Here is a 72,089-nt window from a genome sequence, read left to right on the forward strand (position 1 = left end):
GATAAAACCAAGAGGTCTGCCTATTTTCCTTTTTAAATTCTGATTAATTCTCGTACAATAAACTGAATCCCAGTGGGTAAGGTTTCATGTTTAGTACATATGCATGACTGACTGACTGGGACTCAAATGAGCTAAATTTAGCTAGCAGTGTAGTTCCCGACACACTAATTTAAGTGTTTATTACTCCTTTTCGCACACTGTAATTTTCTTTGTGTTTTTAATGAGAATGCAGGTGCCAACTGTTTAACTGTGGTTTTATTGATAGATTCACTTTTCATAGAGATCTGAAAGTTAAACATTTGCCTAGAAAAGTCTCTTTCCTGGCCATCACATTCCAACTACAGAAGCCCGGCATGTTAAAAACGCCCATTGCATGAGTTATAACAACATTTTAATAAATACTTTACAAAAATAATGCGCAGGTTTTTTAAAATCACTGAGAACAACTCCTTATCCCTTTCCCCCCAAAAAACTCTTTAAAGAATAGCTTTTTCTGTATAATACTGTGCAGTCAGGACAAAGAAGTAAGAAGGTGACTTATTGTACCCCAGTGAATATGTTCAAAAGTCTATATTCTGTTTCTCTTTTTTTTTTTTTTTTTTTTAAAAGTGCACTTCTTTCTTTATAGCAGAACCCTTCTAATTACATGTAGGAATTAGGAGATAACTGGGATATCTTAGTTTTTTGTCAACATTCTTTTCCTTTTAAGTACACTCTTCAGCCTCAGCAAATTATGGCCTGTTAGCCCCTGATCCTACAAAGACTGACTTACACAGTTTCTTTATTTATACACAGTGTGGCAGATTCTCTACTGGTGTGAATTGTCATGACTCCATTCTCTTCCATGGAGCTATTATAATTCATAGCAGCTGTAGCTTCGCCCCTGTGCATAGTCCCATCGAAGTCACTGAACTACTCACAGTATGGGAAGTTAAGCACAGTCATATGTCTTTGCAGAATCCAAGGCCTTATTTTAGATTCTTTTGATGTAGCCCAAAGGAACATGGCAGCTGCATCGCCTGGAAACCTTACCACATATATACAGCTAACACCTGAGTGACTGGAAGGGCAACGGGAGCTTCAATAAGAATGATTAATGTTGGCGTTGGTTTACTGATCTCCAGCATTTCTACCTGTTTTCTCCTCCAATCATTAATAGCTTTCCCTCCCAACAATCCTTCCCCTCTTCTTAGAGATACGATTAAATACTTTCATTAATACAGTTCCAGAGAAAGTGTTATTTTTAACAGCTGTGTTTATATTAAATAAGTTACATATAAAAACTGTTTGAGAGTTTAGGCTCTTTGGCCCTCATACAAACCCCCCCCCCAAAACTGTCCATATGGCAAAGCAGGTAAGTATGTGCTGATCTCTAAGCACATGCTTAAGTCACATTGACTATAATGGATTTAAGCATGTGATTAAGTGGTTTGCTGTACAGTGATAGATCTAAGCATGTGCTTACGTGCTTTGCTGAATCAGGGCCTTTGAGCCTGATTCGCATTTCACTTCCCCTAGCTTTACCCTGCCATTAGGGACCAATCGTGCATCATTTAAAATCAATAGGAGCTTTGTTATTGACTTTAATGGGAGCAGGATCAGAGCTTTACACTGATGTAAAAATCAATATCAAGCCCTTTATTCAGCAAGAATTTATTCACACTATTTTTTCCTGGGTGTTTTCTTTCTTTTGAAATAAAATGCATTGTATTGCTCTATAAGCTTCTCTCATTAAAGGTTTTGTGTATGTTTGTATGCAGAGAAGTGTGTGTGTGTGTGTGTGAAATATACGCATATATAAATTACACACACACACACACACAAACACACACGTATTATATACAAATATATACACTCATACTAAAGATATTGACCAACCCTATTTCAAATAGATAATGCAGCAAATGCAGTTTTATGGAAACGATCCCCATCTTCCTGTCTGAGGAGGACAATCCCTTCAGTATTCCCTTGCTTCCTGAAACTGTTTGTAATAGTCTTCATCTGAAGGGTTTTCTGTACATTTCTGACCATTGTTAGGGGGCCGTGCTTCATTGTATCGGCTCCAGTCTCCTTTGCATATAATCCAAGGCAAAATGTCGACTTTGTAATGGAGCTCTGCGGAGAATTCTACGCTGATCAAGTTTGGCGTACCAGCCCCTTTCCCCCTAGTAATCAGCTGCATATTGTCATCATAGCAACAGTGCTGCGCAGCTAGAGTTGTGCTCTCCAAGGAAAGCATAGAGCGGGTACAATATCGGGCTGTTGGCTTGTAGATCTCCAATTTTTCCTTTGGCCCACTTGCATCTTTCCAGCGAAAGTTTTTCCGCTTAATCCGATCATAGATCTCAGCAGTGCTGTAGGCGACTTCTGTGGGATAGGAGCAAGGGCAGCTGGGTAGGTCATTAACCACTTTGTGCATGTATTTCTTCAAGAACTCACTTTTGCAGCTCATCCATCTTTCGCAACTATCAGTATCTGTTAGAGGAGGGGAGATGAAAATGCCTTAAGGTACATTACGCAGCATGTAAATTAAATGATATAGCTACAGAGATAACACAATGAAGATAACCAATGAGAGAAAGTTCTTTGTAACCAAGTAAGGGCTATAAAGCATGCCTGCTTGCAGTGTGGTGACGTATCTTGTTATTGGAGAAACAAGAAAGCAAAATATGATGAGAAAAGGCCATCCTCCTACTGTGAATTACATTGCCATAGCGACATGGATCCTTGGCACTTACTAGGCTTTCAAAGTGCCTTACAAACTTCAATTAAACCTGGCACCAGCCCAGTGAAGTACAATAGATATCATACCCCAGTTTTGCAAGTGAGTGAACTTGAAGCACAGAGAGGTTAAGTGACTTGCCCTAGATTAAACAATGAATCAGAATTGTGAATAGAAGCTGGCAGCCCTAGCTCTTGACCCTCAGCTCCAAATCCAAGATCACAGCCTTCCTGTACCACCACTTGGGGGTTCTGAAATGTTATGTGAGGCTCAACTGGGTTGTAATGAAACTAAAGACTCCAAGATGATAAGCAGAGCCTTGTATTCATGAAAAATACTTTGGTTAGGGCTTCATTTTGTTTTTCCCTTGCCATGTCCTCTGCCTCTCCAAAAGGATCTTTTGAGCAGCTGCAGTTCAAAGATAGAGAGGGGCCTACAGCAGTCAATTACATGATGTACCATCAGACAATGTCTGTAAATTAGGATGGTCAAATGGCACTAGACCTATGAATTTTGGTGTGGAATGGAGGGGTGACCAGAGTAGAACATTTGGGTTTTTGGGGTGGGCCAAATCATCTCAAACGAGGGGTCTGGTCCCACACGTAGGGCTTCATTCCACATTACTTATGTCATCAGCACTCAATAGCTCTCATCACATGAGTAAGGTGAGCAAAGTGTGGGCCTGAAGCTATACTGCAAACATATTGACTCAACGATTTCATGGTGAACAGGAGCTGCTAACAGGGAGTTTTGCAAGGGAGTTCTCCAGGTGAAGGAGGAGCACATACAGCATCTGTGGGGTAAGTGACTGTCTGCAGTGTTTGTGTTTGGGGGTTACTTGCTGTGTGCTGAGCTTGTGTTTGTCAGTCTGTTTGGTTGGTTTGTTTGAAGGACCGTGTGTTGGAGGTGGAGCTACTAGGAAGGTTTGAAAGCTAGAAGCCTCCGGTAACTGGCTGAGCCTTAACCAGTGGGCGGGGCATTCACTCAGGCCAGGGCTTTATAAAGCTGCGCACAAGCGACCAGGGAGCTTAGTGAACAGGAGCTGCTAACAGGGAGTTTTGCAAGAGAGTTTGGAAGGGGGGTAGGAAGGGAGGAGGGGTCCCTTGTCGGTCTCATCTGTGAGCCATTGGTCCCCTGAACCTATAAACCGAGCCACATCCAAAACCTTTCTGTTTATAGCAGAGCAGAGCTGACAGGGAGCTGTAGACGGGAATTTGAGAGAGTTTGACAGAGGGAGGCTTACAATGGTGAGGAGGACCCGCAACACCTGTGCCAGCACTGCTTCTGTCTCCTCCACCTGCGCCTGTAGCCAGACAGAGCATCAAAGCATGGATGCTTTTACCCAGATTCTGGTGTGGGCTTGCAAAGATTGTAATTTGCAATTTCCACTTACTGATATCCAGGCTGGGGGTGGCATCCAATGTAAAAGGTGCCTACTGGTGGAATCTCTCAGGCAGCAGGTGGGAGAGCTACAGGAGGAGGTGGCTAGGCTGAGGAACATCCATATCCATGAGCAATTCCTGGACAGTATCCATGTGGAGACAGCTGACGTAGCTGTCCCAGTTGACAGGACTACCGACACACCAGTGGAGGAGGAGATGCCTCAGGGTGTGTCTGACACACCAGTGGAGGAGGAGGCTTAGGGTGGACACAGCCAGCTGGTTACTTCTAGCAGCAGGCAGTGCTCCACCGCTGCTGCGAACCCTCCTGCTGTGGTAAAAGATAACCGTTATGCTCTTCTTGATACAGGAGAGAAGGAATCACCCCCAACAGTTAAGGAGGTGAAGCCTCGTACCCCTAAGGTTGGGAGGTCTGCTGCCACCACTCGTAAAAAATGTAGGGTAGTGGTGGTTGGAGACTCTCTGCTGAGGAGGACGGAGACACCCATCTGTCGCCCTGACCGTTCATCCCGGGAGGTATTCTGCCTGCCAGGGGCCCGTATCCGAGATGTTACAGAGGCATTGTCGAGGATTATCCGGCCTTCTGACTACTACCCCATGCTACTCATCCATGTGGGCACAAATGATACTGCGAGGTGTGACACTGAGCAGATCAAGAGTGACTACAGGGCTCTGGGAGTACGGGTTAATGAGTTTGGAGCGCAGGTGGTATTCTCTTCGATTCTTCCTGTTGAAGGTAGGGGTCCGGGCAGAGACAGATGCATCGTGGAGGTGAATGCCTGGCTGCGAAGATGGTGTCGCCAGGAGGGCTCTGGCTTCCTCGACCACGGGATGCTATTCAAGGAAGGACTGCTACGAATAGATGGTGTTCACCTTTCAAAGAGGGGAAAGGCCTTATTTGCGCACAGACTGGCTAACCTAGTAAGGAGGGCTTTAAACTAGGTTCGACGGGGACAAGTGAGCAAAGCCCACAGATAAGTGGGGAACAAGACCTGGGAGATGGGTTGGAAACAGGAGGGAGCACGGGCTATAATGGCAGAGAGGAAGGAGGGTCAGGGCAAAGCTGGGAGGCAAGATCAAACCAGTATCTTAGATGCCTATATACAAATGCAAGAAGTATGGGTAATAAGCAGGAGGAACTGGAAGTGCTAATAAATAAATACAACTATGACATTATTGGCATTACTGAAACTTGGTGGGATAATACACACGACTGGAATGTTGGTGTGGATGGGTATAGTTTGCCCAGGAAGGATAGACAGGGGAAAAAGGGAGGAGGTGTTGCCTTATATATTAAAAATGTACACACTTGGACTGAGGTGGAGATGGACATAGGAGACGGAAGTGTGGAGAGTCTCTGGGTTAGGCTAAAAGGGGTAAAAAACACAGGTGATGTCGTGCTGGGAGTCTACTACAGGACACCTAATCAGGTGGAAGAGGTGGATGAGGCTTTTTTCAAACAACTAACAAAATCATCCAAAGCCTAAGATTTGGTGGTGATGGGGGACTTCAACTATCCAGATATATGTTGGGAAAATAACACTGTGGGGCACAGACTATCCAATAAGTTCCTGGACTGCATAGCAGACAACTTTTTATTTCAGAAAGTTGAAAAAGCTACTAGGGGGGAAGCTGTTCTAGACTTGATTTTAACAAATAGGGAGGAACTTGTTGAGAATTTGAAAGTAGAAGGAAGCTTGGGTGAAAGTGATCATGAAATCATAGAGTTTGCAATTCTAAGGAAGGGTAGAAGGGAATACAGCAGAATAGAGACAATGGATTTCAGGAAGGTGGATTTTGGTAAGCTCAGAGAGCTGATAGGCAAGGTCCCATGGGAATTAAGACTGAGGGGAAAAACAACTGAGGAAAGTTGGCAGTTTTTGAAAGGGACGCTATTAAGGGCCCAAAAGCAAGTTATTCCGATGGTTAGGAAAGATAGAAAATGTGGCAAAAGACCACCTTGGCTTACCCTTGAGATCTTGCGTGACCTACAAAATAAAAAGGCGTCATATAAAAAATGGAAACTAGGTCAGATCACGAAGGATGAATATAGGCAAATAACACAGGAATGCAGAGGCAAGATTAGAAAAGCAAAGGCACAGAATGAACTCAAACTAGCTATGGGAATAAAGGGAAACAAGAAGACTTTTTATCAATACATTAGAAGCAAGAGGAAGACTAAGGACAGGGTAGGCCCACTGCTCAATGGGAGGGGGAAACAGTAACGGGAGACTTGGAAATGGCAGAGATGCTTAAGGACTTCTTTGTTTCGGTCTTCACTGAGAAGTCTGAAGGAATGTCTAGTATAGTGAATGCTTACGGGAAGAGGGTAGGTTTAGAAGATAAAGTAAAAAAAGAGCAAGTAAAAAATCACTTAGAAAAGTTAGATGCCTGCAAGTCACCAGGGCCTGAGGAAATGCATCCTAGAATACTCAAGGAGTTAATAGAAGAGGTATCTGAGCCTCTAGCTATTATCTTTGGGAAATCATGGGAGACGGGGGAGATTCCAGAAGACTGGATGGGGGCAAATATAGTGCCCATCTATAAAAAGGGAAATAAAAACAACCCAGGAAACTACAGACCAGTTAGTTTAACTTCTGTGCCAGGGAAGATAATGGAGCAGGTAATCAAAGAAATCATCTGCAAACACTTGGAAGGTGGTAAGGTGATAGGGAATAGCCAGCATGGATTTGTAAAGAACAAATCGTGTCAAACTAATCTGATAGCGTTCTTTGATAGGATAACGAGCCTTGTGGATAAGGGAGAAGTGGTGGATGTGATATACCTAGACTTTAGTAAGGCATTTGATACGGTCTCGCATGATAGTCTTATAGATAAACAAGGAAAGTACAATTTAGATGGGGCTAATATAAGGTGGGTGCATAACTGGCTGGATAACCGTACTCAGAGAGTAGTTGTTAATGGCTCCCAATCCTGCTGGAAAGGTATAACAAGTGGGGTTCCGCAGGGGTCTGTTTTGGGACCGGTTCTGTTCAATATCTTCATCAACGATTTAGATGTTGGCATAGAAAGTACGCTTATTAAGTTTGCGGACGATACCAAACTGGGAGGGATTGCAACTGCTTTGGAGGACAGGGTCAAAATTCAAAATGATCTGGACAAATTGGAGAAATGGTCTGAGGTAAACAGGATGAAGTTCAATAAAGATAAATGCAAAGTGCTCCACCTAGGAAGGAACAATCAGTTTCACACATACAGAATGGGAAGAGACTGTCTAGGAAGGAGTATGGCAGAAAGAGATCTAGGGGTCATAGTGGACCACAAGCTTAATATGAGTCAACAGTGTGATACTGTTGCAAAAAAAGCAAACGTGATTCTGGGATGCATTAACAGGTGTGTTGTAAACAAGACATGAGAAGTCATTCTTCCGCTTTACTCTGCACTGGTTAGGCCTCAACTGGAGTATTGTGTCCAGTTCTGGGCACCACATTTCAAGAAAGATGTGGAGAAATTGGAGAGGGTCCAGAGAAGAGCAACAAGAATGATTAAAGGTCTTGAGAACATGACGTATAAAGGAAGGCTGAAGGAATTAGGTTTGTTTAGTTTGGAAAAGAGAAGACTGAGAGGGGACATGATAGCAGTTTTCAGGTATCTAAAAGGGTGTCATCAGGAGGAGGGAGAAAACTTGTTCACCTTAGCCTCCAATGATAGAACAAGAAGCAATGGGCTTAAACTGCAGCAAGGGAGATTTAGGTTGGACATTAGGAAAAAGTTCCTAACTGTCAGGGTAGTTAAACACTGGAATAGATTGCTTAGGGAAGTTGTGGAATCTCCATCTCTGGAGATATTTAAGAGTAGGTTAGATAAATGTCTATTAGGGATGGTCTAGACAGTATTTGGTCCTGCCATGAGGGCAGGGGACTGGACTCGATGACCTCTCGAGGTCCCTTCCAGTCCTAGAGTCTATGAGTCTATGAGTCTATGGTCATTTTGCTGTACATTTAAGTCATATGCCCGGTTGGAAACAAGTACTATAGTTTGCCTTACAAGCATACACTAGGATTTGGCACGCCAGATAACACTGTTGATTCACCCTGTCTAGTATCCTACCTCCATAAGTGACCAATCCCTGATGCTTCGATGGTAGGGGATAAACCCTCACAGTACACAAGGCCCATTATGTGCACTGTTGTACATGAATGGAAGAAAGTTACATACAGCAATCAGCTCATACCCTGAGGATTGATTTGGTTGACCCTATTTTGCCATCCATAGCTACAAATGCTATTATTGTTCATAAAATTATCCACCGCACATCATCAACAGCTGTAACTCTTACAAAAATGATCATGAATAAAGTGCCGCTATGGCACCTTTCAACTGAGGATACTGAAGTGCTTGAAAATTGTTGACATTGAGCCTTATAGCACTGCTGTAAGGTAAGGACGCAGCATCGCTGTTTTACAACTGGAGAAACTGGGGCCCAGGCACTGACTTGGTAATTTGCGGAAAGTTATTCAAAAAGAATCCTGTGACAGAGCTAGGGATAGAAACAAGATATTCCGAGGTCTAGTTCTGTTCCTTAACAATATGAGAATCAACAGCCATTTGGAATATGACTCATTTGGGTTCAAGACAGAGGTGTATGAGCCCAAATCTTATAGTGTTAGTTTAAAAAACAATCCTAAAAGGAGCTCGTCTCTTTACAGTAAGAGATACTAGACTGCCAGCTGCTTACCAACTTCGAATAGCTTGGTGGCATTGAACTCTTCGCTTCCTGCAAGTAAGCTCACTTCTGTGGCAGCTGTCCTGAAGGTATCTTCAATCCCTAAAGACAAAACACAAACTAATAGATGTGTTTCCTTAACAGTAAACAACAATGAAAAACAAAAACAAACCACCAAAGTTCTGATTTCATTGCCTCTGTTGAATTTAGTGCTGGAGGAAAACATTAACAATATAATGATGGGAAACAGGCTGACCTTGTGGAGTCCCTGTAGATAACCGGTATACTTGCTAGGCAGGCCTTTAAATAGCCAGTCCAAAGGCTGGTGCACCAAACTTCGGTGCCAAGCTCTAGTTAGGGCACCTAAATTTCTATTTAGGTATGTAACTAAGTGGCCTGATTTTTCAAAGCTGCCCAGTAATTCCCAGGAATTCCAATAGAAGCTGCAGGTGCTCAGTACCAATGAAAATCCATCCATTTGATTAGGTGGCCAAGTTTATGTATCCAGATATCTTTTTCCTAGCATGTGTTAGGGATGGTTGATGACATCTCAACTTGTTGAGAAATTTCTTAGTGAAAGCTTTAAAGCACAACGTGGAATATGAAACCCGTTGGAGATTGTGTGCCAGCTGCTTTGAAATGCTCCAAAATGCTGATCTGGCACTGATCTGGCACATTCTAGGCCAATGCTCAGTGGTTTGAGCATTGGCCTCCTAAACCCAGGGTTGTGAGTTCAATCCTTGAGAGGACCATTTGGGGATTGGTCCTGCTTTGAGCGGGGGGTTGGACAGGATGATCTCCTGAGGTCCTTTCCAACCCTAATAATCTATGATTCTTTTTTTTGGAGCTGGAACAGCAATGGTCCCAGATCAAGTGGCTCTTTTCTCTCCCCAGCTGCAAAGAGTCTTCTGAGCCAGCAGGTGCTGATGCTAGGCCTGAGTGGGGGACCAGCCAGGGGAACGTCAGGGGACAGAATTGCCAGAAGCCCAGGGTGGAGCTGGAGTCTGGCAGCAGGACCACATGGATAGTGAAGGGAGGAGCCTGGCACAGGTAGGGGGAGGCAGGGACAGGACCAGCTCTATAGAGAGTCACTCCCTGCTTGCCCAGGCCTCCCTCAGCTCCCTCTATCTTTCTCCCAGCTCCCCCAGTTACCTCTCAGCAACCCTCTGCTCCCTTCCAGGGCCTCCCATGGTCCTGCATTCCAGCACTGCTGTTTCAGACTCCAGGACTGGTTGGAGACCACCTCTGCTCCACCTTTTAAACTGATGGAGATTTGCTAATATGTTCATGTTTACATGTTGGCAGGGTACCAAATGTTTTACACTGAGTAAATGCAATAGCGCCTGCCCCAACAAGCTGAAAATGTATTGTATGCTTTGCTCTTCAGTTACATTTTCTTCCGCAGCTAGAGGAGTGAAAGGAGATGGGAGGAAAGAGACAAATATGTAGATAATGGTTCAAAAATCTTAGAAACTAGGGGTGCCTGGCAAGCTCCAGTGAAGCATTTGTCATTAGCACAGAGAACCATAGAATAACAAAAAAGGTGTGAAAACATGGTCACTACTGGACTAATTGTATTATGCTCAAATGAACACCCTTTTGCTGCTATTTTATTTAGCTAACTACTATTCTCTTCAAATGAAAGCCCTTCAAAGAAGCATTTAAGCAAGTAATTTTTTTTTCCATTGCATCATATATTTCAAAAGTAAGCCCTGAAAACTCTCAGTATGCAAAAACTGTGTGGTTAATGTAGCCTTCCATTCCCTCTCCAGCAAACTTCATCATGGTCTTGTTACTGGTGGACAGTAATACAAACCAGGGCCTTGCAGAGCTTCAAAACAGTCTCAGGCTTTTTTTTACAATAATTTATTGTAAGGGCTTTGCCTTAACTGCAGCTGTAGATGCAGAATAATAGATACCCCAGAATCCTTCCAAGGTAATAACTCGCTGCAGAGGTTCTGCTGACAGTAGAAGCTGAGCTTTGCTCTGGTCATTTTAAAAATACCAGCAGAGACTCGAAGAGCGTATTACATTTTCCTCGCTGAGCTCAGGTGTCTGTAATGTAACATAATATATTCTTTCAAGTCTGCCATGGTTTGATGCTAGATGGTAACAAATACCTGAGGCTAGATCTGGGAGATGGTGACCTCTTCTGGATTTAACCTATTGTTGTTCAGGTTTGAGGGAATGGGGGAAAATGTTCAACAAGCAGATTACTTGTGTGTGTGTGAGATAGTCAGTGTATTTCCTGCAGCGGCTAGCAAATAGCAACTAACATCCTGAGATGGATGGGTGTGTATGTGAGAGAGTAAGTGCCAAACACTGCTTGTCAAGTGACTTTAAAAATCTCTAGCAATGCCAGTGGCAACATCTGATCTCATACTTAGGATTTTATAGCTATTTCAGGTCTTTCACTTCCTTTACCATCCAAATTGTGAAGCTAAACATGGCTAAATGTTGGTGAAATGCAATCTGCTGGGGGGGTGCTTCCCCTGGCTCTGCCCAGGCCCTGCCCCCAGCTCCATCCCTTCCCCCAAGGCCCCACCGCCACCCTGCTTCTTCTCACCCCTGCTCTGCCTCCACCTTTTCCCACCCAGTTCCACCCCCTCCCCCGAGCACGCTGTGTCCTTCCTTCTCCCCCCACACCCTCCAGTGCCTCCTGCTGCTGCAAAAGAGCTGATCTGTGGCAGGCCCTAGGAGGGAGCGGGAGGCACTGATCGGTGGGGCCTGCCAGCGGGCAGGAAGCACTGGGGGGAGGGGGAGGTTCTGGTAGTGGGACTGCCAGTGGGTGCTTAGCACCCACCATTTTTTCCCCATGGGTGCTCCAGTCCCAAAGCACCCACGGAGTCGGCGCCTATGTGGATGCACCATACTGCTCTCCATGGTGTAATTATACAGCTCCAATGCATCACCCTCCATGCTGCATCATTGTATGGGTTGTGCAAATGTGGATTAATATGAATAAGCAGAGGAGCCTCTCAACACGCGGCTCAAGCTAAAACCACATCCTTAATCTGCCCTGTGGTACACAGGCATTGAAGGGCCAAGCCTGCCGGTTTTGAGAATTTTCCAATTTGTAGGCAAAATGGACACAGAGAGAGAGATGGATGAATGGCATTTTAGCCTTAATTCTAGACTTGCTGGTTTGTAATAAGAGACAGGAGCTTTGTGGTTTAATGTCTATTAAAAAAAAACCCAAAAATCCTTTCACTCAAACTCCAGCAGCTCTTTAGAACATTACTCCTGAGGGTATTCTGTGCCTAAGTTTGGCATCCAAAAAATTAAAAATTCTGTGCACAATATTTTAAAATTCGGCAAGCTTTATTTCTCAATAAACAAACGCAGAGGCTGCAGTATGGCAGTGGGGAGCACAGGGCACTGGCTACACAAAGGTGGGAGATCTCCCACCCCCAGAAGGCGGACTCAGTGGTGAGGCTGCACCCGACCCTGACACAGCACAAGGACTGGGCCTGCCCCAGAAACACCCTGGGGCCTTGCCAGGTGCACTAGGTGTGGGGCAGGCAGGATCCAAGTGTGGAGGGCCTCAGTGTGGGGGGATCCAGGTGTGAGGATGAGAGGATTCTGTGTGGGACAATCTGGATGCAGGCAGCTCAGTGTGGGGGGATCGGGATGCACACAGGCTCATGGGGGGGGGGGGTTCCAGGTGCAGGGGCAATGGGATTCTGCAGGGGCTTCCAGGTGAAAATGGTTGGGGTTTAGAGGAGGGGTCTGGGTGTGTGGGTCTCAGTAGGGGGGTATGGGTGCTGCGGGAGTAGGGCTTGGTGGGGTGGGGGTCTGGGTGCAGCTTTTTGGGGGTCAGTGGCATGGGGGTCTGGATGTGGGGGCTCAGGTTGGTGCAGGGAGGTGGGGCTCATCAGGGTGGGGGGTTGAGTACAGGGAGCTCAGTGGGGGGTGGTCCGGGTAAGCGAGGGGTCTGGAGGCAGCGGGGTCTGCGTTCAAGGGGCTCCAGATGCAGGGGTTGAGCTTCAATGGGGTGAGGCTTGGATATGGAGGACTCGGGGGTTCTGGGAGTACAGGGTGAGGCTTGGAGGAGATATCTGGGAATGGGAGGGTCCAGATGCACAGGAGTTGGGTGGATGGGGGAGCAGCTCCTCGTACAGTGACCCCTCCCCCCGCAGTTGAGGAGTGATGGGGGGCAGGAAGCAGAAGAGGATGCTGAGCTTTCTGCAGCTGGGGAGGTTCCTAGGGGTGGGTCTGACACAGCCCCAGCCAGTCCTTACAGGAGAAGAGAAAATCCCATCCTCTCCTGCCTCCAGCCCAGCCAGCACTAGCAGCTGATCCCAGCTCAGGGTAGGAGCCACTGACTGTCTCCACCGGCTGCTCTGGGTGCCTAGAACAATGTACCTGCGCAGCTAGGGAGTGGTGCTCTTGCACCTTCCCTTTGCTTTTCTGTCAGAAAGTCTTTTTTCTGCAGGGAAGCAAAGCAATCTGTGAGGGACATGAATTCTGCACATGCGCAGTGGCACAGAATTCCCCCAGGAGTAGAACATCTAGTGTATAAGACCATGTTTCAGATCTCCTCTAGAGCAGTGGTTCTCAAACTAGGGCCGGGCTGGTTTGTTTACCTACCGCATCTGCAGGTTTGACCGATCGCGGCTCCCACTGGCCACAGTTTGCTGCTCCAGGCCAATGGGGCTACAGGAAGGGCGGCCAGCACATCTCTTGGCCCGCACTGATTCCTGCAGCCCCCATTGGCCTGGAGCAGCAAACCGCGGCCAGTGGGAGCCACGATCGGTCAAACCTGCAGATGTGGTAGGTAAACAAACTGTCCCGTCCCGCCAGGGGCTTTCCCTGAACAAGTGCTGGCCTTAGTTTGAGAACCACTTCTCTAAAGCCACTTTGTAGACAGTTGGCACGATATTTTAAAGGGCATATTAACAGCTAATATGGAGCCATTATTCCTAACATTATGGCAAGTATATACACATTAAATGTATTGCAATGTATGTTCTTATTTTCAAATAATAGTAATGAGGCGGTTTTAAAATAAAAAAAACAAGTGCATTCTAGGTGAAACGAGTGCACATTTCTTTGGAAAAACGCTTCAGTCCTGTGACATGCAGAATGGTCGGGTAGGCAAGAAGTAACTGCAGCAACAAAAGATGTTTGCCTTTAGACTGAAACTTTCTGTAGCAAGTTTAACCCCTTATAGGGGACAACATTGGATTTAATAACAAATGCTTTGTTAATTTAAAAATAAAAATAGAACTACCCTAAAACGTAAAAGACAGACATGGTACATTAACATTAAAATACCAGGTCTGCCTTTTACATTTTAGGGTAGTTCACATACGAAATAAGTGACTTTCAGGAACACCACTTTTTAATAGCACTGTTACCCAGCCACGGCCCAAATGTGATGCTGGCCTTTAACCGTGTATGGTGAAGCCCTCCAAACCCAGTGCTCTGTCCCCAATGATCTTTCTAATAACTATTCAGGTTCTTTCTTTAAAAACAACGACCATTTGTTAACCATACCTGGGCAGTTTGGCCTATCACATGTCCTCGACTCTGTGGCTGTGCAGGCATATCCACAGGACCTGGTTCGCTTCTGATTGCCATTCCCGCAGGTTACGCTACAAATGGACCACGGGCTCCAGTCTCCCTCTCCATCAATATAATCTATACAGGAACAAAGATGAGGAAGGAAATGAAAAACAAAAACCCTACTACCAAAAACTACTGTCTAGATGGTGGTTTTTATTAAGTAGGCATAGCAAGAATGGAATCCAGATGTCTCTACCTGAAACCTGGGCTGAGTGCCAGGCTTAAGCCTGCTGTTTAAATGGTTTTCACACTTGCCTCTCCTCAGGGACGTGCATGCAACATTATTTGAAAAAATATTTCCTCTCTTTTGACCTTTTAGCAGCCGAGAATCTTCAGCTGTAAAGCTGGGTCATGAACTAACAAAACATCTATTTAAACTATTTTTCCATCAGTAGGAATATGCTTTCTGATCACAAACCAACCAGATATGTAATAAAAACATTTACTTTAACCTCCCCACCCCTCAAACAAACCCCTCCAAAGATATCTATAGCACACAAAGATATTCAAAACTTAATTGATTTTGATTTTAGAACAGAATGCAGGTTGGATTTTGTCTGGGTAGTTGATTGCATGTGGAAATATTTCAGTTTCATTCTTTAATCTCCCCACACATCAGAGCAAGAGAGCTAACATGTTATAGAAAAAGTCACTTTGACACAGTGAATTACATGTTCTTTTCAAACCCATGGTAATAAAAATATTATAGCACTGACTAAATGACTATTTGTTGTCACTGAGGGCCTGATCCTTCACCATTAAATGCTCTTTGGGTCAGGAACCAGCATTTTGTTCTGTAATGACTGCGGCTTCTAGGCACTACCACAGTACAAATAATAAGAACATGACTGGGCCCAAATTAAGTGAAACATTCCACGAACTAATCTGGGAAGCCCAGAGCATAGAGTGTACTGCCTAGTGTGCCTTCACTCCCGATATCAAACATGCCACTTCAGGGTTACACCTTTGCGAGAAGACCAACCAAGCTCTTGTCTCTCACTATGTAAAGGACTGGGCTAGTGCATAGTTTTCTGCCAGGGTTAGAGGTGTCTATTTTATACCATGGTTTGTTTTACTGCCTGTGTGGACAAAAAACATGGATAATAAACCCTGTTAAAGATGGGTGTTTTAGCCTAGAGACCCTGCACTGGGAATAGAAATCTTCTTTTAACACTGATGTCCTTAGGTGTGGCAGAGCACTGTACATCTTTTTGCAGTACTAAAATTTGTCCACAAATACAGGTACAAGAAGAAAAGACTTTAAAATTCTGGCCCACGATATTCACTACTTTTGCACATATTTAAATATAAAATTCAGCAAACAAGCTCTCTCTTAGTTAAGGCTCTAGACTCAAACCTAATCAAAACAAGGGAAACTAGGGCTGAAACAGTACACTACAGCTTCTGTGTGTGTAGATGATGCAACATGAATGACAGGGAATGAAACCACTGCTTTGAAATGCTGCTCTACCTAAAACCTTAAGTATAGAGCCGTACTAAATTCACGGTCCATTTTGGTCATTTTCACAGTCACAGGATTTTAAAAGTCGTAAATTTCAGGATTTCAGCTATTTAAATATGAAATTTCATTGTGTTGTAATTGTAGAGGTCCTGACCCAAAAAGGGAGTTGTGTGTGGGGATTCGCAAGGTTATTGTGTCTGTGTGTGGGGGGGCTGTGGTATAGTTCCCTTACGTCTGTGGTGCTGCTGCTGTTAGTGGCAGTGCTGCCTTCAGACCTGGGCAGCTGGAGCGCGGCGGCTTCTGGCTGAGAGTAATGATGATGGCACGATATGGTATTGCCACCCTTATTTCTGTGCTGCTGCTGGCTGGGCACTGCCTTCACAGCTTGGCAGCTGGGAGCGGTGGCTGCTGGCCAGGAGCCCAGCTCTGAAGGCAGAACCGCTGCCAGCAGCAGCGCAGAAGTAAGGTTGGCATGGTTGCCTTCAGACCTGGATAGCTGGAGAGGGGCAGCTGCTAGCCGGGAGCCCAGATCTGAAGGCAGAACCACTGCCAGCAGCAGCATAGAAGTAAGGATGGCATGGTATAGTATTGCCATCTCTACTTCTGCACTGCTTCCGGCAGAGCTAGGACCCTCAGACAGCCCTCCGGCCGCACAGAGCAGAAGTACGGGTGGCATGGTATGGTATCGACACCCTTACTTCTGCATTGCTGCTGGCGGGGCGCTGCCTTCAGAGCTGAGCACCTGGCCAACAGCCACTGCTCTCTGGCTGCCCAGCTCTGAAGGCAGCACAGAAGTAAGTGGCAATACTGCAACCCTCCTAAAATAACCTTGTGTCCGTCCTCCCCACCACCCCGCAACTCCCTTTCGGGTCAGGACCCCCAATTTGAGAAAGATTCATTTCCCCTATGAAATCTGTATAGTATAGGGTAAAAGCGCTCAAAAGAAAGACCATATTTCATGATCTGTGACATGTTCTTCATGGCTGTGAATTTGGTAGGGCCCTACTTAATTAAGTATATATTGATTTACAGCTTCATCCTTAGAGGCTCTGAGCCACTTGCAACTGCCATAGTGTGCATATTAAATCACCTCCCAGCAGTCATCCCAAAATGTGCAGCTATAGACCAATGTGATAGGATGAATTATTTCTTTACTTTCTGTTTTCAGCAATTGTTTCATACAACAAACTGAAAACAATTGTTTTCCCCATGATACATCTGGAACAGAATTACACACACAAAATGTTCTTGCTATCTATGCCACTCCCTACACGAGTCAATATAGCTTGCCTTACTTATATCTCAACCAAACATGACCACATTGTAGTTCCCACTCATTTATCCACCAGTTACATTTTAGCTTCCAAATCACTGCACACATGGTTCTAAATTTGTACTTATCCTTACACTAAAAATAAATGAGACCTTGTTTCCTTTGTTTAAAAAAAGTATATTCACGAATAAAAAAAAACTTCTTGTAGGATAACTGGTATAATTTTCAAGATTATAGACTTACAAGTGGAATGTGGCTACCACAGCCTAGTTTGTGCATCTGCACAGATTTGTATTTAAAAGCCAATGAACAAAAGCCACATGTTGGAAAAATGCTATTTTGCTTGGCCTACTTTCAGCGACGTCTCTCCATTCTCATTTCCCCCAAACTAGTTTTACAATCCCACGGTGCCCATAAGAGGTCTGGAATGCGAACTCACCATATTCTGGCTGCTCCTTGGATTCAAAAGTCCGGTGGTTGGGCGCATGCCTATCCCACCCACCAAGAGGGTTTAGGAAGTTGCTATCTTCGGTGGTGCTGTCATGCTTGTAGTCCTGGTCACCGCTACTCATGCGAGTCATGGTGGATGATGGCTGCCACCAGTTCCTCCAGTCAGGGGATGGGACTGGCCAGCTAGGCTTGCTGCTCTCTTTGTGCAGATCCTTCTCTGGTTCAGCATCAGGGCCATCAACCACTTCTATGGTAACCTAGAGAATTCAAGTTATGCCAGGTCAGTCAGCATGCAAAATCCAAAACAGAACATCTCCTCAGAGAGTGTCCATGCATCAGTGGGGAATCTTCTATACAACAGAGATAAGGGACTGATGTTATCTAGCAAAAAGGGCTTGTAATCCTTTAGGGCTAGCCTGTTATAAACCATACGTGGATTAGTGAGCCCAGAAACTCAGTGATTCCTTCTGCCACCTCTGCTGAGTCAAATCTCGGAGCAAAAAGCCCCCCGCCCCTCCCACCAAAATCCTGAACAAAGCAAGAACCAAACCTGCATCTTAAACCTTTATAGTGAAGCTTTCTGTCTTCAGGGGAAAAGTCGATAAAAGTTTGTGAAGAGGAAAAAAAAACCCACTCATTTTAAATTCATTGGGCCTGAATATGAAGCGCATGTGAAATGTGCTAGATCAGAACGGTAGCCTTTGTTGTTGGCTTTGCATAGGTGCAAATAACTACACCAGGTGCAAGGCAGTAGAGAATCAGTTGCATTCTCTTTGCTTGCTAAATATCCGCTCAAGTGTTGGCTTGGTCACTGGCTGGTAAGACCATTTGCACCCTCGTAGATTTTTCTGTAGCACAGTTGCAACACTATAATATTTAGGGCTGGCACTAGCATGTGAAACCATAGTGTAGGTGGCCACAGATTCTTTATATTCTTCTTTTACCCTGAGATACCTTTTATATCCAAGGTTACCGTGGGAATTTTAATCATAAATGACTGTCAGCATTTTTTCAACAAAATATACATTTTATATTACTATTCATTGGAGAAGCTTCAAGCATTTTTTTGGCAATTGTCACAATAGCCCTCTGAAATTGGTTTGATTATACTCACTTTCCAGAGGGGTAAGAAGAGGTACATTTAAATCACTTGTCTAAAGTAGGACAGGCCACTATCAACCAGGAATAGAACAGCCCAGATTCAAGATTCCCTGCTTAAATCCTTAAGCCACACATACATTCATGCATATAAATAAATCTGTATAATACTGTATAGTCATTATAACACACCCCTCTGCTGCTTTTCAATGCATAAAAATTAATGAATTAATTATGAAACTCTTAAATAAATGTTGGGTGCACACACACATATGTATTTAGAGAGACAGTGGTACTAACAATCAGGAATCTAGGGGTCCCTGTGTCATGGAAATAAGGTATGACCATAGACAGACAAATTATGGTTCAGAGTCATTGGTATGCCCTGGCTGCTTTGTGCTGCTACATTAATGCAATGCAGCTGTAAACCCAGTTCAACTTGCTGAGTAAACTGGACTTTTGGGTTGGCCAAAGGAGCCAGAGTGTAGAGGTGGTTCTGTCATATATATCTAACGTATAAAATGTGGGGGGGTATGTAAATTGTATAGATACATCTACATGTTACAAACGTCTTTTGGACAGAACTTTCTTAAAATTGGGTTTCTATAAACCAGACAAAGCACAATAGCCTGTTATGCTGGGGACATGAAGGCAATTGGATTAAGAGTTCACAGTTTCATAAAATTGGTTTTAATAAAATCATGGTTTACCGAAACACACACACACACACACACACACACACACACCCCTACCTCTCTCTCTCTCTCAAATAAAACCTCATTTACTTTCTATGTCCGTCCTGCTACCTGTGAGCTGCCAAGGGACATTACATCAGAAGTGGAATGGCTCCAGCTGAAGATCTGTTGGAGCTCAATAGCTCAGAATGCAGTTGTGCACTTACAAAACAATGCACACATTTCCTTTTTGGAGAAACAAGCCATTACATTTTCACACTGCCTCCCCTCTGACTACTGTCAGATAATTTGAGATGAAATGGACTGGGAGGCTATTAGGAAGTTCCACTGGGATTGTATAGAAAGAAGCAATACAAGTTTGCAGTTGTTGTAACAAAATAAGTCTCTGGGAAGGAGATAAACAAAAATATGCTGGACAGTTTTGTCTTACATTTTGTCATTTTAATGGTGGAATCAAAATGATTACTCCAACAGATTATTCACTGCAATTTCTAGAAACTGAGAATTAAAATAGATTTCATATGCTTAAACTATAAGTGACAGTTCGTGGGCTGTACGGATCCAAGCAAAACAGTGTTGTGCATCCCATAAGTGGGAATAAATAAGGTGCTTTGTAGCAATTTAAAGACAATTTGCTATGTTTGGAAGGTTCTATCACAGGCTGAATATCAACAGGATTTTTTTTTTAAAAGCACATTAACTCTGAAAGCAAAAACTAAACAAAAGGAAACAAAAGACTTTCCAAAGGGAGCATTTCAAAAATCAGTCCTTCTTTGCTATTTTTTAAATTGTAATACGGTTTATTGCGATTAACTCTCTGTGCATTTCAAGCAGATGTAATCTGAAATCCCATAGGAATCTAATTTAAAAAGATTACTCAGAATAGTAAGTTATTTTTAAGATATAAAAAGATCTTTGAATTTTTAGTTATCCCTCCTATACTTGTAATGTGTTTGTTATTATGCAGTCTTATTACAGGGATTATTATTAAGGATTGCACATCTCAAAGTAGCATTAATGTCTTCTTAAAGTTGGGTTAATATTTATTAAACAATTATATTATTCTTTCTTATAGACCTAAGGAAAATGGATTTAGTCACTCACCATTCTGCTGCAGTTTTCCCAAACACTCTAATGCAAACTGCAAGGTGTTAAACCCATCTGATAAAAAGGGATTATTAATAAAGTGTGTACTATATACTTCCACAGAGATTTCACTTCTCCAACTCTGGAGTCCAAGTATTTCTAACATGCCCATCATTGCAGAATTCAGCTGTCAGACCGTGTAAATTCACATTAATGTTTTAAAAAGTAAGTTGGTGTGTGATGAAACTTGACAAAGAATCAAGTTCCCACAGGATAACAAAATACTGCTACCTGCCAAGTCACAAGGATTTTCCCCTTGCCAGCTGCTTCATGTGTCATTTACCACCTGCCTTTTCTGCTGTACTCCCAAGGTGTTTGTATTGCAATGGGTAGCCGCAGAGCAGTAGAATGGGACACAACAGTACAGCACCCTTTAGGGTCCACAGGAGTGGGAAACTTGACTCGAAATTCAAGGGCGGGAGAGAGCTAACATTCCAATGAAAATTGGGGTATCAGGTTCCAAGTGCAGCCCCCCTCAGAGCTGGGTAGCATTGGATGGGTTGTAGCAAGGTGTGGGAGAGAAAAGCTCAAAAAGAGAAAATAAATAGGTGGCCTCATCCCCTTGACGTGACTTCACTTTCGTTGCTAATGGGAAGTAAGGAAGTGATTCTGTTTTACGTTGAGTAACCCTTCCACACTGGCAGGTCTGCATGCGTAACTGAGCTGGCATGTGTCAAATCAATGGAGACGAAGAAAAGGGCTTTTCAGTGAGGAAGAAGAAAAAAATCTGTGCTCCCAAAGGAAATATGCCACTGGTTTTAAAAAAGCACCTCACATTTTAGAGGACCTCCAATGAATTAGTTTATTCAAGTGCAATGGTGCATTTGGCTGCAGCGCTGACACCAAGCTAAAAACCAGCCACAGTACACTAATGGCAACAGCTGCTGCGGTTACTCCCTTAAACAACCTCTTGTCTTACCAATACTGAACAACTGTACAAATGCAGCATGAAATGATGCAGGGGTTGAAAAATGGGCCAAACTTCTACAAAAAAGCCAGTAAGAAATTCCTTTTTGTATTACTTGCAAAGGGCTTACATGCACCACAACAAAAGTCAGTTCTTTAACTTTAGCAGCTGTTTTTTTTTTTAAAGTATTTCATAACTTTTGCATAGATCTTCTAACTAGAACTGACTGTTTTGTGGCTCTATTTGTTTCTAGTGTACTGGATCCAATACTTTATAGTCAACAATGATTTTGTAGTTAGAGTAGTAACCTTGGGGCAGGGCTAGTTTTCTTAACACTGTGATTACACTCCCTGTAACAACAACAACAAAAAAAATGTGGACAAGTGCATAACTATGACATGATACAACAATTGCTTTCTTTACCACTCTGTGAAACAGGGCTCATGGGAATATCATTTCAAACTGTTTTCACAGTCTGACTTTCAGGCCTGTAAAATATACTTCTACAATTTATAGGGAAAATGTCTTCATTTTTAAATGTATCATTATTGGTCTATGTGTATGTCCCAGAAAACATTGGGCAGCAGGACCAATATTTTCAGAAAGAGGAGCCCAGAAAGAGGAGCCCTATTTACGCACCTAAGTAAGTAGCCTGAAATTCTGGCCACATATTTAGGTGCTTAAATTGAATTAGGTGCTAAATGAATTGAGGAGGCTAAAGTTAGACTCCTGTTTCCGTAAAATCTTGGTCCAGCTACCCAATGTTTTCTGTGAGAGAAGGCTAAGTTTCTCAGGCCCAAGACCCCATGGTCACCGCCGGTGAACCATTCCATGTGTTGTCCAGTTTTCAGATGTCACATCATCCAGTGAAAAAACGAGCTCGGAATGACAACAACAATTATTAATTTGTATTGGGAAGCCAAGAAAATGTTACTCCTCATTTATCCATTCTTTGGCTTTAAGCATTCAATAACTTTCCTGCCAGGGAATGTATTTCCCCCCCTCTATATTCTGTGGTTTACGCTGTTATTTGTTAATATATTTATATATATCTATATATATATACATATAGTGGCACACTATTTACCTCAGTCTGCAGCTTCAGGCCTTTGTACAATTTCTCAGACTACCCTCCTCTAGGAATTCATGAATATATAACTGGAAGGCTTCTACTAGCAGAAAGCATGTATTCAACATGCAGTCAAAACACATACATTTACTACCTAGGCCTGTCAAATATTGGAATGGTGCTAGGTCCAAAGCTGTAAAAATTTGGAATGTTACAATTTGTCTATGAAGTAATGGAGCATCAGCTTTGATACATTTTGTTGTTTCCTAATAAATGTCTGTGACTAACTAAAGTACATCTTTATCTTTAGGCATGGATGCCTAATAGAGAGATATATACCTTGATAAATTTGTGCGTGGATCGGTATAGTGTGCCAGGAGAATTTATTTAATAAGAGAACTAGTTATAATCGTACGTTATGTTTTTGTAAACACATGTTTTAGGCAGATCAATAGTTCACTACATTATTTTGGTTAAACGTGACTGCTTATTAATGCAGATATTTCTTTGAGACCCTAAATTAAATTGCTAATTTTTTTCTTCCTAACCCTCTGCCTTTAATGCAAGTGACATGTAATACGTTATTCCAAAACCAGGAAGAAGATTTTGACTAAAAACGTATCAGATTTTTGTGGAGAGAGGGACTTTCTACTCAAGGTGGCTGCTGCTAAGATTAACATTTAATTCTTTGCTTTCTGAACAGAGGTCCAGATTTTAATCCCTAGGTGAGAATCTAATCTGCAGTCATTCCACTGTAATCTATGGAATCAGTTGAGATTTACACTAATGTAACAAATGAGAATCTGACCATAATTTCCAAAATACTAGTTTCCTGACTGTCACATTGCCAGTGGTTGGCCACAGAATAAAAGAGGTAAAACGCTGCCCAAAACCAAAGAATGGAAAATATCGATATGACAAGAGGATGAAAGAAAGACATCTGCAAGAAAACTATGATTCTACCTCTAGCTCTGTGCAGTCAGTGGCATTCACAGAAGGGCTCAGGGGGAACTGGGATCTGTACATCCAGGTAAGCAAAAAGTATTCAGACTCTCTATCCACATAACACTATGGGTTGGGATACCACGCGTAAGAAGGGTACAGGAAAGCACAGCTGGCAGTGACTGAAAGCAAAGCTTAAAGCTGATGTGGTTGGGTTAAGCTATTTTCCATAGTGTGTAAAATATCACATTCTTAATGAAGTGTGTACCTGAATGTTGGGGTTTTGTCCATTGATGTCTGCTTTTGACAGGTCAGGAAAGTTTGGGAGATCCAAGAGGAAGGATCTGGGTCCATCTCTTTGTAATGATGTGTGTCCATTTTCCTGCCTGAATCGCTGTTTGGGGAATGGTCTGTGTGCTGCCTGGTGGTCAGGATATTGTCTTTTGTCCTTGGGGTTTAATGTGAAGCTGGTTTTGGGAGCAGAATGGCCATCTGCACCCAGGGTGTTCTGGGGAGAAAGGAATACATTAAATAACACCATTAATAAAAACAGCAACAATAAAACCCAGCCTTGGCTACTCGGACCCTACCTCCAACTTTTAAATTGATGAAGATCATCAAACAGACAGCTTGTGTGCAAACAGCAGAATACCAGGACAACATTGCTCAGGCAGTCTTTGTACGTTCTGCAAGGTGCACACAAATCCTTACATGTACATCCCAAAGCTAGGCACCCAAGTACGTAAAATGTAACGCTAGAATTTTCCAAAGAGTTCAGCTTCAGCTCTCAGGGAATCATTCCATTACAATAGTATAAATCTGCAGCCAGACCAGATAAGATAAGATTCAATGTTACTTGGGTACCCTCGCTCCTTCAGGATCTTTTGACAATTTCAGTCTTCCAGCAGGTCCCCCATCATGGACATGGGCACCGAACTTTAGGCATCCACATGTGAAATGATTGGCCTTCACACCCTGACTTGCAAAAGTGTGGTGCAAGATCAAAAAGTGCTTTTGAAAATCATGCCCCCTAATGACCTAAAACAATAAAAGGGCATCATTATCGTAAAGTGGTTTGGTTTTGTCCCACAGCGAAATCAAAACAGAAGTACTGAATGCAAAGTTCACATTGGACTTCGCAGGGTTAAAAGATCATCACATGCTGAACTGGACAGCTCTTACTCATCTGCCTTCAAACTCACTTGGATACAAACTTACAGATTTTAAGGCCAGAAGGGACCATCATGATCATCTAGTCTGACCTCCTGCATACTGTAGGCCACAGAACCTCACTCACCCCTCTCCTGTAATAGACCCCAACCTCTAGCTGAAATATTTAGTCCTCAGATCATGATTTAAAGACTTTATAATTCCTATAAATGACCATCATTTTCCTCCTAAACAAAGAGTGAGCAGAGGACAGGAAGGACAGAAAGGCAGAAAAGTAATCTCAGTAACATGAAAAACTAAGAGCCCAACTTCCCTCAGTAAACTCTTGTTCAGGGTAAAGCTTACCTACTGTTATCACACATTAGAGAGGCATAATAAAGGGCATCTGAGGTAACAAGGTCTTCCCAAACACTGAGTACCGTCAATCACAGTGCTAGTTATTAAAGGCATGCAAACAGGATATGGCACATACAGAGCCCGTATGTAATTTTAATAGACAAATTAATTGTAAAGTCTAGCCACCTTCAGCTAATGTACGTGTTTCTGACAGGCACACTGGTTTAAGGCTTTAGATTACTGTTAGATAATGAGTGATTTACATCAGTATCTTGGAACACTGTGATTAAACAGTTTCCCAGTTATGCGCGGAGTACGTCTGACAAAAGACACTATTGCTGCTATAAAACAACTTCAGACAGACAGAAACCAATGAAGAAATATGACATTTTACTGTTTTGGGGCAGGATATCTGATGACTTCTATTGCAAAATTAAATATCCACTTCATAAAGGGTTTCTCCTGTGATTTCAGAAGCATCTTAATTTTCTACACTAATGCAGCCTACATAGCTGATGGAATTAGTAAGAGATATGCACAGCCCCAGCTCTCTGTATCATTGGTTTAAATTCAAATTCAGTACTGACCTGTAGCTCTTGTAACAAGGATGTGACACAAGATTGCTAGTAAGAGACTCAAGTACATTTCTACCTGACCTGAATTGGGGTTACAAAAGTTAATACCCCTTCACATAACAGGAGTGAGTGGCTACTATTATGCTTACCGCCATTCAATAGTTCAGTGCCAGAGGTAAGATAAACTGGTGGTTTTAATTAAATCCTTAGCAGGCAGATGTCCCCATTATAAAACCACCAAGACCAGGGTGCAGCTGCTTGGAGGAGGGGAAGGGGGTGGGGGTTAGACTCTTTTCCTTTGCCCTGGAAGGTGAAGGGCTTTATTTTAACTAGAAATATCCTGACCCTGACAAAATCAGCTGTCCAGTTAGAGGGGATGTTTTGTGATGTTATATGTAAGGTAAGCTGTTGCTACACCTAAAGTATTGTTACATTTCTTTAGGGCTCCAGGGTTAGTACCCCATGCCAGTGGTTCTCCAACTTCTTTTTTCATGGAACACTTGAAAATTGCTGAGGGTCTTGATAGACCATGTAATGATCTTTCCAAATGTTGTTTGTACCGTTAGCTAACTACTGAAAAGCACTTTGGATAAAAGCACAATATAAAAAACCCCTTAATAAATAAATAATAATAATAATAATTAGTGTTTTTTGTTTTACAAATAAAAACACACAACTCATATTTTAATACCAGTAGTCTGGGAAGAAGGGTGGGTGAGTCTCTCCCTCTCTCCCCCATCACAGCAACCCCTGAGCTGGTGCTGGGAAGGAGCAGGGGGGGTCTCTCTCTCTCACCACAGCAGCCCCCTGAGCTAGGTCTGGAAAGGAGGGCTCTCTCTCCCCAGCAGCCGCAGCCCTGGAGCTGGGGAAAGTTGCCTCTTTCTCTGGTCGCCGCAACCCTGCACGTCCCAAATTCACCCCACCCCCTCTTCTCATGCCATTCTCCCCCCTTCCTATTTCCCCCACCTCACCCCACTGCCCCCTCCCACCAAGGCCACCACCTCACCTTACATGTGCGTCTTCTCCAGGGTCCAGGCACCTAATTAGTGGAACCACACCTGCGCGGCTCCACTAATTAGGAGGGTGGCCGTTCATTCTCTCATGTGTGGCCGCCCAGGCATGCACCTTAGAGGGAACTATCTGCAGACCACCTGAATGGAGCTCGGTCTGCAGATCACAGTTTGAGAACCTCTTCCCTATGCTGATGGTAATCCTAATGGCTAGATTCCTGCATGGATATAAAATTTGTATCTGTGTCCCATCTGTGATCCACAAAAATGGTCTGACTGTTCTTTCACTGCAAAGGAATATGTAGCAAAAGGAGCAAAGCAGATGCAAAGGCAGCAGTGCCTTCGAGTTTCTCTCTAAAAATTTTGACTCAAATTTCTAGCCAATGCATCATTATAACCCCCACTGAAATCAGTGGAGCTATGCTGACTTACATCAGCTGATGCTCTGGCCTGCTGTATTCAGTCATAATATAGTAAACTAGTATTTACTTGCCCCCTGTTGCTCAAAGCATTGCAAAACTGCCTGTTAGATGGCAACTACCCAGGTGCCTATAATTGGAACTTAGTTGCATAAGTATCTTTGTGGATTTGGGCCCTACTGACTATATCTTGACCTAGCTATTCCCCCCTCTGGGACCACTTACATTGCCTAGTGCTACTCTTCTTCTACTCTGTGTTCATGATGTGGTGCCAGGCCTGAGGGCTGCTGAGGTGACCTCTTCTGTCTAGCTAGCTTGCGATTTTGTAGCATTGCCCATTGCAATAGTATCTGAGTCCCACTGCCCAAAGTGCCAAAGCAACCAAAATATGACTCAAGGTAACTTAGCACATGTACATAATTAAACAAAACTCAGTGCTGATAAGTAATGCACACTGGAAACTACAATCTCAGCTATACATACAAAGTGATAGCTTCTACCACTCAGAAAAAAGAGACCTTAGAGTCATCGTGGGTAGTTCTCTGAAAACATCTGCTCAATGTGCAGCAACAGTCAAAAAAGCTGTCACAATGTTAGGAATCATCGGGGAAGGAATTGATAAGAAGACAGAAAATATCACGATGCTGCCATATAAGTCTATGGTACACCCACATATTAAATACTTCATGCAATTCTGGTTGCCCCATCTCAAAAAGCCATTATGGTCAAAGATGCAACCCCATGCTCTCGGTATCCCCAAACCTTTAACTGACAGAAGCTGGGACAAGAGACAGGGGATGGATCATTTGATAGTTGCCCTGTTCTATTCATCCCCTCTGAAACATCTGGCACTGACTGCTGTTGGAAGGAAGGAAACTGGTTCTAGATGGACCACTGGTTTGACCCAGTATGGCCATTCTTATGTACATAATACACTTTTACCACGATATAACACTGTCCTCGGAAGTCAAAAAACCTTACCGCGTTATAGGTGAAACCACATTATAGCGAACTTGCTTTGATCCGCTGGAGTGCACAACCCCGCCCCCGCCAAGTGCTGCTTTACTGTGGTATATCTGAATTTGTGTTATATCGAGTCGCGCTATATCGGGGTAGAAGTGTATTAGGAAAGCTAGGGTCTCCATTTCCTGAAAGGATCATCCTGCAAGGCCTAATTCAGACCTAGTTTAAGTGAATACAATTTCACTGCTGTTGCACCCAGTCTGAATCTGGTCCATGATTTAGGACAGCAGGATTAGGGTTTTGCTGTTTTGTGTAGATGAACTGTTCGTGTTTACTATTCTGAATTCCCCAGATCTATAGCACAAGGCCAAAGTTATACCTATGCTTCCTTTATGTGTAGACTCATTCATTTGCTGAATGAAATATGGCATTTAGAAAGGTCTCGAGCCAATCCATCCTTAACTCAGTTTCAGAGGTGACTTCTTCCTTGCCAGGTTCCTTGTCTTTCACAATATTGGTGAACGTTGGTTCCAGATCTGAAGTCCTTGCAAACAATGGTTTTTTCCTTCAGAGGATTGGGACAAACCCAACCCTCCTATCCCCAAAGTTGGAATCTCTTTGCTACAGTTTTTGAACACAAATTCTACAGGATGGCTGATATCCTCATGCTCCATTTCTAGCTCATCTGTCACATTCTCCTCACTTGTTAAAATACAAACAGCACAGCTCATCCTTAAGGTGAGGAACTGACAATCTCTGTAAACCTTTTTACAATAGAAGGGGATTTATCTGTGGCCAGAGCTCCAGGTCAGCAGGGGAAAAAAAAGTCTCCATTGCAAGTTATTTGTTTTAAATACAGGACACATAGCCACTTATTCTGCAGCAGATAAAGCTATAGGGATTGTTATGCAGGGAGGGGAAGAATTATGTGGGGCCTTGAAGGAGGAGGAGTAGCACAAAATTTAACTGTAATTAAGGAGATTTTTTTTTTCAAAGTCTTAAACGGGAGGTGAGCATCCAATTGCCTTTTGTATCTCTGAAAATCTCCCTTTTAAAACATTAGCTAGCAACAGCTTTGTGTGCAAAAAACTTATTGACTTCATAGTTGAAAATACAAAGGAACAGTTGAAACAGAGGCCACCTATTTCACTTGTATTTCAGTACCATCGCGTTACAACACGAAGTACTAATTCTGCTAGCTTTTTTTAATTTTAAGACTGGTGCAAGATCTTGTCCTGACCACCTTGGACAATGAAGTGTCCACAGAACAGGTGCAGCAAGGCAGCGATGCCAACTTCTCTGCTAACGTGCCTCAACCCTGATTTAGGGTTGCCAACTGTCTAATTGGATAAACACAAAAACTCTTGCCCTGCCCCTTGCCTGGAGGGCCTGTCCCCGCCCTGCTCACTCCATCCCTCCTCCCTCTATTGCTTGCTCTCCCCCACTCTCACTCACTTTCACTGGGCTGGGGCAGGGGGGTGGGAGAGGGTGTGGGCTCTGGGCTGACCCTGGGGCAGGGGATTGGAGTGCAGGAGAGGGTGAGGGGTGCAGGCTCTGGGAGGGAGTTTGGGTGTGAGGGAGGCTCAGGGCTGGCATTGGGGTGCAGGAGAAGGTGCAGGCTCTTGGAGGGGCTCAGGACTGGGGGCAGGAGGAGGTGTGGGGTGTAGGCTCCAGCCAGGCAGCGCAGCAGGGCTAAGGCAGGCTCTCTCCCTGCCCTGGCCCCGCGGCACTCTCAGAAGCTGCTGGCACATCCCTGTGGCCCCTGGGAGGAGCAGGGGGCTCCGTGCGCTGCCCGCACCCCCACGCATCGCCCCTGCAGCTCCCATTGGCTGCAGTTCCCGGCCCCTTCCCCAGGGGCTACAGGGTTGCGCCAGCTGCTTTTGGAAGCAGCGCGGAGCCAGGGCAGGCAGGGAGCCTGCCTTAGTCCTGCTGTGCCACTGGAATTTCAGCACCTAAAATCTCCTGGTTTGGCTTCAGTAGCTTCTGGGAGATAGAGCCTGATTCTGGGAGCGTCCCAGCGAAATCGGGAGGGTTGGCAACCCTGGTTTGAGGGGCCATCACCAAGGACGTGGGATCCATCACCCACTGAAGTGAACAGGAACCCTTCCTTTGACTTCAACAAGCACTGGATCAAGCCTTTAGCCATCTCAGTGCGGAGCAAAATTCAATAGCGTTGCACCTGTTTACACTAAGGCTGAATTTTGTCTATGTAATCTAAATCCCAATACTGAGAAATCACATCATCTTTTACACACAATAAGCAAGTCCTAGCAGACTGAAAGTATCTGCTAAAAGCTAAAATCAAAGCCACAAAAATATTCCAGAAATCCAGAGTGCTAATGTTGTTTGAATGCAATATTTTGGTCTGGTTTTTACAGGTCAGCATGTATAGTCAGTGTAATTGAAAGACAATAGATACCTACGTCTAAAATTCTTCTTGTGGCTTTTTAAGATGATCTTGTGGCTTTTTAAGATGATCCTTCACAAGTTCATTCCACTCAGTCACTAAGACTATGATTTCAGTGATGTAAACCAGGTTTAATAATTGAAGTTTTTATCTCTCCCAAGCAGAAAAAATGACCTTGCTTGAAAACAATTCACAGTTTCAATGTTTCCTTCAGCCGTTTATAGTTTCCAACAAACAATTACTCCCTGCATCTATGCCTTCCTTTTAAAGGCCACTAAATATTCACCCTGGGCTTACAGAAGGGTCTGATATTCTGGCTGTAGTATCTGGCAGATGTTTTCCTTGGTGACTTGAAAGTGTTAATTCCATGTGGGTCACAAGCTACAGGATGACTTCATCACACAATCAAAAGTTAATAACAGGGAAGCAAGAAAGCAGACATGTTATATTTGAAAAACGTGATGTTTCCTGTGCTCACTAGCATCTTGGATACTGAAAACACCACCAAACCACTGCAAGTCTGCTTGCCTGCCCCTCTCCCATTCACTCCCCCCACCTTTTTTTTTGTTTGGCTTGGGGCGGGGGGGAGGCGGCAACAATTGCCAATAATAATTAGTGCTTCATATGTTCAAAGCACTGTGCAGATACTAATCACTGCAACAGTCATGTCAGGTAAATATTCTCCCCAGTTTAGACAGAGAAACTGAGGCAGAGACGTGAAATGATGAGGTCAAGGTCACATACCACATCTAGTCCCTTGCTCATTATATAAGCAATATATTTTTAAGCATGGAAGTGCAGTGTGAGCATCTCCATTTTGAAAGGATTGGGGGTAAGGGTCACATGAATGACTGAATTCCAACGGAATAACTTGCATCTGCATACACAATGGTAATAAGCTTTCTTGCTTCAGAAACAAGCTACAGAGGATGCTATGTCCTCCTTCTGTCCCTGGAAGGTTGCAGGGGGAGGGAGGCGCGGTTGCAAGGGGAAGAAACTGAGCAAGCAGACATGTAAAAGAACCAGGCTTCTTATACTATACATACACCATCTATATACAAAAATATTATTTAAAAACAGCTCCCCTTCTTCTTTCACTATTTTCTAGAGCCTATGAAAGAAGCATGACTTGAGTTTCAATTTCAAACAACTCAACGGGCATTCCACTAGACTGCAGACAGGAAATGAATATCATATAGGAACTGAACAAGGCAGATGCCTCTGAATCAGACAGGTAGGTGAAAGAAAAATATTTATCTTCATTTCTTCACCCCCACCCCCTGCAGGTCACTACTGAAGTCTAAGTTACTCTTGCAATAAATTAACTGAGTCTTTAAACTCATTAGCTGCACTGAATGCTTGAAGCCACCTGGATGTTAATGACATTAACATTGATGGTCAAATTCATCCTAGGAGTAAATCCATCACTTACAGTGGAATTCTATTGAGAATTAATCTCAGCCTGCAAGCTTTAAGACCCTACTTTTGAGAAGTTTGATGACCATTTTATCAAGCTTGGTACCAGTGTCCCCTTACTAATGATTTGGGCATCTTAAAACTTCCTCTGAATTCAGCAGTTCAATTGTGGAGAGAGCAGTGGGACATCTGAAAGGAGATGTCTGAGAAATGGCTAGAGTGAACAAGATCTGGACTGGGATGGAGAAGTGCATCTACTTGGAGCTGGATGAGATGCCCCAGTGTGTATACAGGAAAAAATTGCAAATTTGTGAAGCGCTTGCTGATGGTCTGTGGTGAGGTGGCTGGCTATATATTGCTCGCTCTTCCTTGCTTCCTGCTGCTTAGTTACATTACTTTCCTAATACTACTCTTCCAAATAAATGTCTGTAATTGCCACAGGGACATTATGTGACTGCAAATTGAAAGGGAGGTGGCTGTTGTGACTGCCTCTCTTTGCTCCTCTAGTAATGCAGATTACGCTACAAAAGAACTAGGGAACCCATTGCATAGCTGGAGAACTGGCAGAGAAGACGCCACTACAATCAGTCAGCAAGGTCAGGAGAGCACAAAACTGTGAAAGCCACAAAAAGGAGAGAAAGCAAAGAGAGTGAAAGAGAAGCAGAAGTCAGGAAAGGCTGCAGTAGAGAAGCACCTGTTTCACTCTGCTAGGAGCTAAATGAGTGAGGTTGCTCAGTGGCTTTGGTGAAGAGGGCAGAATCAAACCTTACTTAAAATGTTGTCTTGGCTGGAAGAGAGATTCAAGAAGAGTAGAGGAGATTCTGGCATTGGTCAATTTCTTAGCATTTGCCCCCAGATGCTTTGGGCAATTACTGTAAAAAAAATTTAAATGGTGCAGTGGGGAGACAGGCTGGACAGTTATGCCAAAATCATGTATAATTTGGGCATTAGCCTGGCCTCATTTTTTGGTAAGATCACCTCTAACCGTTTCCCATGGGCTGTTTTGTTTAGGATTCAACTTTCAAAAGTGATTAGTGACTTTTGGAATCACAACACTTGGATGCCCAACTTGAATCCTCATAAAAGTACCTGATTTTCAGGAAGTGTAGAGCATCTATTCTCTGAAAATTGAGGCTCTTTAAGGTGTCTCCATTTGGGCACCAAAAGTTGCTCTTGAAAATGTAGGCCTTAAATTTTAAAACCAAAACCAAATTGCTACCTAAATAGGCCTCAATCTTGCAAACTCTTACACATGTAACTGCTCATATGGGTAGTCTGACTGACTTTCCCAATACCACTCATGAGAGTAAAGTTAGAAATGCGTGTTAGCAGAATAATGGTCATGTAGCTTTCATTGTTGCTGTTTAATTCCACTTTGTGTTTGAGTGGGAGGGATTAGTGTCCAATACTGAGCATTGTAGTCAGCCCTCAAATTTTGGGGGTGATGGTAGTATGTCTTGTGGGGGAGAGGTGCTGGGGAGGCTGACTGGTTGTCCAGCTATCTTTCTTTTTAAGAAACGCAGAACTGAGTAGTGGGGACCTGGCATATCCCCTTAAGTCCCCCTCCCCACTGATGTATGCAAAAACTCAAGCACTGACTTCAGTTGAAAATTCCTCTCATAATGGACAGTGGGAAGAATTAAAATGGCAATACCCAAAGCAATCACATGGATAACATTAAACTCGACTTTACTCTGACCATCCATAAAGTGACAAGCAAATCTTATTTCAGCAACAGTCATTCCATGCAAAGCCCTATTTTTGACTCACTTTTAATATGCTATTAAAAAAAAGAAAAAACAATTTTATTCCTGGAGAGGGACAAAGGCATGGGTAACTATGGCAGGGTCTGCATCCAAGAGAAATGGTCACAAGTGGCACAACAAACAAGATGGAGAAAGGCATTTTTGGCCCCTAGAGGTACCCGTGACTTCAGGAGCACTGTGGGATCTAATGGTTTCTCCTTAAGCACTCTAGTTGCTACCTTTAACCAGCCTTAACTGAACTGAGCTTTGGCCAGTTTGCTTTCATCAGTCTGCATCTTGGGAAACCAAAGACCCTGCATCATCTGGGCCTGACAAAGGAGACAGAGCTTTGGTCGGGAACAGTGTCTGTGAACTGCTGCTAAAAGTTTCCTTTTTCTTAAATGGTCATCAGCCTAGACTGAATCAGAGTGGTGGCATATTTGAACTCAGCTGATTTCTGCAGAAGAGAGCTGTCAGGGTAGATGAGTAACTGCACAACACTGCCTTCTGGTATTTCTCCATGCTCGCCACACCTGCCAGTGTCCACAGCTGAGTCAACAAAGCCTGGTGGTCGGAGGTAGTTGTGGCTGACAGATATATGGTCACCTGACCTTTGCCAAACATAACCAGGGGATCATCCACCAAATCAACAAGAAACCTAGTGACTCGATAGCATCTTATCCTGGCATTCCCGCCATCTCAGCAGCCTTGATTAGATGGGCAGCTAGAGATAGGACAAGTTAATGATCAGGCTTAATTACTGCTCATTTTAGAGATGTGTTAGTATCTCCATCTATAGCCCAGGTCTTCCGAATACAAAGCATCTCTGCTGCAACCACACGAGGCTCTCCCCAGTGTCAGGGCATCCTCACAGTGATGCAGAGTTAGTGTTGCAGCTCCAGTGTTGCCCCAGCCATGCTCCCTACACCCTGAGTTCAGGAGGGTGCTTCGGGCTGGGACTGAGGGGTTTGGAGGGCAGGAGGGGGATCAGGGCTGTGGCAGAGGATTGGGGCATGGGAGAAAGTCAGGAGTGCAGGCCCGGGCGGCACTTACTTCAAGCAGCTCCCAGAAACAGTGGCACGTCCAGCTCCTACGTGGAGGTGGCCAGATAGTTCTGCGCTTTGCTACGTCCGCAGACGCTGCCCCTGCAGCTCCCATTGTCTGCGGTTTCTGGCCAATGGGAGCTGCAGAGTCGGCGCTTGGGGCGGGGGTAGCGTGTGGAGACTCCTGGCTGCCCCTATGTGTAGGAGCTGGAGTGAGGACATGCCGCTGCTTCCGGGAGCTGCATGGAGCCACGGCATGCGCAGAGCGGGGCAAGCCCCTGACCCCGCTCCCTGGCTGGAGCACTGGAGCGGGGCAAATCCAACCCTGTTCCTCATCAGGAGCTCAAGGGCTGGATTAAAAAAGGTCTGACAGGCCAGACGTGGCCCAGGGGCCATAGTTTTCCCACCCCTCCTTTAGGTTATAGAAGAGAATAAGATGAAGAAAGAAAAGAAATATTTAAAGCCCAGAGAGAGGTGGAAATAATGAACAGGTAGTTCTGACAATAGAGAAACTGCAAACTACTTACTCATACCAAGACACTCTCCTTTCCCACAGACAGTTAAGATGGAGCGTGTGGTACAGACCTGTGATATACATGGATTGTCGTCTACAACAATTGTAGTGAATGCAGACTTGTTTCGATGTTTTGGAGGTCATAATCCTCCTCCTCTGCCTCTTCTCTATTGTTACAACATCAAAGACTAACTCCTGGCTGAGATGCAGTCAATATGAAAAGGGCGACCAGCAAATTTACTGCTTGACTTCATTCCCTTTAAATGGAACAGGCACCATGGCCCTTTTTCAAAGCTCAGTCACAGACATATATCTTCTTTATAGGACATCATGTACAATACTGTGAAGCTGTAATGTGGGGGGCGGCAAAATAGAACACCTTTAAAAATCCCATGCGGTGAACATTCTTTTAAAAAACTATCACTGTGGTTACAGGTTTTCAAACACTCTGTGCATTCTAGCCATAGTCCATAAGGCTTCCACTATACATAACTATTTTACTGAACTAACTGAAATATATTTTAGCTAGGCTTAACACTTGAATCTGACTGGTTTCAAGAAAACAACATTAACAAAAAATGATTTAAAATAAATACCCATGCTCTTCAACTAAAGTGAAATGGCAGCATTCATGTCCCATGAATCATTAACTATTTTGTTACTGTCTGATCTGTGTAGTGAACATTGACAGAACTAAATCCAAACTAATCTTAAAATCAGTTACACAATGCCACCAACATCTACATTGCATCTTCATACAATAATAAATGTAATCCATCTTAGTTACCGGGCTACTCTCAGGAGACTAGCATTTGCAGACGCTACAGTCATGTTAAAAATGGGAAGTTATAAAAGGCTTTCATTGCTGCAGTATTGCTGAATTATTTCAGTCTCTTGCGCAGGAAATACAAGGTAAGTGAATCAGATGTAATCGAAGGGATACATTTGATATAGAATTGAAGGATGGAGGTCAGTAAAATCAAGGCCCAATCAATAAAATAATTCTGTAATCACTGTATAGTAACCTGGGGCTATATTTCCGTTTACTGTCTACACTGCAAGGAAAAACCTGCAGTGCCATGTCTCAGAGCCCAGATCAATTGACTAGGCTGTTTGCAGAGCTAACAATATCAGTGTATGTATGCTTGGGCTGGAGTCGGGCTCAGAAACCGGCTGAGGGGTGTGAGTCTCGGAGCCAAGTGGGAACACCGCTCCGCAAGCCGGAGCCCCAGAAACCCAAATCACCTGACTCAGGCTCTGAGACTCAGAGTCATGGGTTTTTCTTTGCAGTGAAGACATACCTTTGATAATGGATATTTGCCTTATACACTCTTCTCTTACAGATGGTTAGTAACCAGGTAGGCAGGGATTAATGTTATGGCTTCCATCTTGATTTAATTCTCTCCTCAGCCCTGAAAACATGAGTGTTAGGGTGCCACCTTTCTAACTGCTGGTAACTGGACCCTGAGGCACTGCCCTCTGCCACGCTTCTTCCCCCAAGCACTGCCTCCATCATTTGCTCCTTTCCCCCACCCGTCGCTTGCTGGGTTGTCTCAAGGAGCCTGCCTGCATGTAGGAGGTGGCCCCAGCCGAGCAGGAGCTGGTGCGGGTTAATGACCTGCCGCCTCCCCCCATCCCGCGGTAACTGGAGTTTAGGTTCGAGTGCCATTTAGGGTTGTCAGATCCCCTTTTCGAACAGATTTTCCAGTCGAAAACCCATCACCTGGCAACCCTAAAGGGGACCCAGACACAGAAGCCAAAAACTGGAACGTCTGGGTAAAATCCAGCTGGGTGGCAACCCTAATGAGTGCATGTATGCATGCACCCATACAGTCTCCTACAGGAAATTGTAATTTTCTTAAGGATAGCCTCTTAGTAGACTGGCCTACGGTTTGAAAAATATCTGTTAAATGAAAGTGGTGTATTCAAAAAGTAAAATGGAAATTGAAGAACTTGAATTATCAAATATGTTATCTTTAATCAACTTAGAATAGCTCTGTGTAATATATTGACAAATTGAATTGATCTAAGTGAGGTTTAAATTGATGTAACCATGCCTGTATTAGTGGTTTGCGTTGTAACTAGAACAACTTTAAAATTTAATAAAATTGCACTGCTGTAACTCACAGGCAAAGCTAAGGACTCAAATTATGCTCTGTTGCACCTGTATTACTCCAGTGCAACTCCTGTTGATTTCAGGAGTCATTCTGTTTTTGCACTGGGGTAACTTGTAATGTTTTTGACACCACGTACTAGCATTTTGGTTTTGTGTGAGTAGCTGTATCAGAAGGCATCAGCTATGGATTAAGACTGATTTCAGACAAAGACACTAGTGCAGACTGCCAACTTTATTGCAGGTGTGCTCAATTTATAAAAGAGCCACACCACAACTGACATGCCTTTGTACTGATATCTAGTTCTTTTTCCACATTGTTAAGCAGAACTTTAGGACTATCTTTAATTGTGCTGTCTGATGGATCCCAATAATGTTACACAGGTGACATGAGACTCTGGCCCACTAACAGGATACATTTTCAATTATACATACAGAATTTAACCACTAAATATGATGAACAGCTAAATCCAATGCATTAGGCTGAAAATTAACCTCTTAATGCACAGAGGAATATTCCTAACCAAATGGTAGAATAGTTCTTCTAAAGAGCAATGTAATACATTTCTACATTTATTTTGGTCAGGCTGTGGCTGTTTTGTGACCTCTTAACAGAGCTTTTTCCTCTTAACAAGGCGAAAAGACAATAGGTTTTTGATTAACACAGAGTCAGGAATTTTCTATGCACTGTACTTCAGCAGTGCAGTGGATAGTATAGACCAGGAGTAGGCAACCTGCGGCACACGAGCTGATTTTCAGTGGCACTCACACTGCCTGGGTCCTGGCCACTGGTCTGGGAGCTCTGCATTTTAATTTAATTTTAAATGAAGTTTCTTAAACATTTTAAAAACTTTATTTACTTTACATATAACAATAATATAGTTATATATTATAGACTTATAGAAAGAGACCTTCTAAAAACGTTAATGTATTATTGGCACACGAAACCTTAAATTAGAATGAAGAAATGAAGTCTCGGCACACCCCTTCTGAAAGGTTGCTGATCCCTGGTATAGACAGAGGATTCCTTTCTCTCTTCCCACTTGGCAGTATGACAGAACTCATTTGCCAAAAATGGGTATGTGTAGAGGGAAGAGATTGGTGACAGATTACTATAGTGATATGGGATGTACAAGAACCTGAATAGGACAGATACTAATTCCAAATGTATCTCAATCCAGGAACCTAGTCCAGAATTTTGTTGAGGCCAACACCTCAAAGTTCAATATTCTACCCCAGACTGAAAAAGTGAAGTCCCTTAGAATGTAAACATGACAAGTGGTGGTCTGCTACCATGCTCATACTGCTTGGCTACCATAAGACAGCATTATTCTTCAGATAAATTGTTGGCTGGCCCAGCACCAGCATGAGTTAGAGCAGCCATGGGGCTGCTCTAGTTTAACCCAGTAGCATACAGAGTAGAACCTTGGGAATGGAGGTTGTTCGTAACTCTGAAATGTTCGTAACGCTATATAAAATATTATGGTTGTTCTTTCAAAAGTTTACAACTGAACATTGACTCAATACAGCTTTGAAACTTTACTATTCAGAAGAAAAACACTGCTTTCCCTTTATTTTTAGTAGTTTATGTTTAATACAGTACTGTATAGTATTTGCTTTTTGGTTTGTTTTTGTTTCTGCTGCTCCCTGATTATGTACTTCTGGTTCCAAATGAGGTGTGTGGTTGACTAGTCAACTCGTAACTCTGATGTTCGTAACTGAGGTTCTGCTGTAGTCCCTAAAGGACCTTATCCTACCTGAGAATTTGTGAAACAGAGCTCTATCCTTCACTCTGTGTTGTGGTGGAGAGTAGGCAGGAGACATCTGTTTTATGCAAGCTGAGAGCTCCCCCTGCCAGTAGAGTTCTCTGCTTGCTAATTACAGATTTTGCTTCCTTAGCACCACCTCAACAGTGCCCAGAAGCCAGATCAGATGTGAGAATCTGGCTCATTTTTTTATGTATTCTTCAGAATCCAGAAACTATTATCTGTTTCAGCCCCACTGTGCTTACTGAAATTTCACAAGCTTTGAATCTGGAACCCTCAGAAGTGCATTAACCCAACAAGCTGTCTCTGTCATTTCAAACTAGACCTCATCAGAGGAATACACCTGATGGTGTCCGATGCCTACACAGCTGATGTGTGATTGGTAGATAAGGGCAGAAGGTATCATTGCGATTATCTAGTTTGACCTCCTACACAATACAGGCCACTGGACTTCTCTGAATAAGTTTTTGCTTTAAATCCAATAGCTGTGGCTGAACTAGAGCATATCTTTTAAACAAACATCTATCTTTATTTAAAAATTTCCAATGATGGAGAATCCATGGTAATTTGTTTCAATGGTTAGTTACTATACTATTAACTCACTATTAAACATTTGGACCTTATTTCTAGTCTGAATGTGGTTAGCTTAAACTTCCAACCTTTGTCTGCTAGACTTAAGAGCCCTCTATTATCAAATTTCTGTCCCTCTGTAGGTTCTTAAACTGCAATCTGTTCACCCCTTAACCTTCTCTTTGAAAAGATAAATAGATTGAGCTCCTTGAGCCTTTCATTATAAGTCATGTTTTTCAATTCTTCAATCATTCTTGTGGCTCTTCTCTGAACCCTGTCTAATTTTTCAACATTCTCCTTGAATTGTGGATGCCAGAATTGGCCACAATATTCTGCTGGCAGTTATACCAGTGCCAAATACCAAGGTAATATAACCTCCCTGTTCCTACTTGATATTCCTCTGCTTATACATACAAGAAATGCATGCACTGTATTGAATCCCGTTTTAATATTAATATTCAAATATTAATATGAGTTTTCCATTACTGGACATGTTAAAGCGAATTTGTCAATGATCTGACTTTTTTGAGGGGGGTTGAAGAGAGAGAAGGGGAGAGGAGAACTAAACCCGAGTCACTATCCTGAAATGGTATGTATGTTAGTATCTTATATGACTGCATTAGCAAAGTGTCCTCTTCACTCTTCCTTCCACTCTTGTACCTCTCTGTTTCTTCCTTTTCATCTTAGAATTTCTGCTCTTTGAGGCAGGAACTCCATCTTCATCTATCTTACATAGCACATAAGAGTGCCTGGGGCTTTAAAAGGGCCATGCTACACTAACTGAAGACAATGGGAACCTTTCTATTGGCTTCACTGGACATTGGCTTGGGACTTGAGCAGACGTTACTAAGAACAGGGTTTACCTTGTCAGAAACTCTACTGTTAAGAGAGGGAAAGCAATCAACACCCTTGGGGGGTGGGGGGTGGGGTTGTATCTAGTATTTCTACTGGCACCTGGCATTGCAGTATCTGAGCACTGATATCAAAGACTACACAGGTAAAGGGGGTAAACGGATATTTTCTAAGCAGAATGTTTTCTTTAGTTTCCGCACAGTCCAAAGCCTTTCCTAGGTGCTGTATTAAACCATAACAATAAAACATTCTGGATCAAGGTGGACTCATGATCAGAAAAGATCCAGGTTCCCAAAGGCCCTGATGATCTCTGCAGGAGGGATGTTTTTGCTATGCACATGTGACTGTGCAGAAAGGCTTAGTTGTGAAGAACAGCCAGCTCTTAACAGGAGAAAGTCGAGGAAGAACACTCTCAGCCAGTGGTATAGCTGGTGTAAAACTGGCATAGCTCCACTGAAGATAATGGAGCTAGGCAAATGTACATCACTGGAGGATCTGGCCTGGCGTGTACCACCATACACAGAGGCGGCTCCAGGCACCAGCATGCCAAGCCCATGCTTGGGGTGGAAAGCTGTGGGGGGCGCACTGCTGGTCACCGCGAGGGCGGAAGGCAGGTTGCCTTTGGCGGCATGCCTGCGGAGGGTCTACTGGTCCCCGGCTTCGGCAGACCTCCCGCAGGCGTGCCGCTTAATTCACAGGACCAGGAACCTCCCGCAGGCAAGCTGCCGAGAGCAGCCTGCCTGCCATGCTTGGGGCGGCAAAATACCTAGAGCCGCCCCGGACCATACAATCCAGATACGTTTAAATCAGTCCTGACCTGCAACCTAGAGTGATTAGATGGAGAAAATGCAATAGAGTAGTGAGAGGGATATCATCCTTCTGAATTTCTTCTCTGGTTTTCTTGAAAAGCTACTCAAGGTGGAAAGGGTCTAGATGACTGCATGTCTATACCCTCATAGAGGTGAGCAACGACATACCTGCTGCCATCTTGTTTGTTTCCAAGACAAGAGAAGAACATAAAATATGTGACCAACAGCTGCGATTGTTCTCTAAGATGCAGAAAAAAAACAAAGGGCAAAAGGAAGTGCAAGAAAGCAGGGAGCAGTCCTACACCCCTGCCCCCCACTCCTCTGATAAAATATTATGCTGCTGCCTAACTGAATGACTGAAGTAGCTACCTATCAGTTTTAACATAGGGATAATTCATCCTTCACTTTGTTTGGATTTTTGGCATTTTCAATTTCAAATGTTTTATAAAAACAACAACGCTGGAACTGTTCTGCTCTTAGTGATGGGTAAATGAGTTATCACTGCTCTCACAACTGCCTAAAGAGTAGTGGAAAATTCATGGAAATGTTAGTCATCTAGTTTCTTTGTGATGTTCCCAATGACTTAGACTTCAGGCCTGGCATTTTCTGCATTCAAGACTTATTGTCACAATATTCCCTTGGACACATTTGTATTAAAGGGCAACAATTGTCACTACACTAACATTTCCTTCTACAGCTTGCTTAAGCACTCCGTATTTTCTCTCTTTAAATTATCACTTTCTTATTTGTATTGTGGCAGTGCCTATGTTGGGGACCCATTGTTAGGCACTATATATAGATAACAAAAAGCTCTGAAGAATTTAGGGTAGGATTTTCAAAAGGGCTTAAAATGAGGAAGGGATACCTCAGTGGTTTGAGCATTAGCCTGCTAAACCCAGGGTTGTGAGTTCAATCCTTGAGGGGGCCATTTAGGGAAGTGGGGATTGGTCCTGCTTTGAGCGGGGGTTGGACTAGATGATCTCCTGAGGTCTCTTCCAACCCTAATGATCTGTGATTCTGTGAAAACTAGCCTAATTTCTGCCCCCATAGAAGCCAATGGATGAAACTCATTGACTTTAAAGGGAGCATGCTTCAGCCAATGCTGAGCTTTTGAAAAAAGATCACACCCTTATTATTAAATTGTCTAAAGGGCGACAACAGGTGGATGCAACAAAAAGTCAAGGCAATAGGGAACAGTTTAATTTGACACCATTAAATCTGTTAACGTAAAGCACAGTGGTGGAGCTGATTGCAACCCAACCCGTAACACTAAAATCTGGAACTTCCAAATGTTTGACAATCACTATTTCAATTTTCAGTATGTGATCACAAAGAAACAAATTGTTTTTTTAAAATAATATTTTGGACAGACTTGTGCCATACAAAAGTCCCTTGAAATCTCTCAATATACCTCAGATTATGCATACAACATACTTATCTTTTCTTTTAACCACTCAAAAGAATTTACAAGCATAAAAGGAAACATTTAAATGCTAAAATTATTTCTATCATTAGTTGTATTCTAATCACTTTTTTCAAACTAAGAAAACAATGAGAAATTGTAATATACAAAACAACATATTTAACTATCCAGAGAATTTTGAATGTCTTTGGTTTTAATGTCAGTTTATTTTTCCTCTTTCCTTTCCCCACAAGAAATTATAAAACATATATTCATACCACAATTTTCATGATGTTCTTGTTACATCAAGATATATTTGCTCAGCAGTCTGCCAAGATACTAACATCATGCTTCTAGATTAACCTGTCAGACGTCATATTCATTATTAAATCTATAGCTGAAAATTGTATACTCATGTTATTTGCATACTTAAATTTCATGATGGTAGAACACAAAACACAGGAAGTTTTCAGATTTTTGAATAATGTTTTCATTCTGGAATTTTTCACACCAAATTTCCAGTTGTTATAATTTATTGATAAATTTATACATTTAGTACAAGTGCTTAAAATTAAAACAAAAGCTCAAATGTTAAATACTGAAAATACTTACGTTTATGCTCAAAAGTTACGTTTATATTTGAAATAGCAATTGGGCTGGTTAACCAGATTTCTCTGTGGTAAAAGAATTCCAAAATGGAACAAGGTGTTGAAAAGCTTGGAGTTTTGAATACACAAGTGGTAGCTGTAGATTATCTAGTGGCAGGTCATGATATGCATGTTCAAACCACCATGGGAGTACACTGAAATCAGCTCCCTAATGTAAAATAGAGTTGAGGTCTCTGCAATCATAAAGATCATCAGCAGAACTTCAACCTGGATTCTCACTTTCATGGGCAGTCAGTGTAAATAAGGACATAAAGTAATATGACAGTAGAGAACACTGAAAAAACTAGGAGGTACAGCAATTTTAAAATCTTTTCTTCAAAGGAAGCAATGAGTTTGACAATAACCTGTGCAACAGAAAATTGGTGCATGTACCAAAATGGTGGTAAAGAAGAGCAAAGAAAGTTCAAAAATTCTATTTTAGAAATAATGAGTAAATGATATTGGTGAGACCATGAATTGTGTAATTAAGAAACAAAAAAAAGATTGCTACTGAAAAGGATGGACAGATCCATGAACGATACAGCTACTGCAGGCTGCATCATTCATTCAGTGAAGTGGAATCCAGGGAAAGGACATAATGCTGTTCATGGTCAATAGAAAGAATTCCATTTGGGTCACATCAGTCATGAGAGAATCCTGGTGCATCCAGCATGTGATATTTTGGGCACCAAATAATTTGAAAATGAATAGCAGGTATCGATACTTAAACAGATCTGTCGTTCATCTCTATCTGCCATTCACCAAGAAGAAAGAGAACAATGATGAGGTCAAGACTGAATCCTGAATGACAATAGCAGCTAAAAGAGACAAGGTGGGTGGGGTAATCTCTTTTATTGGATCAACTTCTGTTGGTCAGAGACAAGCTTTTGAGACACACAGAGCTCTTCTTCAGGAACCATTGTGTGTCTCGAAAGCTTGTCTCTCTCACCAACAGAAGATGGTCCAATGAAAAGTATTACCTCACCCACTTGGTGTCTCTAATATCCTGGGACCAACAAGGCTACAAGTACACTGCAATAGCAGTTAAGTCATATGAGCAAGACTTATCAAGTTTACTCAACATTCAGAGTAGATAACCACGTACTTGTAGATAAGAGGCAAACATGTAAAATCCTGACTACCCAAAAGCTGAGCAGAAATAGTGAAGAAGGATGGTAGATATAGCTGACTGCTATAGATTAGTCCAAGAGGATAAGAAGGAACAGCAAACATGAGACTGAGCAAAAGCCCAATTAATAAAACCTTGAAATAATGTTATTTAGGTAGGATGGCTAACTTTTGCAAACCAAATTAAAGGAGCTTGAGAACAAAGTTTATGATCCTGCATGAAAGAAAGAGGTTGCTTACTGAAAAATAACTAGGCGTACCCACCTCAAAAAGAGGTTAGAAAATGTCACTGTGTAGCTAGCCATTATTTTTCTAATCTATTTATACATTGCCCTTCATCTGTGTAACATGACACATGATGTCATTGGAAGGGCTGATTCCCTGTGATAAGTCCTCAGTTAACTTGGTGGGTACTGGGCTGGTTTAAAAATAAAATTAAAATTACAAAAAAAAAAAAAAGGAATTTCATTCAGTTTGAGTTAGACTTATTTTTCTTTTTAATTTGCCACTGAGTTGTTAGTAAAAATTTTCAAAACCAAAATTTGAATTTGGAAAAAAATCCCCCATACGATTAAACTATCCAATCAAAACTGGCAATGAAAAAAAAACATACAAATTAATGGTGAAGAATGAACAAACAAAAGATTGGTCTCCAGAGTCCCCAGGGGCCACATTACAAACAATGACAACCAACCAACATTCAGAGGAAAAAAGTACAATAGTTGCCCTACTTTATCAAATCAAACACAATGACTGAAGACAACTGAACATGAAAGAGAAAACAGAAACATGAAGATGGTAAACCAAAATTGTAAATGAGGTAACATTTTTTGCTTTGTTTCCCTTAAGTTTTCAAAAGAAACATTTTAAAAACCTAATAGTTAATAGTTTAAAAATGCATTTTTTTGGTTGAGAATGCACATGCTCTATTATGCTGTAGCAAAAGCAAAATATTAGATTAGCTTTGAAATTATTGGGACCTACCATAATTTTTTTTTTTTAAAGATTGATCTTTGTGCACTGATGAAGCTGTTTTTTTTTTTGTTTTTTTTTAATTTTTCAACAGCCAATTGAGTGCTCATGGCTGGTACTATACTATCAGCCATGAATAATGAAGACAACTGTTTATCCACAGAACAGAAACTTGCAATACGAACTACTCCAAAAAAAATACCACAAAAGTGCACTGATACAGAAAAGCCAATCCTTGGCCTCTCATTGTCACCCTTGTTGACAGTGGCAATTAGTGCCAACTGAGAGCGTGGTCTGTATTGTGAACATTTACCCTCTGGGAAACTGGATTCAGCCCAACCGCTCATTTCACACACCACTTGTCACCTAACAATATTTACATGGCCTAGAAACGTTGCAGTGAGCTTCCCTTCCCCCACTAGCTCAGATGAAGAAAGGTATATTTGAGAGAGATGGAGCTAAGTGGTGTAATTCCTACTTTGCATGGATATACTTGCACTGGCTCCATTCAAGCTAGCATGCTAAAAATAGTAGTATAACTGCGGTAGCATGGGCAGTGGGAGTGGCAGCATGGGTTAGTTGCCCCGAGTGGATATGTACTTGGGGTGGCTAGCCCGTGCCACTGCTTTTCACTGACTGTGCTACCGTGGCATTAGCAACTTGTAGCACATTGGCTCGAGTACACGACTACATTTAGCGCACTAGATCAAGCAGAGCCAATGCCGGTAAATCTACACCATCTGGGAATAACATCCCTGGCGCCAAGTGTAGATGTAGCCTCCAGGAAATGGAAAGAGAAAGCATGTTTTTGTTTTGTGGCTTAGAATAATAGAATATTAGGGTTGGAAGAGACCTCAGGAGGTCATCTAGTCCAATCCCCTGCTCAAAGCAGGACCAACACCAGCTTTTGTTTTGTTGTTGTTGTTGTTTTTGAATGCTGCTGTGCTGTAGCAGGTCCTAGAAGGTAAGCTTCCAATGACTTCATTGGGCTTTAGGGCTGGTCCTATGGAAACAGGCACTGCCTGCCATATCAGGGCTCTGCCTGGACTACAGGACTGTAAACTAAGTTGACTCTTCTCCTTCATTAGATAATCCTGATGCTACAACACTTTAAAAGTCTTTCTTAATCTAGTTTCAGAAGATTCAAGTCTGTTTCTTTAAAAAAAAAGTATTACCACTTCCTGTTTTGGATTATCTTTTGCATTTCTTAATTACTGAACCAGTGCTTCAGAGTGGAACTGAAGTCCCTACAACTGAAGGTGTGATCTTCTAATAACAGGGAAAGCCAAAGGCCTGACCAGCAATGGTAATGGAGTATCCCATGGTAAATGTCCGGATACAGCTAAGAGCAGAGCTGGAGGGAGGGTTGACAAGAGTGGGGGGTTTATCTTAGTGTCCTGGACACATTCCAGCTCAAGAAATCACATTCCACCTAACTCACATTGTCCTCTGTAGCTTTAATTAGATATAGTATTCTTTGATAACTTCCCATTTTAAACTGTTGGGGTGTTGCATGGTCCTACAAACAGTTGCCGTATCCCACTACAGATACTTTCCACTGGTAAACTAATCTATCTCTAGGAGATAAAGGTATGTGGATCAGGTGAGGCTTAGTTAATATTTTTTTTTTAAAAGGTCAGATCTTCAAATGGGAAATGCCTTTCGAAGAGCAAAATATTTTAATATTAGCTTTCTAGCTCTAGAACCTCTTGTTTAAATTCTTGCTGATGTCACAGCTTCAATGAAAGTGAATGTGATGGCTTCTTCAAAGCCTATGTTTTTCATTTAAAAAAAATCAGTATACAAATGAGACACTTCATGGGCAGTCGCTGGGTTAGCTTGAAGTAAGTTGGTATTTGATGCAATGGCATACTCACACTCCCAGCTGATTTTGTCTACACACAAAGTTGCACTAGTTTAACTAAAGATGTGGTTTTTAAAATGAGTTTGTTAAAGCAGAGCAACTTCGGATGAACTCCTGTCCCATTGAAATCAATGACAAAAAACTTTTCATTTAATTCAGTAGAGCCAGGATTTCACTTTTGGTGTTTAAATCTGTTTTCTATGGAGTCAGCTGGCAGATGCAGTTTAACTCCACATACGCCAGGTTTAAACCTATATAGAGCATTTACACAAGGTTTTGCACTGGTTTAACGAAATTCATTTTTAAAAACTGATTTAAGTTAAACTGGTGAAGATTCTGTAAAAAGACAAGCCCTTATTTGCTCCATTGGAAGCCATCTCTCTCTTCAAAGTTGTCCCAAGAACAGAACTACACGATTTCTTAAACTTAGAAATGAATTGCACTGGCAAGACTATTTTGGAAAACCACTAGGAATATTACACTTGCTTACCATTTTTATAAGATAAAAAAGCTAGATTATTTTGCTTAAAGAAAGAATTGACAAGTCATTATTTCTCTTTGCATGACTGAGGTATGCTTCATCAAGTGAAGCTAAACTTTCCAAGGGACTACTGTAAAATGCTTTTTCTTTGTATAAAAACCACTCCACAGTTCTAGTTAATGATAGGCCCTATGTGATCATTATTCAATATTCTTACATAGTGTGTTAAATGTAATAAACAAGAAAAAGAAATGGTCTGATCCTACATGGAAGTCCAAGGTTCTGGCATTAAATACTTTAAAAATAAAGTTTAAAGATAGTTGATGTACTTGTACAACAATCTTTCAGAGTTCAGATGGGCTCACAAAATTCTTTGGGCTATGCTCTGGAACCCTTACTGGTGCTGGTAGGTACTTTCCAGTAGTCCCATTCGCTCCTGAGAATAAGTGATCACTAACATGAGTACAGATGGCAAGATTTAGCCCTTGTTTGTGGAGTTCCAAAAAAGATCAGTTCTTTCTCTGGTTATATTTCAACATCTACTTGCAGCCAGTAAATCAGCTGGCAAGATGATATTGACTGAAATACCAGCACTATGCAGACAATGCAGCTCTACTTAATCTTTCACCACATATATGACCATGCAACTACTACCAAGATGGCCAAGTGGTTGGATGAGATCAGTTTATGAACAACAACTGACTGAAGCGGAATGTGAACAAGACAAAGGTTATGTTGGTGGGCAGAGGAAAACACTTGGAATAAATGTGCATGGTGCAGCCTCCTTTGGCTGATGATACGCATCCAGAGTTAGCCAATTCTGCCTGTAGTTCAAGAGTGCTCACAATTCCTAGCTGATGCTAAACTCTCTACAAAGCAGCATTCACAATCAACACTTCCTGTCACCACGGGTTGACTAGGAGATTGTCCTATTCTGGCAGACACTGACCCTAGCCTTGGTTATATTCACCTTCCTTACCTGGAATAAAATATTGTCTTCATGCCTGGGTATATCACATCAGCCCTTAGGAAACTCCAGCTAATACAGAGCACTGTAGCACATCTCCTCAACAACACAAGCTATGGCAAGCATGTCAAACCTGTCCCCGCTCTCTACACTAGCTTCCCCAAGAGTATCCAATCAAGTTCAAGGTCTTGGTATTTACCTTGAAGGTGGCATATCTAACAGATCACCTAAAGCTCCAGGATGAAGACCAGGGTCAACAACTCCACTTTTCCAGCACAATGGAACACTATCAGATGGCAGGAAACACAATCCGAGGGCCAGTCAGAATCTGTGCATCAAACTCCCACAGAAAGTAAGGACCCTCACAAACCTCACCACCTCCTCCAAGTGTAGGGTACATTCTTTCAACCTGCCTTCTCGAACACAGACAGAGCAGCATGTACCCTTAAACAGAAACTAAACATCCTGACCAAAACAAAAACTTAGGCCTTGTCTACACTACACAGTTGCAGCGCTGGTGAGGGGGTTACAGCGCTGCAACTTAGGGTGTGTACACACCTGCAGGGCATTACCAGCGCTGCAACTCCCTGTTTGCAGCGCTGGCCGTACACCCGGTCCTGCCTCGGGTGTAGAGGATCCAGCGCTGGATCACTAGCGCTGGTCATCAGGTGTAGACACTCACCAGCGTTTTTGTTGACCTCCGTGGAATAAGCAGGTATCCCAGCATACCTGAGGAAGCCTCTCTGGTAATTAAGCAAACTCCACTGCCCTCCAAGCAGGTCTCCTTCCCCGCGGTGTGCTCTGGCGTTCCCCAACCCCCCCCTCCAAGCAGGTCTCCTTCCCCGCGGTGTGCAACAGCGCTGCAGTGTGGCCACATCTAACACCACTTGCAGCGCTGGTTGCTGTAAGTGTGGCCACTCTGCAGCGCTGGCCCTATACAGCTGTACTAATACAGCTGTAACAACCAGCGCTGCAAAATTGTAGATGTAGACATACCCTCACACTCTGCTTGCAAGTCTCTGAGGAGAGGATGAGAGAAATGAACCACACACGACAGAAGTCAGTCATGTTGCTTCAGGCACTATTGGAAGGCACTCAGATACTACGGTTGATCAAGCAGATCACGATTTAGTGCCTTAAAATCACTTATGATGAGTGCTTGCTTATCACTCATTTTATTTAACAGGCCAATGGCTGTCTGAAAGCTATCAATGGAAAAATCTAACACAAAGATTTTCAAGGATGCCTATGTGATTTCGATGCCCAATCCTCTTTAAAATTAATAGGAATTAGGGCAGGGTTTCTCAAACAGGGGTCGCTGCTTGTGTAGGGAAAAAGCCCCTGGTGGGCCAGGCTGGTGTGTTTACCTGCCCCGTCCACAGGGTCGGCGGATTGCAGCTCCCACTGGCTCCAGGCCAATGGGGGCTGCGGGAAGCTTGGCCTAGAGCAGTGATCCACGGCCAGTGGGAGCTGCGATTGGCTGGACCTGCGGACGGGGCAGGTGAACAAACCAGCCCAGCCCCCCCAAGAGCTTTCCCTACACAAGCGGCGACCCCTGTTTGAGAAACCCTCAATTATGGTCCAAATCCTCAGACTAAAAGTCTCCAAAATATACAGCAATCCTGTTTAGATTGATAGAGCAACTGAAGAATTTTGTGGTATGTTACTGTGTATCCGAATGGATATCTTGTTGCATTTTGATTAAATATTCCTAAAGAATAGTAAAACAACAAAGCTGCACGCTTACGTACACATTATAAAGCACTGAAACACTTCCTACCACAGAGAGCAGAGAACACATCAACATTTTAAGAACTCTTTCTCCTCCCCTGCTGACCCCTTATGCCAGGAGTTCTCAAACTGGGGGTCGGGACCCCTCAAGGGTTTGTTAGGTTATTACGAGGGGTCACGAGCTGTCAACCTCCATTGCCAACCCCACTTTGCCTCCAGCATTTATAATGGTGTTAAATATATAAAAAGGTGTTTTTAATTTATAAGGGGGAGGGGTCGCACTATGTGAAAGGGCTCACCAGTACAAAAGTTTGAGAACCACTGGACTATAACCTATGGAACTGATTCTGGTAATACTTTCTACAAATTAGCAATCTTACCATCTCGGTTATGAAACTGACCTAGGAACTTTCTCCATAGCTGTATGTATAACAATCTTTTAACTACAATACACTCTCTTCTCTTTTTAGGTAAATCTTAGTTTAGTTTATAAGAATTGGCTATAAGCATGTATTTGGGTAAAATCGGAAAAACTCATGGATCTGGTGGGTGATGTGTCTGGTCTCTTGAGACTGGCAGAACTTTATGTATGGTGAACAAGACTAAAAGTAATTCTCATCATATTTGACTTGGCTATGTGGGAGGAAGCCCAGGAGATCTGTGCTTTAGTATCTTGATAACCAGTAAGGTGTTGTAGAAGCTGTTTTGTGGCTGTCTTGGTGAATCTAATTATTAGAATAAGACACTAGTTTTGGGAATCGTCTACCCCATAATTGCTCTGATTGAGCATGGCCCCTACAGGCACCACGGTCACATAGACCAGAAGGGACCATCATGATGATCTAGTTTGACGTCCTGCACATCGCAGGCCACAGAACCTCACCCACCCACTCCAGTAACTCAGCCAGAGATTAAGGGTGAATTTCAGAAGTCCTCAGATCATGGTTTAAAGACTTTAAGTTACAGAGAATTCACCATTTACACTAGTTTAAACCTGCAAGTGACCCGTGCCCCAGGCTGCAAAGGAAGGTGAAAACTCCCCTAGGGTCTCTGCCAATCTGACCCAGGGAAAAATTTGTTCCCAACCCCAAATATGGCAATCAGTTAGACCCTGAACATATGGGTAAGACCCACCTGGCAGATATCTGGGAAAGAATTCTCTGCAGTAACTCAGTGCCCTCCCTATCTAGTGTTCCATTACTGGCCACTGGAGCTATGTGCTACTAGCAGTCACAAATTGGCTATATGCCATTGTAGGCAGTCTCATCATACCACCCGCTCCATAAACTTATCAAGCTCAGTCTTTCAGATATAGTTATGGACACACCTGTTAATAATTACAGCAATTCTAATAATGTGTTGTAAGATAAATTGTATGTTAAAGGACTGCCACAGGAAACAAGAAAGGAAACCTTATTCCATTAAGTTTGCTGTAGAATGTTCATGAGCAAATAGGGAGCCAGTCCTGTAAAACAGTGCTCAGATTACTTCAACGGGGATACTTGCATAAATAAGAACTATCCTCTGAAGTAAGGTTTTGCTGGATCAGGTCCCAAGTTTAGCAGCAACAAAATGTGTGCTGGAGAATAGAATAAAATACTTATAACCCATCTGTCTCTGGTATTATGAAACTATCTTTGCTTGAAAAATTCCAAGAGCTACTCATCAGCTATTTGCACTTAAGTGTTAGTGAAAGCACAATATAAATCCATAAAGAGTGCATCCCTGAACACAAGAAGGCTTGGGTGTGTTTCTCCAGTTAATATAAACCAACAGTAGTACAATGGGGAGTCAAGCCCATTGTCTCCCTTTGCAGCAGTAGTAACACCTGTGCTCCTACAGACAGCACATCCCTGGCAGGAGCAGCAAAGTAATATGACTAGGGTTGAATCTGTTTTCTCTCCAATGCTGCTGCTACCAGAACATTGTGGTCAGCAGTGGAGGCACACCACCTACCAGATGGCTGGGAAATGGATACACATGTAGGGAGAACAGCAAGAGTAAAACGAAGAATGGAGGGAGAAGCAAATTGTTTAAGGGTGAGAGTTTTATCTGAAATTCTTTCATCTACCAATCTAATTGATGATGAGAGTTAATTGGAGGGCAAAAAATAGTCAGACATAAAACCTCACTTCTAAAATGCTGGAATCTCTTCTGTTATTTGAAAGAGCAAGGGAAGGAATAGATTCTCCCAAAGAGACTGAATTAAAGGCCTTTACATATAAATATAAAATACCTTTATTTATAGTCTGTAAATCTGTAGCCACACTTGAAGTCCATAAGGCCTGATCCAGAAGGCATCCTTATGTAGGAAAGGCACTTAAGAATGTACTGAATCATTTCCCTTTCGTCCTGAATTCCCATTCACACATATAGGGCCAAATTTATGCTCACCTGACTCACTCAAATCATTCTACTGACATTCCAAAGTGTCATAGTCTATATTAGATATTAGTCATAAAGTAGAAAATATCATTTTAATTTGCCCTCTTAGTGATACCAACGATTCAGGTCAGAGTTTAAAGTGTTAAAAATTTTGGTATACCTGCAGGTTTTGATGCAAATTTTCCTACTCAGTTACATTTCAAAATGGTTGTGGCACAGAAAGTTCCCTCTTGGTATGACAAGTTGTTTGTGCATACAACAGATTTTATCAAAAGAAGAATTTATCTAATCATATATTCCACTACATAAGTAGCTTTTATTTTCTCTTCACAGCACTAGCAGAGCAGCAAAGACAGAATACGAAAAATCAATAAGAGAAGAAAAAGAGTAAGCACTGAATGATTTCAGGACACCTTTCCATAACCCCTGACTATACAGGATCACAGAAGAACAACCTGGATAACTGTATATATTGAGCAAGCTAAACAACTATGCATATAATCAAGCTGATCGCTGTTACATATGTATGGATTTTATCAACCAGTTGAAAAAAAATTTATAAACTAACAGCAACCTGATTTACTACCTTTTATTTGTAACAACTGATCTATCTGTTATGGTTGTCTTTACTTTCTACATTCACTTTTCACATAGGAATTCAGGAAGGGAGCAGCATACATCTTGTGCTTTAACAGCACAAAATTGTTACCAGAGCAAACTTTTAAAAAATAAAAATACCCTGTATGAAAACATCTGCCCAGTAACATTCTGAAATGCAATTTTTTTAGAGCAGATTACAATATTTTTTGGCTAGAGGATGAATCCCTGCAAGTTATGAAAGCAACAGACTGATAAATTTCCATCTGTTCAAATATTCACCATGGTTTGATATACTCTCTGCCCTTAATGTCTGTTACAGAGATGCTCTCCCAAATACATAACTGCAAAATCAATTCAGTTGGGAAGTACATAAAACATTTTATGCTACAAATGGGAAAACATTATGAAAAATACTGAACTGCTAAACCCATCATGTGCTTAAAGGCAAAGACTTCTTTTATAAACAGATAATTTTATAAAACAGGATATAGGGACTTCTTGGAAGTCAACAGATTTTAACAGCAGCTGGTCAACAAAATAGATACTAGTTTACTAAAATTTTCTGAAGAGGATGACTTTTCCTTTCTTTCACCCTTATCCCTATGTAGTACTTTAAAAGAACTCCTTTGAGAAATGGTATCACCTAATGTTTCCATTTGCCCAGATGTTTTCCTCATTAGCCTGTCAGGAAAGGCAAATACAGGGTAATTCTAATGATAGAAAACACCTCATAAAAAAACCTCTCCAAATTTACTTTTCCACAAAATATAATTTTAAGGCACTTCATGAACTCATGTGGAAAGCAAACATCATTTACAAAATATTATTACTAGAAAATCTTAAAGATATTAAAAACCTGGAATGTCAGTCTACTGATAAAATTTCAGTGTATAAGACAGAATTCAACCATGGGCCTTATTAAGGCACTTTGCTCAATTCTGACTTCCATTTAGTTCAACAGGAAATGGTCTGAGCAACAGCCTGATCCTGCAATGTAGAATGCATAGGTGGACTGCTACGTTTGCAGAGACCCACTGAAGCTAGTGATTTCACATTGAGCATTGCAGAATAAGTACCCAAGGGGAATAAGGAGTGCTGAATAGGAAGCCTTGTCCTCTATTAACTAGGAAGAAGAAAGAAGTGATTTTAATATAATTATACTTAAATTTACTATTATTAATTATACATTTCTCTCAGTTCTTTGCACAATGTATAAGATATTTTATTTTTTCTATATCTGCATTTAGACAAAAAAAATTAATCAATCAGTATAAAAACCCACTTTATTAGAGATTTAAGATGTATTCAATTTGATCTTACATCTTCCACTATTGGTCTCAAGTCATTGTAAGTAGCTGGCAAAAGAAGAACAGGAAAGCCCAAGAAACAGTGCTCTAAAATTCACTGAGATCATTTCCAGGGGCATCACTCATTTTGGTCCCAAATTACTAGTGTTACACACATTTTGTCCTTTGATTGTTGAAATGAAAATTATTTCTGTCAGCAGCAAAGAATCATGAAGCTTGGGTTTGAGAGAGTGTTATTTACACTGAAGGGTGAAATTGAATTATTTTTGGTGTTTTTCACTGGGGTCTTTTCCACACCTCACATCCCACCTTTGAGCCTTGGCACATGGAGAGGTCTGCTTTCATCATTTACATGAAAATGACAGTAATAAGTCAGCAAAAATACAGCAAGTCTCTCCAGAAGTTTCTGAAATACTTGCAACTTTACCAAATCATATGAGAAAAACTGGGAGCTACTTCTATCTACTTCTCCCCACCCCACAGCAATATGAATGCAACTAGCAGTTTAAAACACTAGTTTGATAAAAGTGGGTGTGGGAATGGCTAGACAAGTCGCCAAGTCGGGATAGAATGGCTGTGACAAGCAGGAGGGAGAGGGCTGGGAAGGAGGAGGAGAAAAGATGGGGTGGGGAAGGGGGGGGCATGGAGTTGCAGAGATTTCAGCCCAAGTTGGCCCCGGTGGCTTCACAACACCCCTACATCTCATTTAGTCTGGTGCAAGCCCCCTGAATTCGCACCTTCTCAGCGCAAACACGAGGCTCTGGTTGCCACTTGGCACGAATTCAAACAATCCGTCTACGTTGTAATGCTGGAGACGTGACAAGCCCCCGAGGGCAGCAGCATTTATAGGGCGTGGGGGTAACCAAGAAGGAGGCGATTCAAGCTCCCCTCTCTCCCCGCCCCATTCCTAGGGGCATTACTGCACGTGAACAGCAGCAGCACGCGTGTGTCATGCCAGGTCCCAGCCCCGGCACCTGTCACATGGACATCGTGCAGCCCCACGTTCGTGCCACCCATGGGGGCACTTTCCGAGGGCTGCCTCCAATCCGGCTTCAGGAGGGCGGCAGACAATGGGGCGGCCCACCCACGCCTTTAGCTTTGCTAAGGGGCGGCGCCCCGCCCCCAAACGCATCAAGCAGGCTCCCCCCTTCCACCCCCTTTCCCCGGGCCGGAGCCACATGGCAGCGCTGCAAACACGGCTGGAAACGCCTCTGCCTCTCTCCCCTCCCCGCGGGCGGGACTCACCTGCGGCTGGCCCTGGGTGCTGTTGGCCGGCGGGGGATCGGGCTTGGCCCGCAGCACGGTGATGTGCAAGGTGAGCAGCAGGAGCCCCAGTAACAGCAGCAGCTCCGCCGCCAGCCGCACCATCCTCTTGAAGCGGGCGGCTTTAGGGCCCCGCAGGAGCGGCGGCAGCAGCCGGGGAGGAGGAGGAGCCGCCGCCGCCGGAGCAGACCCGGCAGGAGCAGCCGCCCCGCCGTCGGGCCGGGCAGGGGCGGTGGAGGCGCCGCCAGGCCACGTTGGAGCCAGGTCGGGACGGGAGGCCCCGGGGCAGCAGCAGACGGCGGCGAGGAGCGGGCCTGCTGCAGGGGGCTCGGCGGGCAGCCCCGCGCTCCGGAGTCCGCATGGGCTCGCCAGGGGGTCTCCGGGGCGGGGGGCTGGGGAGCCAGGCGCGCGGGGCAGCCTGCAGCCGGCGGGAGCCCGGGCCGCGCTCCGCATCCAGGGGGAGGCGAACAGGGAGCGGCCGCTGGGCTCCCTCACATGGCGGGGCCGGTGCCGGGACACCGCGGGCTGTTGCTGCAGGCTCAGCGGAGGGGAGGCCGCTGGCTTCCGCCAGCTGCGCTGTCCTCCCCCACCACGGTGCGGGACTTGGTTCTCCCTAGCCCCCCCGCACGCTGCACGAGCTGCCCTAGCCCCCCAGCCTCACTTCACTGCACGGGCTGGGCTCCCCCTCTCACAGTGCACGGGCTGCCCTAGCCCTCTCGTACCCCCCCCGACACTGCACGGGTTGGGGGCCCCTACCCCCCCCGACACTGCACGGGCTGGGGGCCCCTACCCCCCCTCGGACACTGCACGGGCTGCGCTAGCCCCCCTCACACTGCACTGCTGCGCCCCCAGTTCCCTTTACATTGCACGGGCTGGGCGCCCCCCCCTCACCAGTTCCCTTAACACTCACAGGCTGAGCGCACCACCCCCCCTGCACGGGCTGCCCTAGTCCTCCAGTCCCCCTTTCACTGCACTGCTGCGCCCCAGTTCCCCTTACAGTGCACGGGCTGGGCGCTGCCGAACCCGCTGCGCGATCTCTCGCTCTTCCCCTGACACTGCACGGGCTGCGCCCCCTTCCCAAGCAGTGCCCTACCGACCCCCTATAAGGCTGCCGTTAGGCACGGCTTTATGCCCCGAGCCCTCTGACAGCCGGATCCCAGGGCGGATGGCTCCCTTCCTGCCCCGGAGAGGGGTGACTCCCTTCTGCGCCCAGCGCTGGCCCCGGGGGCTGAGTTTAGCTCTGAGCTTGAGGTGCTGGAGCCCCGCTCCTCCTCCTCCTCCTCCTGCCGGTGCTGCGGGCTGCAGCCTCGGGGACACTCATCTCGGCAGGGCGGCGGCAACTTCCCTTTGCCCTCATGCTGCTGCGGGCTGCTGCTGCCCTTTCATCCCGCTGCCGAGCGGCGGGCAGGCGGGCGCTGCTGATTTCTCCCCTGCTGGGCTAATCCGGGGTAGACTGGTGCCTGTCCCCTCCTCCTCCTAGGAGCTAAACTCCCAGTGCGGCGGCAGCAGCAGCAGGGGGACTGGACTGCAGAGCTTTAGCGATCTGCTCTGCTTGCGCTCTGGATACCTGGCTCCATCTCTCTGTCTCTCTCCTGCAATGACCCTAGGCCAGCTCCTCTCACTCCCTCCTGCCACCGAGTGTGTGTGTGTGATTGCAAGCGGCTGGCCCTCCTCTTCTTCCAGTCCAGCTTTCTCTCCCCCTCTTTCTCTTTGGAGAGGAGTGAGCTCTGTGAGTGATGCTTTTATACTGCGCTCTCGCTCGCTCGCTCTCTCCGCTGTCCCCTTTCCCCCTCCCATCTTCCCCTTCTTTGAGCCTCCTGTTGCAGCCTGATCTCTTTTCTCCACTGCCTGTGGCTCTGCTGGCTGCTCCTCATTGATTCCCTGTGCAGCCTTGCCTTGCCTCGCCTCACCTCATCTGCAGCCAGTGCTCTTACTTCTCTGCTCTAGGAAAGGAAGCAGTGGGCACAATTCTCTCTCTTCCCTGCACCTTGCATAGGCATTTATACCAGAGCAAAGTGGGCATAAAACCCCACCAAAACAGAATGGAGGCATTGTATATGCACTTTGAACTGGTGCAAATAACTATGTAAAGTATAGGGCAACAGAGAGTGCAAACCCTTTATATTCCTCACTCTCTGCTTTGCTCTCAAGAATTTATAATTAGCCTGGAAAAATGGGAAATGTGTCCCTAGGGTTAAAATTAGTTTTCATTTTTTCAAAAAAATAAGGGCTGTGTCCTCAGCTGGCGTAAATCAATGCAGGCTGATTTCAGAAGGTGAAGATCTGGTCCAATATGTGAGTTGTTTGTTTTGAAGTTATAAAGTTACCAAACAAAATGGAAGTGTTGGACTCTGACATTGTTCCTCTGCAGTTCAAAAAGCCTATGTAAGAATATTGTTCAGGTGTGGGCCATATCAGTGATCAGTATTTCTAAGCATTGGTGACCAAATAAAAATAAATAAATCTTACAATGGCCAAGAGACTGAATTTCTTTACACTGCATTATTGGTATGAAAGGCAAGGAAAAGTTCCCTGCACCAAAACTGGTTTACAGTCTGAATGATTTTATCAGAAGGGTCTTTATGGGCTAAAGGCCAAATCCTTTTTACCTTATGTGATTTGTCCCATTAACCTCAGCAGACTGGTTCAAGTGAGAAAAGCAAGCAGTGTCGGGCCCCTTGTCAGTAATCTGCAGATTCATGGTAGGAAACTGATCACCTCTTGTAAACTGAGTGTGACTCCACTGAAGTGAATGGACTGTTTTTTTTAGACCATTAGGCTGCTTTACACCACTCTGAATCTGCTCTCCCCATCAGTCATACACCAAGTCCTTCTCAGCGAGCCCAAAGGACACGTACCTATGAAAAACTGGCATGAGATGAACTGCCGGGACATCTGGTGGTTTTTGTAGATCTGTGTAAATGAACAGATTAAAGAATGATTTAGAAGAGTATCTCATATCCTTCCACTGAGAATTTTTTCCTGATTAGAATCATTATAAAATAACGCTAGACCTGAAATAACTGTGTTAAGGTAACAAGGAGACTGTGACTAAAAGCCACAAACTCTGAGAAGTTCAGTTTTTAAGGATTTTTATCCACTAATACATCTCATTGTGTCTCAGTACTGCAGCACATATGATCTGCATATCTGTGCACTGATCAGAATGAATATAGTTGCTCTCTAATTTGCCTTTATTTGGAGACCACGTGGGAAGTCACATATAACATTAACATGCTTTCTTGTGTTCATATGTATTCATGACATATTTACATGTAACACAGTCATACTTGGAAATACTGCATTGATATTATAATAGTGTATAGAACTAGCACATTATATTAAAAAAAACTATGAAAAGTAGCTATTTTTCCAAACACATTTTGGACATTAAAAAAAATAAAAATACCAAGAAGCATAACCAGTGATATGTTTTAAATTAAACATCTTTGGCCAGGTTCTCTTCTCAAGAACACCAGTATGATTCTGGAAGTCAGTGGTGTGTTAAGGTATAAAATCAGTGTACGCAAACAGAATCAGGCCCTTTCTCAAAAGAATTTCTCCAAGAAAACATTTGATTAATATTTTTTCAAAATACTGTATTTACCTTGGTGTCAGATGCCATAAGCCCCAGATAAGCACAGTGGAGTGTGCTGCTTTCTTAAGTGCCGACATGAATAGTAATCACCCATTCCCACTGTTTGCTCTCACTACATGTGTTCCTACTCTACATAAGTGCTATCACTCATGCATAATTAGGTTAACTACATACCTAACAGGCTTATTTGCTGCCTCCACCTGTACTCAGTCTCTGGGCAACTGCATGAGTGAGTTGGAGAGTGTCAGTGAAATGTAAAAGTGTGGTGGTAACTAGGCAAACATTAGTTCAGTGGCCTTCGGATTTGCAAAATACTAAGCTGAGAGAGTGGAGTTGATTTAAAGTTATATAATAAAAAACACAGATGGTAACTGTTGAAGCTGCTGGTATATCAGAGTTCAATAATTTAAACAAAATAAAGACAAGATTCTTGAAAAGTGGCAGAATAATTACAACCCGGACCACGAAAGTTGTCATGCTGGAAAGGTGGAAAAGGTCAAAGAAACTTGCGCTACTGGTTTACCAAGGCCTGCCACCCTCAAGTTCCTGTCAGTTAATCCACTTTGTTGGGGGAAGCTGGAAACTTGCCATGTGAGGGATGTGTTTTTAGATATGAATGTTACAAATCAGTGGCTGGAGAGATGGAAAGATCATAATGCAAAACAGTCTGAGGACGGGATAGTGACAAAAACAAACATGGGTTTGCTGCTACGCTCTGGGTAATGTACATCCTCCCTGATCTTATGAAAGACTATGAACAAATAGAAAGGCATCTTTAATCCAGATGAGCTGAGTCCGTACTAGTGTGTGTTTCCTGATGGGGCATTAACTTCTATGTGTCAAGCTGTTGTGCAAAGATGATAAAGGACAGAGCAACAATACTGTGAGTGGATGGCAGCAAGGAACTGGATTCTCTTGTGACTGGAAAAAGCAAGGATCCATGTTGTTTTAAAAATCTGGAAACATCACTTGTACCCCCATGGTGCCAACAACTCTGCATGGATGACTGCAGAGACATGGAAAAATGCACAACAAAATGCAGTATAAAAAAAGCAATTCTGCCCTGTGTCTGTTGCGTGGCTCATATAGATGAATCATAAACATTTTTAAGTAGCAAACATGACTTTATTGGTACATCCAGTGGATTGAGGGTCATAGTGTGGGGTTAAAGTAAAGGAGTTTTGCTAAAAGCCAAGGGAGAACTCTTCCTCTGGCATGAGGCAGACTTGCTCCACCACCTGTCATTTCCTCACTGGGTAGTGAAGTGAGGACTCACCATGAAGGGGGATTTCCAGCTGAGGACTGCAGGAGGAGCTGTTGTCTACCCTGGGGGTTTTGGGGACTCCCAGCCTTAATAATAGCGATACCTAGCTTTTATGCAGTGCTTTTCATCAGTAGACTTCAAAGTGCTTTACAAAGGAGGTTAGTATTGTTAGCCTTATCTGTAAAAGCTGAGACACAGAGAGGTGAAGGGACGTACCCAAAATCACTCAGCAAACCACTGGCAGAGCTGGCAGTAAAACCTAGGTCACCTGAGTCCTGGTCCAGTGCTCTGTCCCCTGGGACACACTGCCTCTCACTTCTGTCCAGTAGGTAAAGTAGAAGCAACTCAGGTTTCCCAAGTCAAGAGACTCCTAACAGACTGTTCTAGTTGGTGATATGTCTCTTTGCTAGCTCCCTGAGAGTAAGGAGTCCCCTCTTTCCTCTCCTTGCCAGGCTCTGAGGGAAGAGGGGACTGAAGACCGCTGCTCCTCTCACCTTGAAAACTTCAGTTTCCTCTCCAAGGATAAAAACAGGCACAGACAGCTCCTAGAGCAGTAAAATGGCTCCTTACCCCTCTGCTCTCTTGGAACTCCATAGTGAGTTGAGAAATGAAAACTCAAAAGAGACAGGCACACAGAACAACCCTATTGTCTTCAGATTATGCCCTCAGTTAACCTCACTGAACGAGGTTGCAGAGGTATTGCTGAAGGCATGATCTGGAGACTGGGAAGTTTCACTTGAGGATGGCTGACTTGGCTTTTACAACCTCTACTGCTGGTGACATGAAATGCAGGAGCCCATCTTGATGCTCAATCTCAAGGCAGTTTGCAAGGCTGGCAATTTGAAAAAAAAACATCTTTTCACTTTCAAACTGAGCAAATGTGAGATGGAAATCAGTGCATATGAAACCACACTGTCATTTTCACAGAGTAACTTTTCAGGGTAATACCACACTTTTAAAATGCAGGAAACTGCATCAGTTATCCCCAACTTTCCTCTGCGAGGGACCTCCACTGCAAACACCTAGTACATGCCTGTTCTTTATCTGGCAGGGACCCTTCTGGGAAACAAAATCCTCTTAGTATCAAAATTCATTAACATTTCTATTACAGAGCATCAGTATTAGGGCCCCATTGTGCTAGGTATTGTATAGACATATATGAAGATATAGTTCCTCCCCGTAAGAGTTTGCAGTCCAGGAACTCATTTCAGGGTATGTCTACATCTACAATTTTGCAGCGCTGGTTGTTACAGCTGTATTAGTACAGCTGTATAGGGCCAGCGCTGCAGAGTGGCCACACTTACAGCAACCAGCGCTGCAAGTGGTGTTAGATGTGGCCACACTGCAGCGCTGTTGGGCGGCTTCAAGGGGGGTTCGGGGAACGCGAGAGCAAACCGCGGGGAAGCAGGTCTCCTTCCCCGGGTTGCTCCAGTGTTCCCCGAACCCCCCTGCAAGCAGATCTCCTTCCCCGTGGTTTGCTCTCGCGTTCCCCGAACCCCCGTGCAAGCAGGTCTCCTTCCCCGCGGTTTGCTCTCACGTTCACCGAACCCCCATGCAAGCAGGTCTCCTTCCCCGCGGTTTGCTTTCGCGTTCCCCGAACCCCCGTGCAAGCAGGTCTCCTTCCCCGTGGTTTGCTCTCGCGTTCCCCGAACCCCCCTGCAAACCGCGGGGAAGGAGACCCGCTTGGGGGGGGGATTCGGAGAACACCAGAGCAAACCGCGGGGAAGGAGACCTGCTTGATTACCAGAGAGATATCCTCAGGTATGTTGGGATACCTGCTTATTCCACGGAGGTCAAGAAAAGCGCTGGTAAGTGTCTACACTTGATTACCAGCGCTGGATCACCAGCGCTGGATCCTCTACACCCGAGACAAAACGGGAGTACGGCCAGCGCTGCAAACAGGGAGTTGCAACGCTGGTGATGCCCTGCAGATGTGTACACCTCCTAAGTTGCAGCGCTGTAACCCCCTCACCAGCGCTGCAACTTTGTGATGTAGACAAGCCCTCAGATATATTTCTTCTCTTGACCTAGTTCTCTTCTCCAAGTTGTCTCCTGTCACCACAAGAAAAGGCATTCAAAGCCTCTTCACTTCAGGGCATGGAAGCTATAATGATCACCACAATGACTGAGTTCCCTTCTTTTTCAAGTGTACTTATATGACTAATCATAGCTGACTTTAGGAAGCAGCGTCTATCACTTGTTCTTCATCAGACTGCAAACTATTGATGCTTGAGGTGATAAAAGAGCTGTTAACACAAATAAAGACCCTGAGCTGCTAGAGTCCTTGCATGGAGATACTCTGGATTTTATGGCTGACTTAGAACAACGCTCTTGTCCCCTAACACCCCTACTCTACTTGCGCTACATTGATGACATCTTCATCATCTGGACCCATGGAAAAGAAGCCCTTGAGGAATTCCACCATGATTTCAACGATTTCCATCTCATCATCAACCTCAGCCTAGACCAATCCACACAAGCGGTCCATTTCCTGGACACTACTGTGCTAATAAGCAATGGTCACATAAACACCACCCTATACCAGAAACCTACTGACTGCAATACTTAACCCACATGCCTCCAGCTTCCATCCAGAACACACCACATGTTCCATTGTCTACAGCCAAGCTCTAAGATACAACCTCATTTGCTCCAATCCCTCAGACAGAGACAAACACCCATAAGATCTCTATCAAGCATTCTTAAAATTACAATACCTACCTGCTGACGTGAAAAAAACAGATTGACAGAGCCAGAAGAGTACCCAGAAGTCACCTACTACAAGACAGGCCCAAAAAAGAAAATAACAGAACGCCACTAGCCGTCACCTTCAGCCCCCTACTAAAGCCTCTCCAGTGCATCATCAAAGATCTACAACCTATCCTGAAAGATGATCCTTCACCCTCATAGACCTTGGGAGCAGGGGCGTCTCCAGGCACCAGCACGCCAAGCGCGTGCTTGGGGCGGCAAGCCACTGGGGGCGCTCTGCCGGTTGCCGCGAGGGTGTCAGGCAGGCTGCCTTCGGTGGCTTGCTGGTCTCGCCGCTTCGGCAGACCTCCCACAGGCGTGCCTGCGGAGGGTCCGCTGGTCCCGCGGCTTCGGCGGACCCTCCGCAGGTAAGCCGTCGAAGGCAACCTGCATGCCGTGCTTGGGGCAGCAAAATGTTTAGAGCCACCCCTGCTTGGGAGACAGACCAGTCCTCGCTTACAGGCAGTCCCCTAACCTGAGGCAAATACTCACCAGCAACCGCACACCACACAACAAAAACACTAACTCAGGAACCTATCCTTGCAACACAGCCCAATGCCAACTCTGTCCACATATCTATTCAAGTGACACCATCATAGGACCTAATCACATCAGCCATGCCATCTGGGGCTCGTTCACCTGCACATCTACCAATGTGATATATGCCATCATATGCCAACAATGCCCCTCTGCCATGAATATTGGCCAAACCGGACAATCTCTACGCAAAAGAATAAATGGACACAAATGACATCAGGAATCATAACATTTAAAAACCAGTAGGAGAACACATTAAACTGTCTGGTCACTCAGTAACAGACTTAAAGGTGGCAATTTTGCAACAGAAAAGCTTCAAAAACAGGCTCCAATGAGAAACTGCTGAACTTGAATTAATATGCAAATTAGATACTATTAATTTAGGCTTGAATAGAGACTGGGAATGGCTGAGTCATTACACAGATTGAATCTATTTCCCCATATTAAGTATCCTCACACCCCCATATTAAGTATCCTCACATCTCTTGTCAACTGTCTGAAATGGGCCCTCTTGATTATCACTACGAAGGTTTTTTTCCTCCTGCTGATAATAGCTCATCTTAATTAATTGGCCTCTTAGAGTTGGTATGGCTACTTCCACCTTTTCATGTTCTGTATGTATATATATCTCCTTACTATATGTTCCATTCTGTACATCCGATGAAGTGGGCTGTAACCCAGAAAAGCTTATGCTCAAATACATTTGTTAGTCTCTAAGGTGCCACAAGTACCCCTGTTCAGTTTGTGGATTTATGGTGTCAATGTGATCAGAATTTGGTTCCTTCTGGGCTAGATTCTCATCTGGTGTAAACTGGCATTGTTCCATTGGCGATCCTGGCCCAGGGGAGCTTTGGACAGCGTAGTAGTGGCAACAAGTGCAAATTACTACCAAAGGGCAGGTTTACAAATACAATAATGGATGGGATAATATACAGCAGGACTATTGTTGATACTGCTCTTTTTTCTGTTCTTCCACGGGAACATTTCAACCACTCTGAAAAGTGGATTTTGCTGAAGGCCTGATAAGTGGTTCTGATTCTACACTGTGTTGTGAATGTCAGTACAAAAATAACAGAGTTTCTCATGGGGACGTAGAGAGAACAGGTGAAAATGAAACTGCTGTACCTGGGCAAGCACCAGGTTTCTTTTTGCCATCACAACTCTTGGCTATAAGGTGACCATTTTTAGTGACCAACGGGATTCCATCCTAGGACACTGCTATCATATAATCTTTGGTTGCTCATTCAATAATGTCATTTTGACAATATAGTAACACAATTACCAGTTATTTTACAGTAACAAGTGTGACACACAGAAGCCGGCCTGTTGTAATCAAAGTACAATGCGGTCTTCTCTTTTATGTTGTTTTTTTTTTAAATAAATGTTTAATCTTCTTCTTCTTCTTAGCATATGTGCAGCATGCCTCAGGGGACACGTGACCAGGATTCATCACCAAATTTGGTTGGATCATTAGCTTCCCCGGCCCAGGCCACGTACTGACGAGTGCAACGTGAACGTTGATTCATGCCCCCCAGAGTGTAATGATACTGTTGCAATAACATTCATAAGGTGCAGTTAATTTTTCTAACTGAATTTTAATCTATTTGTATTAAATGTTTTTATGCATCCGGCATGTATTAAGTGGCAACTCATTTATTTATTTATTATTTGTATGCCCATAGTGCCTAAGAGCCCCAACCATGGGCCAGGACCCCATGATGCTAGGAGCTATGTACACACAGAACAGAAAGAGCTCACAATCTAAAATGTATGAAGTTTCAAAAATCTATCTTAATCTTTTCTCTTTATAAATACGTTGCAGCTTCAGTTCTTTTATACAGCATTTGTGAGAATCACTTGGGGTGTTCCAGTGTGTAACAAGTATTTTCTAAGTGAGAAATTTATGGAAAGTTCGCTGGTATCTGTTAATATAAAAGAGCCTTGTTTTGGACTGGCATATAGGCCACTTAACTGCATGTTGTGATGGTCTTCTCGTCTCTGTGAGCTAAGATCAAGTGTGAGTAGTCTCTTGGCGTATGCAAGGCCATGATCAAGTGTCTTGATGATTTTGGTCTTTTGGCTTCGGGATGAAAACCTTGTCTGTGTCTCTGGGACCTTGGGGGAAAATTTTTTTTATCTAAGTTATATCTGTTCTTATCAGTTTAATATCTGTTGTGATGGTCTTGAAGCTCTGTTGATAAGTGTATGCAGAGTCTATTGTACTAGAACCTAGAATAATTTACGCCTTATTCTCAGAACTGGGAGCCAGTGTGATTGCCTGACAAGCGGGCTGATAGGAACTGTGGAAGGTGGTGAAAAATTAATGTTAAATGAAATGTAATTATGTGTGTATGTGTTTCTTTCTTTCTTAGAATTACTGGGAATACCACCACTTTACCAAATCAGCTCCCCAGCCATTTGTGTCAGTCCCTTGCTTTCCCCTGGCATGTCCAGTGTTTAGTTGATGTTGGTGTCTTATCTTCCAGTTTGAACCTCTACTCTGGTTTCCAGGCTTCCATTGTTTGATTCAGTTTCTCATGTCTGGCTGTTCCAGTCTGAATTTTCCTCCAGGCTAGTAGATCCTCAAATGAACATAGGTTCTCTAGGCCCCACTCTCTCAACTCACCTGTATTTCTCTCATGCTCCCAAGACACTGTTGTTTGTCTTGGAGCTCAAGGTTGCTTTAAAACTCTCAGGGGTGAAATCCTGGCTCCACTGAAATTGTTGACAAAGCTCCTATTGACTTCAGTGAGGACAGGATTTCACCCTAAATCTCTTTGTAGATTATTGGTGAATGAAAAGAATACATCTGGAGTCTCATGGGCTATGGATGGTGGTGACCTCTGCTCTGGTAAGCATTGAGCAAGATTGGGTTGAGATAGATGGCTAAAGTTTTCCCTGCCTGTTCTATTGTTTTCCCACAGCCTTTTTGCTTTTCAACTCATCATCGCCTCTTATCACAGAATACCTGCCTTTGGAATTTAGTGCCTGTTTGTTTCCCACCTCCTTCCCTCTTCTCCCCCCAAGCCAGGGACAGGAGACAGAATGGCTGATTAACTGCTAACTGGGACCTCTTAGCTGCAAGCTATAAATGCATAACCAAGATTCTTTACAAAATAATCTCCTCCTCGAAGGCAACAAAACTTGTTACGATGCATGGTTTTCTTGAATAACAATCAGCATCTTTTTCAAATAATTTGTTAACTTGTGGCATCCATTTTCCTGCTTTTCTTATATCTAAGCCCCCATATATGCAGCCGCAAGTTGGGCCTAAATACAGTGGCAAGGTCCCTGGATTCTGTGCAGTATCTGATGAGACAGACTGGAAATTCACTGGAATTTTTATGTATACATTCTATAGTTTGAAAATCAAGATCACAATCCAGTACAGTATCCCCTGTGTTATTTATTTTTTTATACTAAACTCTGTTTATACACTTCCACATTTTCAGTTTCAATATACTACAGATTTTATATGGACAATATGGAACTGCATTGTGGAATTTGCCATGGGACAGCTGGGGCATTGGGGAGGCAACATGGGACTGTGTATTCAGCCTCGCAATACAGACTATCGGGTGTGTGTATGTGTGAATTGCAGCACGCATTAAGTAATGCACTGCATCTGCTCCATGTAGATCCTGCTGGCAGGAACAGGACTATGGAATATGTTAAGGTGAACTAGGCAGCCTTAGTATGTGCTAGCAGAATCTTCCCTGGGTAGTTACTGTATAACATTTAGGGTATATTTACACAGCACAGCTACAGTGCTGCAACTGTGCCACTGTAGCACTGTAGTGTAGATGCTTCATGTTAACAGAAGGGGTTTTCCCACCTCTGCAGGAGGTGGTAGCTAAGTCAATGAAATAATTTGCAAGCCTGTGTGATGTAGCTAGGGAGCATGTCTACGCTAGAAAAGCTACAGCAGAAGCACTTAGTATAGTAATGGAAGGGGTTCATCTGTTTTTCAGTGATAGAAGGTAGCAAATCCACCTCTCCGAGAAGCATTATGTCAACACCAGGGCTTGGGCCAGCTTTACTACATTGTTCAGGGGTGTCAATTTTTCACATCCCTGAGCAACATAGCTAGGTCAACCTAATTTTGTAGTGTTGGCCAGTTCTAGGTCGCCCTAACATTTGGTGCAGATCAGGCCTTAATGCATGCTCCAGCTCACACCTCTCTAGTCTATCCTGTGGGGACATGTAGATGAGACCGAAGTTCCATTGACTTTTGATGAGAGTGGGGCCTTGTCTCTGGAATGTTTTGCCGCTTTAACTACACTAGTGTAGTTAAAGCGGCAAAACCTAACTATTTCAATATAGTTAAAGCTGTACATCCAGGGGCGGCTCTAGACATTTCGCTGTCCCAAGCACGGCAGCATGCTGCAGGGGGCGTCTTGCCGGTTGCCAGTCCCGCAGCTCCGGTGGACCTCCCGCAAGCATGCCTGCGGGAGGTCCACCGAAGCCGCGGAACCAGCGAACCCTCTGCAGGCATGCTGCCGAAGGCTGCCTGCCTGCCGCCCTCCCGGCGACCGGCACACCACCCCCCACGGCATGCCCCTGAAGCACGCGCTTGGCGTGCTGGGGCCTGGAGCCGCCCCTGTGTACAACCCCCTCATGTACATACAGTTATAGTAATATAAAAGTGTATCAACACTAGAGCTGTTACCACTTTGTCTCAGAAAAATATCCCACCCCTAATCAACATCATTATAGTAGTAAAACTGTTAAGTGTGGACCAGCTTTGAGGTCCTGGAGTACCTGCACCACTCTTGAAAATGGGACTTATGGCATGTCTTGCAGCACTGCAGTTTCTTAGAGATCTCATGGGACATTCCGGTGCACATCAACAAAATTCTCAGGGGCTAACTGTATGGGGGCATGAAAAGCACATAGCAACTCCACCTCTGTTGGCTATTTCACTACCTCTACTAGCATGATTAAAAAGGAGTAAATGAACAGATGTGTCCCTGCAATATCAAAGCAAACCGCATACTTACCAGCAGTTTTTTCTGCATCAGGCTCACCCGTGCTTGACTGGCTTGACTGCTGTGGAAAACAGGTCCTGGCCCACTGCACCATCGGATACCCTGATTGCCTTTCCCCCATACTCCTCCTCCTCTTCCTTATCCAACACCTCCTCCTCACTGTTTACACCGCGGGCCTGTGACTCCTCCAAAGTATCCACCAGGCTCTTGGGGTGGTGTTGAGGTCTCTGCTGAGGATGGTATGCAGTTCTTCATAAAAGCGGCAAGTCTGCATTACGCATCGGAGTGAGTGTTGGCTTCCTTTGCCTCTGGATGCCTGCCTCAGCTCCTTGGCTTTCACACGGCACTATTGTGTAGCCCTTCTTCTCCCCCATGCCCCAAGTGATCTGCTCATAGATATTGACGTTTCTGTGGCTGGATCGGAGCTGTGCCTGCACAACCTTTTCTCCCCACAGTCCCAGGAGATCCACCCCCTCCTGTGAACTCCAGGCAGGAGCGTGTCTTTAGCGTGTAGCCGGCATGGTCAGCTGGGCAGTTGCCAGGTGAGCTCTCCACACCCAGCAAACAGGAAATAGAAGTTCAAAAATTTGCAGGGATTTAGAGGGGAGGGGCACATACTTCTTTACCTGGCTGCCAGACAGCAGAGTTCAAAATGGTGACCAGAGCAGTCATGGTGGGGCATTGTGGGACATCTCCTGAAGGCCTCTAAAGCTGATGTAAGTAATACAGTGTCTATACTGACACTCTGTCAACTTAAGTGCATCGACCTAAGCACTATGCCATTGTCAGAGACTGGATACTGGACTAGGTGGACTTTGGATCAGATGCCATCTGGCAATTCCTATATTTCATCTAGAAATGTTTGAACAACACTTAGGTTTAGTGAAAGGGTTATAAGACACATATGTTTGTTATGATGCAGATGAAAATCTACAATATAAAGAAATTCTTTCCTATGTAGTGTAGAATTGTGTTCAGTGAGTTCACATTGGTTACACAGTAGCTTGGCGTGCAATAGTGAAACATCCAACAGGAACATGCAGAGCGTTACTTGTGCAGGTTAAGGTACAAACTATTTAAACTGGCGTATATTTCCATTGTCTTCATATTTATTTGTTATATATCACCTAGATCTTCATTTCGCTTTGGTTGGAGTGGAGACAGAAGATCCGATTTGCGTCTGACTCCAGATAAATCAATGGCCTTGCATGGGCATAACATTGTATAAGAGAATGGAGATTTGACACAGAGTGTTTCTGTTAATAGCGAGAGAGCCCGTTGTTCTTTCCCTCAAGAACAGTTCTTAGTATCAGTAAATATTAATATGAATAATTAGTAATACGATTAGGAAAAATCCTTACCTGCCTTGTAAGCTCCTTGGGGTACGAACTGTCTCTTTCTGAGGTATTTGTTCAATGCTTAGCATGACAGTTTATTATTCGTGTCCCTAGGCACTACCATAATACAAATAATGATAAATAATAATGGCAGGGAAAGTGCTAGACTCCTCAGATGGAGTCACAGTATATCTATCTATCTATCAGGGATCACTTGAAATTTGTCTTCAAATGGGTATTGAGCAGAGTAAAGCAATGCAGCAACTGAGTAACAGAGCCTTGGCTGGAGTAGGTGTGCCGGCAGAGCCCCCTGTGAAACACAGCCTAAGCCGGCAGAAGTTCTTCTGCCAGCAGAGCTACACCACCTCCCCAGATGGCGCTCCTCTGTCAGCCTTGTTGCATCTATAGTGCGGGTTTGCTGGCATAGCTATGTCAGAGGGGAGTGTGATTTTTTCCACACTCCCAGCCGAGATAGGTATGCCACCAAAACTTTGTAGTGTAGACCAGGCTTCAGCATCTGGATCCTTTAATTCAACACTTTCCAAATTCTCAGAAAAATGTTTTCTCCTAGCCTATCTTAAGCATCCAAGCTAGAAAACAAACTGATCACTCTGATCAACAGAGAAGTATGGAGAGTAGGGCTTGGAATGGAAGTGTAAATTCAACCATATCTATATAGAGTCATGACTAAAGCCTTCATTAATATGGCTGGGGAAATTGGTTCAGGTGTAAACACCTCTTTAATTCAAAGCAGATGTCCTAGCTGTGGTGTCCCCCCACCCATCATGTTATGACAACAACTGCAAGTTATAAATAAAATGTAATGGGAAAAGTGCTATCTGAATCCTGTGTCCTGTCTGGTGAGCATATGAAGTTGACTAACAATTGGTAACCTTTTTTTCTTTTCATTACTAACATCCTGACCATCCTGCTGCAAGAAGAAGCAAATACCAAGGTTATTACTAGGGTCAAGTTCTTATTGAAGTCAATGGGAATATTGCCTGTGTAAGGAGTGAGTAAACACTGAGTGGAAAATTTGACTCTAAATGGTCAAATATACATGTAAGTGCATCACACATTGCTGTAACCACCGTTCAGCCTCTGCAGTTATTTGGTATTCAGCTGAACACTAAATATCATACATTCCTATTTATAAAGTAATTATCTTAAAATGAAAGGAGAGTCTCTTTTTCATATTGACCAACCTGATGCAGCTTCTCACTGTTTGGTTTCACCTCTTTAGGAAGAGTTAAAAGCTGTCAGGCAGTTTTGTGGGAATTAAATCCACCATGCAGGCGGTGGAAAGGATTACTGGCCCAAGAAAAAGAAAGTTTGTGGTTGGGCCCGTTATAAAAGGAAATTCTTTTCAATGATTTACAAATAAATTCACTTCCATGCGGGTACGATCAGACCCTTGTTTAGGAAGATTTTCCTTTTTACTGTATATGGAGAAATGAAAGGGATCTTTGTTAAACAAGAAAAAGCCTGAAATAGAAAGGGCTTGAGGGAGAGGGAGGAGGAGAGAATTAACCCTCTTTTGACTATTGGTGCCAGAATTCAAGTAGCACTTTTAACAGATCCACAGGGGGTTACATCTGTAAAATACTACAACTGGTTAAGTCATTGGATTTAACTACAGGATGCTGCGTTTTAACTGTTACAGACAGGAAAAGGTTCCATTGATACCTGCCTTACACAACAAATGGCACACAAGTGATGAAACTCATTTCAAAGGGTCTGTTT

General features: G+C 43.6%; 1 protein-coding gene across 2 annotated transcripts; it reads right to left on the minus strand.

Moving 5' to 3' along the window:
• Positions 1–331: 331 nt before the first annotated feature.
• ISM1 (isthmin 1) lies at positions 332–55,979 on the minus strand. Of its 2 annotated transcripts, XM_030557991.1 has the most exons (6): positions 55,857–55,979; positions 23,688–23,927; positions 17,552–17,819; positions 14,309–14,452; positions 8,822–8,911; positions 332–2,475 (listed from the first exon to the last, which is right to left on the minus strand). In XM_030557991.1, exons 1-6 carry the CDS (start codon positions 55,977–55,979, stop codon positions 1,958–1,960), a joined length of 1,383 nt encoding a protein of 460 aa, XP_030413851.1. In that variant the 3' UTR covers positions 332–1,957. The 2 variants fall into 2 exon arrangements, with proteins under 2 accessions (XP_030413851.1, XP_030413852.1); XM_030557992.1 differs by lacking the exon at positions 23,688–23,927.
• Between the last annotated feature and the right edge of the window lie 16,110 nt (positions 55,980–72,089).

This window comes from Gopherus evgoodei, chromosome 3 (genome assembly GCF_007399415.2).
Source record: "Gopherus evgoodei ecotype Sinaloan lineage chromosome 3, rGopEvg1_v1.p, whole genome shotgun sequence".
Lineage (NCBI taxonomy): Eukaryota > Metazoa > Chordata > Testudines > Testudinidae > Gopherus > Gopherus evgoodei.

Excerpts from the sequence above, each read along its gene's own strand:
- ISM1 (XM_030557991.1), bottom strand. The coding sequence starts at position 55,979 with ATGGTGCGGCTGGCGGCGGAGCTGCTGCTGTTACTGGGGCTCCTGCTG. Across the intron at positions 17,820-23,687 it reads GACAAAACCCCAACATTCAG|GTTACCATAGAAGTGGTTGA; the intron begins GTACACACTTCA and ends TGAATTCTCTAG. Across the intron at positions 2,476-8,821 it reads CACCAAGCTATTCGAAGTTG|ATACTGATAGTTGCGAAAGA; the intron begins GTAAGCAGCTGG and ends CTCCTCTAACAG.